Below are 70,891 nucleotides of genomic sequence, written 5' to 3' on the forward strand. Positions count from 1 at the left end.
ACTACAATATCAAAAACGTTATGGACCTTTTCTTGGTTTTAAAGGTAGTTGATAAATTTTAAATTTAAGCTCTTTTTAACTATTGTTATAGATGTGTAGTAAGTGGCTAACTTTTAAGATTAAAAAACTAAATTTATGGATTAAAAAAAATTGATAACTGTTGAGCCTTTCCTTTAACACCAAAAAAAAAAAAAAAACAAAAAAACAATGAGCCTTTGATCATATATTAAAAAAAAAAATAGTTGCAAAATTTTAAATTTAAGCTTTTATTTACTTCTTTTATGAATGTGTAGTAAGTGGCTAAATTTTAGGATTAAAAAACTACATTTTAGGATTAAACAAAAAATGATAACTGTCATAAATAAAATAAAAAAAAAAAAAAAAAAAAAAAAAAAACAACACCACCAACTAAAAATGTCAGCCTTTTACTGTAAAAAATAAACTAAAAAGATATAGTTGTTAAATTTTAAATTTAAGCACTTTTTAACTTTTTGTTATGGATTTGTAATATATGTCTAAATATTAGGATTAAAACACTACATTTTAAATAAAATAAAATTAAAAAAAAAATCTACAACAACACTCAAACAAAAACAAACGTAGATCTTGGATGCTGTTCATTTAACAAAAATAAAAGATCCAACCATTGGATCACATTTTACTGTAATAAAAATAAATAAAAACGATTAAAATTTATACTTGATATAATTCTAAAAAATGTTACACCAACCAATAACTTGTTGTTGAATTCATATTTTGAAAATCCAACCATTGGATCACATTTTTTATATGTTCTTAACATGCATGCTAATTTTCATGCCAATCGGGTGTAATTTACCATTTGATCTTTAAACACATCTTTTATGTGTTATTTTAAACAACAAAAACTTGAATTTAAACAATTGATTGATGACATGGCTATTAATCTTTGATCACTTTGAAATTTTTTAAGCATGAAAAATATATGAAGATAATGTAATCTAACGGTAGACTCTTCAAAATTCACATATAATTAAGAAATATAGGGTTGGGTTTAGGTTACACTTGATGTAATTCTAAAAAATGTAACACCAACCAATAACTTGTTTTTGAATTCATATTTTGAAAATCCAACCATTGGATCACATTTTCTATATGTTCTTAACATGCATGCCAATTTTCATGCCAATCGGATGTAATTTACCATTTGATCTTAAAACTCATCTTTTATGCGTCATTTTAAACTCCAAAAACTTGAATTTAAACAATTGATTGATGACATGACTATTAATCTTTGATCACCTTGAAATTTTGTAAGCATGAAAAATATATGAAGATAATGTAATTTAATCGTAGATTTTTTAAAATTCACATCGAATTAAGAAATATAGGATTGGGTTCAAGTTACACTTGATGTAACTCTAAAAAATGTTACACAAACTAATAACTTGTTGTTGAATTCATATTTTGAAAATACAACCATTGGATCACATTTTCTATATGTTCTTAACATGCATGCCAATTTTCATGTCAATCGGATGTAATTTACCATTTGATTTTAAAACTCATCTTTTATGCGTTATTTTAAACTCCAAAAACTTGAATTTAAACAATTAATTGATGACATGACTATTAATTTTTGATCACCTTGAAATTTTTTAAGCATGAAAAATATATGAAGAATATGTAATCTAACTGTAGATTCTTCAAAATTCATAGCGAATTAAGAAATATAAGATTGGGCTTAAGTTATACTTGATATAACTCTAAAAAATGTTACACCAACCAATAACTTGCTGTTGAATTCATATTTTGAAAATCCAACCGTTGGATCACAGTTTCTATATGTTCTTAACATGCATGTCAATTTTCATGCCAATCGGATGTAATTTACCATTTGATCTTTAAACTCTTTTCATGCGTTATTTTAAACTACAAAAACTTGAATTTAAACAATTGATTGATGATATGACTATTAATCTTTGATCACCTTGAAATTTTGTAAGCAAGAAAAATATATGAAGACAATGTAATCTAACGATAGATTTGTCAAAATTCACATTGAATTAAGAAATATTGGGTTGGGTTTAATTTACACTTGATGTAACTCTAAAAAATGTTACACCAACCAATAACTTATTATTGAATTCATATTTTGAAAATCCAACCGTTGGATCACATTTTCTATATGTTCTTAACGTGCATGCCAATTTTCATGCCAATCGGATGTAATTTATCATTTGATCTTTAAACTCATCTTTTATGCGTTATTTTACACTACAAAAACTTGAATTTAAACAATTGATTGATGACATGGTTATTAATTTTTGATCACCTTGAAATTTTGTAAGCAAGAAAAATATATGAAAATAATGTAATCCAACGGTAGATTTGTCAAAATTCACATTGAATTAAGAAATATAGGGTTGGGTTCAAGTTACACTTGTTGTAACTCTAAAAAATATTACACCAACCAATAACTTATTGTTGAATTCATATTTTGAAAATACAATCGTTGGATCATATTTTCTAGATGTTTTTAACGTGCATGCCAATCGGATGTAATTTACCGTTTGATCCTTAAACTCATCTTTTATATGTTATTTTAAACTACAAAAACTTGAATTTAAATAATTGATTGATGACATGATTATTAATTTTTGATCACTTTGAAATTTTGTAAGCATGAAAAATATATGTAGATAATGTAATCTAACGGTAGATTTGTCAAAATTCACATCGAATTAAGAAATATAGGGTTGGGTTCAAGTTACACTTGATGTAACTCTAAAAAATGTCACACCAACCAATAACTTATTTTTGAATTCATATTTTGAAAATCCAACCATTGGATCACATTTTCTATAGGTTTTTAACATGCATGTCAATTTTCTTGCCAATCGGATGTAATTTACTCTTTGATCTTTAAACTCATCTTTTATGTGTTATTTTAAACTACGAAAACTTGAATTTAAACAATTGATTGATGACATGACTATTAATCTTTGATCACCTTGAAAATTTTTAAGTATGAAAAATATATGAAGATAATGTAATCTAACGGTAGATTTGTCAAAATTCACATCAAATTAAGAACTATAAGGTTGGGTTCAAGTTACACTTGATGTAACTCTAAAAAATGTCACACGAACCAATAACTTATTGTTGAATTCATATTTTGAAAATCCAACCATTGGATCACATTTTTTATATGTTCTTAACATGCATGCTAATTTTCATGCCAATCGGGTGTAATTTACTATTTGATCTTTAAACACATCTTTTATGTGTTATTTTAAACAACAAAAACTTGAATTTAAACAATTGATTGATGACATGGCTATTAATCTTTGATCACTTTGAAATTTTTTAAGCATGAAAAATATATGAAGATAATGTAATCTAACGGTAGACTCTTCAAAATTCACATCTAATTAAGAAATATAGGGTTGGGTTTAGGTTACACTTGATGTAATTCTAAAAAATGTAACACCAACCAATAACTTGTTGTTGAATTCATATTTTGAAAATCCAACCATTGGATCACATTTTCTATATGTTCTTAACATGCATGCCAATTTTCATGCCAATCGGATGTAATTTACCATTTGATCTTAAAACTCATCTTTTATGCGTCATTTTAAATTCCAAAAACTTGAATTTAAACAATTGATTGATGACATGACTATTAATCTTTGATCACCTTGAAATTTTGTAAGCATGAAAAATATATGAAGATAATGTAATTTAATCGTAGATTTTTTAAAATTCACATCGAATTAAGAAATATAGGATTGGGTTCAAGTTACACTTGATGTAACTCTAAAAAATGTTACACAAACTAATAACTTGTTGTTGAATTCATATTTTGAAAATACAACCATTGGATCACATTTTCTACATGTTCTTAACATGCATGCCAATTTTCATGTCAATCGGATGTAATTTACCATTTGATCTTAAAACTCATCTTTTATGCGTTATTTTAAACTCCAAAAACTTGAATTTAAACAATTAATTGATGACATGACTATTAATTTTTGATCACCTTGAAATTTTTTAAGCATGAAAAATATATGAAGAATATGTAATCTAACTGTAGATTCTTCAAAATTCATAGCGAATTAAGAAATATAAGATTGGGCTTAAGTTATACTTGATATAACTCTAAAAAATGTTACACCAACCAATAACTTGCTGTTGAATTCATATTTTGAAAATCCAACCGTTGGATCACAGTTTCTATATGTTCTTAACATGCATGTCAATTTTCATGCCAATCGGATGTAATTTACCATTTGATCTTTAAACTCTTTTCATGCGTTATTTTAAACTACAAAAACTTGAATTTAAACAATTGATTGATGATATGACTATTAATCTTTGATCACCTTGAAATTTTGTAAGCAAGAAAAATATATGAAGACAATGTAATCTAACGATAGATTTGTCAAAATTCACATTGAATTAAGAAATATTGGGTTGGGTTTAATTTACACTTGATGTAACTCTAAAAAATGTTACACCAACCAATAACTTATTATTGAATTCATATTTTGAAAATCCAACCGTTGGATCACATTTTCTATATGTTCTTAACGTGCATGCCAATTTTCATGCCAATCGGATGTAATTTATCATTTGATCTTTAAACTCATCTTTTATGCGTTATTTTACACTACAAAAACTTGAATTTAAACAATTGATTGATGACATGGTTATTAATTTTTGATCACCTTGAAATTTTGTAAGCAAGAAAAATATATGAAGATAATGTAATCCAACGGTAGATTTGTCAAAATTCACATTGAATTAAGAAATATAGGGTTGGGTTCAAGTTACACTTGTTGTAACTCTAAAAAATGTTACACCAACCAATAACTTATTGTTGAATTCATATTTTGAAAATACAATCGTTGGATCATATTTTCTAGATGTTTTTAACGTGCATGCCAATCGGATGTAATTTACCGTTTGATCCTTAAACTCATCTTTTATATGTTATTTTAAACTACAAAAACTTGAATTTAAATAATTGATTGATGACATGATTATTAATTTTTGATCACTTTGAAATTTTGTAAGCATGAAAAATATATGTAGATAATGTAATCTAACGGTAGATTTGTCAAAATTCACATCGAATTAAGAAATATTGGGTTGGGTTCAAGTTACACTTGATGTAACTCTAAAAAATGTCACACCAACCAATAACTTATTTTTGAATTCATATTTTGAAAATCCAACCATTGGATCACATTTTCTATAGGTTTTTAACATGCATGTCAATTTTCTTGCCAATCGGATGTAATTTACTCTTTGATCTTTAAACTCATCTTTTATGTGTTATTTTAAATTACGAAAACTTGAATTTAAACAATTGATTGATGACATGACTATTAATCTTTGATCACCTTGAAAATTTTTAAGTATGAAAAATATATGAAGATAATGTAATCTAACGGTAGATTTGTCAAAATTCACATCAAATTAAGAACTATAAGGTTGGGTTCAAGTTACACTTGATGTAACTCTAAAAAATGTCACACGAACCAATAACTTATTGTTGAATTCATATTTTGAAAATCCAACCATTGGATCATATTTTCTATTTGCTCTTAACATGCATGCCAATTTTCATGTCAATCGGGTGTAATTTACCATTTGATCTTTAAACTCATTTTTTATGTGTTATTTTAAATTACAAAAACTTGAATTTAAATAATTGATTGATGACATGGCTATAAATCTTTGATCACATTGAAATTTTTTAAGCATGAAAAATATATGAAGATAATGTAATCTAATAGTAGATTTGTCAAAATTTATATCGAATTAAGAAATATAGGGTTGGGTTCAAGTTACATTTGATGTAACTCTAAAAAATGTCACACCAACCAATAACTTATTGTCGAATTCATAGTTTGAAAATCCAAACGTTGGATCACATTTTCTATATGTTTTTAACATGCATGCCAATTTTCTTGCCAATCGAATGCAATTTACCCTTTGATCTTTAAATTCATCTTTTACGTGTTATTTTAAACTACGAAAACTTGAATTTAAACAATTGATTGATAACATGGCTATTAGTCTTTGATTACCTTGAAATTTTTTAAGCTTGAAAAATATATAAAGATAATGTAATCTAACGGTAGATTTGTCAAAATTCACATCAAATTATGAAATATAAGGTTGGGTTCAAGTTACACTTGATGTAATTCTAAAAAATGTTATACCAACCAATAACTTATTGTTGAATTCACATTTTGAAAATCTAACCGTTGGATCACATTTTCTATTTGCTCTTAACATGCATGCCAATTTTCATGCCAATTGGGTGTAATTTACCATTTGATCTTTAAACTCATCTTTTATACGTTATTTTAAATTACAAAAACTTGAATTTAAATAATTGATTGATGACATGACTATTAATCTTTGATCACCTTAAAATTTTGTATGCTTGAAAAATATATGAAGATAATGTAATCTAATGGTAAATTTGTTAAAATTCACATTGAATTAAGAAATATAGGGTTAAGTTCAAGTTACACTTGTTGTAACTCTAAAAAATATTATATTAACAAATAACTTATTGTTGAATTCATATTTTTAAAATCCAACCATTGGATCACATTTTATATTAGTTCTTAACATGCATGCCAATTTTCATGCCAATCGGGTGTAATTTACCATTTAATCTTTAAACTCATCTTTTATGCGTTATTTTAAATTACAGAAACTTGAATTTAAACAATTGATTGATGACATAACTATTAATTTTTGATCACCTTGAAATTTTGTATGCGTAAAAAATATATGAATATGATGTAATCTAACAGTAGATTTGTCAAAATTCACATCGAATTGAGAAATATAGCGTTGGGTTCAAGTTACACTTGATGTAACTCTAAAAAATGTTACACCAACCAATAACTTATTGTTGAATTCATATTTTGAAAATCCAACCGTTGCATCACATTTTCTATATGTTCTTAACATGTATGCCAATTTTCATGCCAATCGGGTGTAATTTACCATTTGATCTTTAAACTCATCCTTTATGCGTTATTTTAAATTACAAAAACTTGAATTTAAAAAATTGATTGATGACATGACTATTAATTTTTGATCACCTTGAAATTTTTTATGCTTAAAAAATATATGAAGATAATGTAATCTAACGGTAGATTTGTCAAAATTTACATCGAATTGAGAAATATAGCATTGGGTTCAAGTTACACTTGATGTAACTCTAAAAAATGTTACACCAACCAATAATTTATTGTTGAGTTCATATTTTGAAAATCCAACCGTTGGATCACATTTTCTATTTTTTTTTTTAACATGCATGCCAATTTTCATGCCAATCAAGTGTAATTTACCATTTGATCTGTAAACTCATCTTTTATGCGTTATTTTAAATTACAAAAATTTGAATTTAAATAATTGATTGATGACATGACTATTAATTTTTGATCACCTGACTATTAATTTTTGATCACCTTGAAATTTCGTATGCATAAAAAATATATGAAGATAATGTAATCTAACGGTAAATTTGTCAAAATTCACATCGAATTAAGAAATATATCGTTGGGTTCTAGTTACACTTGATGTAACTCTAAAAAATGTTACACCAACCAATAACTTATTGTTGAATTCAAATTTTGAAAATCCAACCGTTGGATCACATTTTCTATATGTTTTTTACATGCATGCCAATTTTCATGCCAATCGGGTGTTATTTACTATTTTATCTTTAAGTGGGAAGACGAAAAAATAGAGGGAAATTTAATTGTCTATTGCGGTGGTCTAACCCGCCGCAAAAAGGAGTACATATTGCAGCAGGTCAATATATATAAGCTTAATACCGCTAAAACAGGTTTATTGCGGCGGGTCCAAACATTTCTTAATAACGTTTGATGCAAATTTATATTGGCTCAGTTGTACAATATGTCCTGACAACTTGCTTATAATCTAGCTTCTTTCATGAGGCTTTCCCCTCTCTAGCACATGCTGATGTAAATCAATAAAACCATTGCATAACCATCCAACAAATGACACAGGAAATATACAAGATAAGGGGTAAAAGAATTTCAGGCACACAACTTAAAGAGTAAAGTACATCCCAAAAAGTCAAATGGCAAGAAGCATTTTTCATTACATACGCCTATAACATAAGAAATACCTGAACCAATACAAGCATCTCAACAATTGCACTAAAAAGGGTCCTTGCATAAGTAAAATAGCTACAGGAATATCTACTTAACTATTCCAATTCAAATTGCCAATATATTTTATTTTCCAAATTCGTAGGAATCAACTATTTTCTACTTCACGAATATAATATTTTTGGCATCAATATCAAGCATTACTCCTTTTTTGTAATTTTAAATTTCCTTGTTAGCCACAATCAGCGAAAATGCTCTCTTTATTAAGATGTGAGAACAAATGTGCTGCTTCATCATCATGCATGCATGTAAACATTCATATATCCATCCATGAATTAACTAATAAAAATATAATTGTACTTCTGTTTTTAATGAAAAACATTATAATGGCACCACGTCTGAAGTTTATTTTTCTTTGAAAGTGTGACCATGACTAGAAATCTAACATACCTTCTTCGTCTTTGCAGACGTAAGAGAGAGAGAAAGAAGTGATAGAGAGACAAAGGGAGAGAGCTTATCGCAAATTAAAAGTTCACTACTTGCACATCCAAGCCCCAAAAAGAAAATTTCCGCACCTGTCAACATGTCATTAGTGGGACTCTTAACATGCACTCAAAAGTTACAAAACAAAAATAGAACCCTTCACTACAAAGGGGCAACAGGTTAAGGTTACCAATCAAAATGGATTTCAAAATTTGAAATGCCAAACACAAGGCTTAGGAAAAAAGTGAGATCAATGCCACCATGGATTCCACTATAAGTGACCAGGCTTCATTAATTGTACTTATACTATTGGAATAATCAATTCAACAGATATGTATAACCTATGTCGAAGCTAATAATATGAGGTCCTTAGCTGCCCATCCAATCCAATTGTTCGATCAAAGTCTTCAAAACTTTTTGAAGTCTTGGTCAAGTGTAGTAGACACTAGACACTCACACATAATTCATAAAAAGTAGTGGCAGTAAGGGCTTTTATAGTAATTCACAAAACTTGAATAGATTTTCTCTCTCTCTCCTTGGAAATCATTGTAAAGCGACTCTCAAAAAGATTATGACTATTGAGTAAAAAAGTAAGCAACAATGGCTTTCGACTTTATGTTTGTAAATGTCAAAAAGATGCAATTTCCCAAAAGGAAGTTCTTTAAGAGACAGCATTCAAAGTTTCATACAATCCCTTTTCAACGACCATGAAACGTGACGATAAAGGATTTACCATTACCCATCCCATATCAAGTAATAAATACTTGAGATATTGATTTATTCACTCAAGAGTCAAGGAATTGTACATATTAAAAATAGCATAAAAATTAAAGAAAAATTTACACATTCACTTCAGTAAAATTTTGATACATGAACCATATTGTTTTGAAAATCAAAATGCACAAGATTGAAAATAATTATAAAGTCATTGAAGACCGCAGCTAGCACAGTAGTTTTGAGAGACAGAAAGAGATGTGTAGGTTATGTCAAAGACTCAAAGGTAGAAGATAAGTGCGTGTGAGAAAGAGAAGTGGTCATACGTGTTCCCTATGGCCCTAGAGACCTAGGACCTACCTCATTCGCCAATATTTTCTAATCAACTATTTTGTCTTTGTATTTATCTGAGAGCTTCTCTTTCACACCTGTGCTCCTGTGAGACAAGCAAGATTAAAGGGAAAGTAACTAATAAGAAAGAAGGTACAATTACAAACACTAAATCCATAACTGATTTCACAAACTGAATGTGATAATTGATGTTCACATTATTGTACGACACAAGCTCAAATCTAGGGGAAAAAGTTTACCATCCCCAAGATAGATAAACTTTCTCTTACCCTCCACAGGCTCAGCTTGGATTCTTTCAATTATTAGCCCCTAGTGCCACACAAAACCCAATTAGCCAAAATTCAAAAAAATATAAATTTATAAACTCACAATGGATCCACAACAATCAATATCACTCAATAACTAGCAATATTTTTGAGAATACAGAAGAGACTGCATGAAATTAAATGCAATCCATAAAAAATTTCACATCACAACTACAGCTCAACTCAACTCAATAGATCCCAACTAGCTAGAAACCTAAAAGAATCTGAAAAATAAATTATCATAACAGCATATAATTTTAATGATAACATGGATGCATCTAACAAGGAAAGAGTTCTGATCATCTAAAATGTAAAAGACCCGCATTGCTAACATCGAAAATTTTGGAATTCAGAAGCAATAATTTTTAAATAAGAGTGTAATATCATGCCCTTTACTGTAAGTTCTTGATGCTAAACAGTTTATTCTAAGGAGTGTGGTTTCGTTAAACTAACTCAAAACATTGGTAAGTTATTATATTTTTTTGGATAAATATTAGTAATTCATAAAAAAGAGTAAAAAGGGTTGCCAACCTAGTACACGGGAAGTATTCGAAGGAAGTGTCAAAAGAAAAAACTGAATAAATATTTGCACAAATTTCTAAAAAGTACAATCCATGAAGTGGAGAAGATTGCTTAGTAAACACTGTCCATTCAAGGCCTTGAAATTAAGTTTATAAAAATTTAACATGCACAAAACATTAAGTTCATTTGGAAAATCAGATACAGAAAGATCACAAAGCATATAAAACAATGTGAAAACTGTTTTTTATTCTTGACTTGAGCAGTTACAACTTTAAAGGGAGCTATTATCTAAATATGTAATTCAAGCATAGTATAATTCACAATAACAATTTAAACAAATTAAAGTCCATTAAAAAAGTAAGAGTAAAATTACCCTGTAAGAGGGCTGGAAATCCGGTGGAGCTCCTCCCTTCTCACCACCAAATTCACCTGGAGGACCACGAGGACCTCCACGGTACCCATCACGATCTCCAAACCTTGAAACTCCTTCAAAGCGAGGTGGGCCACTAGAAATTCAAACGATTAAAAAATATTAAACACAACAGCTATATGTATGAACATATCAACTTACAAACAAAAGCAAAGAGAGCTTCATAACATAATCCAGGAAAGCAAATAGAAATACAACTCAATCAATAGGGAAAAAAAAAATCAAAACCAGCAAGCCCACTAGAAATACAATTTTTTTGTAATTTGATACCAATAAAGCAAAGAACTTAAACAAACCCCCCCAACAAACCAAATCCAAATATGTAACATTATTAATTCTTATTCTCTCTGATGCTTCCTTAAAAAAATGATGACAAAAATGAAAATTTATAATCACTGAATTCAATGGCTCTCTATTTTTCACATAAAAAATCAAAACTAAATATCTACATCAAAGTTGGAACAATAACCCACCACAGTTTTTTGCTTAAAAAATTGAATTGAGGTTTTTGATTTCCTATTTAGCATTTCAATAAACAAAAACAGCGATAAGCACAGAAGTCAAAATTTTCTAAATTATTCATTAATCTTTCATTTTCCTCAGTTTCCTAAGTGACCCAATTCACAAAAACCGAACAATAAAACAATAAACTAAAATTGAGTAGAGAGATATACCTTGGAAGAGGTACTTATTGGACCTAGTGTGACCAGTGACGCGGACGCCACAGTGTTGACAAGTAGAATTAGAGCTGAATCGAGCACGTTTACTAGACACTAGCCTACTTAAACAACCTAAACTAAAAAATTTAATCAGACTTTCTGCATCTTGATCAAGCAAAAGCCCTCAATCGAGAGGCCTGTTTTGAAAGAAACTTTCAAGTTTCAATCAATCGAGACTCGATTGAAAGGAGTTGAAAATCCAGAGACTTCCTTCTCTTCTCTTGAGTAGATTCTTAAAACTTGATCTTGTAAAGTCATTTCACAGTTACAACTCAACCAAGATGACACTCATGCAGGCATAATTCGATAAGACACAGATTTTAAAGCTGTTTCAAACCACAGGCACATTGAAAAAAAAAATAAAAAAATTCTTTACCATGCAATGCAAGAAAAGTAGTATGAAATGCAGAAACCAAAATAACGCAAATTAATATTTGGTTTATTTTTCTTACACTGTTATTAAATTTGGAAACCGCATTCTCCTTCTTGTTTTTTGATTTTTTCTATATTGGCTTGGGCTGTCCACAAAACAAAAACAATGCACCAAAACCATCACACAAAAAAAAAAAAATTAAAAAATAAAAATAACATAAACAATCAAAACAAAAACACAAGGAAAGAAAGGCAAACCGATGAGGAAGAAATGGGCACGATGGAATTTCAATCGGGATTGAGATTGGACTTGGGCATGGGCATGGGCTTGGGCTTGTGCTTGGGCTTTAACTTGGGCATTCTGGACAGCGACAGCTCCGCCGTCCGCCTCATCTGCCGCGCCCGACGTCGTTTCCAGACCTTGCTTTTCCTTTTCCTCCGCCGCCTTCTCTCCTCTCTCTTCCAAACCAAGGCTTTTCCGTCGAACCCAATTGGCAATTTGGATCTGGGTTTCGAAATGCAGAGGAGTTCGAAGTTGGACCAGCGCTTGTCGCGGACTAGAGCTTGGTCGTGGCGGCAATCGCCGTTGAGGACCTCGACGACGGTGTATTTGACGCGGTTTTCAAGGCCGAGGAGGAGGTCGATGTTGTGGAGGAAAAGGTTAGAAAGGAAGAAAAAGAAAAAGAGAGTAGGTTTTTTATTTTTTTATTTTATTTTTATGTTCTAAGTTGATAAAACGAGGTAGTTTTGTAGGAGAGAAAAAAATAAAATATTAAAATGTTTTTAGCAGAGTTCGAACCTGGGCAAGTATAGTCGCACGCGTGTCCAACCACTAGACTAATGGCACACATCATTTGTGAAATTCAATTTACATTTTTTTTATAAGTATTAATTTACTACAATATCAAAAACGTTATGGACCTTTTCTTGGTTTTAAAGGTAGTTGATAAATTTTAAATTTAAGCTCTTTTTAACTATTGTTATAGATGTGTAGTAAGTGGCTAACTTTTAAGATTAAAAAACTAAATTTATGGATTAAAAAAAATTGATAACTGTTGAGCCTTTCCTTTAACACCAAAAAAAAAAAAAAAAAAAAAAAACAATGAGCCTTTGATCATATATTAAAAAAAAATAGTTACAAAATTTTAAATTTAAGCTTTTATTTACTTCTTTTATGAATGTGTAGTAAGTGGCTAAATTTTAGGATTAAAAAACTACATTTTAGGATTAAACAAAAAATGATAATTGTCATAAATAAAATTAAAAAAAAAAAAAAAACAACACCACCAACTAAAAATGTCAGCCTTTTACTGTAAAAAATAAACTAAAAAGATATAGTTGTTAAATTTTAAATTTAAGCACTTTTTAACTTTTTGTTATGGATTTGTAATATATGTCTAAATATTAGGATTAAAACACTACATTTTAAATTAAATAAAATTAAAAAAAAATCTACAACAACACTCAAACAAAAACAAACGTAGATCTTGGATGCTGTTCATTTAACAAAAATAAAAGATCCAACCATTGGATCACATTTTACAGTAATAAAAATAAATAAAAATGATTAAAATTTATACTTGATATAATTCTAAAAAATGTTACACCAACCAATAATTTGTTGTTGAATTCATATTTTGAAAATCCAACCATTGGATCACATTTTTTATATGTTCTTTTAACATGCATGCTAATTTTCATGCCAATCGGGTGTAATTTACCATTTGATTTTTAAACTCATCTTTTATGCGTTATTTTAAACAACAAAAACTTGAATTTAAACAACTGATTGATGACATGACTATTAATCTTTGATCACTTTGAAATTTTTTAAGCATGAAAAATATATGAAGATAATGTAATCTAACGATAGACTCTTCAAAATTCACATCGAATTAAGAAATATAGGGTTGGGTTTAGGTTACACTTGATGTAATTCTAAAAAATGTAACACCAACCAATAACTTGTTGTTGAATTCATATTTTGAAAATCCAATCATTAGATCAAATTTTTTATATGTTCTTAACATGCATGCCAATTTTCATGCCAATCGGATGTAATTTACCATTTGATCTTAAAACTCATCTTTTATGCGTTATTTTAAACTCCAAAAACTTGAATTTAAACAATTGATTGATGACATGGCTATTAATCTTTGATCACCTTGAAATTTTGTAAGCATGAAAAATATATGAAGATAATGTAATTTAATGGTAGATTTTTCAAAATTCACATCGAATTAAGAAATATAGGGTTGGGTTTAAGTTACACTTGATGTAACTCTAAAAAATGTTACACAAACCAATAACTTGTTGTTGAATTCATATTTTGAAAATACAACCAGTGGATCACATTTTCTATATGTTCTTAACATGCATGCCAATTTTCATGTCAATCAGATGTAATTTACCATTTGATATTAAAACTCATCTTTTATGCGTTATTTTAAACTCCAAAAACTTGAATTTAAACAATTAATTGATGACATGACTATTAATCTTTGATCACCTTGAAATTTTTTAAGCATGAAAAATATATGAAGAATATGTAATCTAACTGTAGATTCTTCAAAATTCACAGCGAATTAAGAAATATAAGATTGGACTTAAGTTATACTTGATATAACTCTGAAAAATGTTACACCAACTAATAACTTGCTGTTGAATTCATATTTTGAAAATCCAACCGTTGGATCATAGTTTCTATATGTTCTTAACATGCATATCAATTTTCATGCCAATCGGATGTAATTTACCGTTTGATCTTTAAACTCTTTTTATGCGTTATTTTAAACTATAAAAATTTGAATTTAAACAATTGATTGATGACATGGCTATTAATCTTTGATCACCTTGAAATTTTGTAAGCATGAAAAATATATGCAGATAATGTAATCTAACGGTAGATTTGTCAAAATTCACATCGAATTAAGAAATATAGGGTTGGGTTCAAGTTACACTTGATGTAACTCTAAAAAATGTCACACCAACCAATAACTTATTTGTGAATTCATATTTTGAAAATCCAACCGTTGGATCACATTTTCTATATGTTTTTAACATACATGCCAATTTTCATGCCAATCGGATGTAATTTACCATTTGATCTTTAAACTCATCTTTTATGCGTTATTTTACACTACAAAAACTTGAATTTAAACAATTGATTGATGACATAGTTATTAATCTTTGATCACCTTAAAATTTTGTAAGCAAGAAAAATATATGAAGATAATGTAATCCAATGGTAGATTTTTCAAAATTCACATTGAATTAAGAAATATAGGATTACGTTCAAGTTACACTTGTTGTAACTCTAAAAAATGTTACATCAACCAATAACTTATTGTTGAATTCATATTTTGAAAATACAACCGTTGGATCACATTTTCTAGATGTTTTTAACGTGAATGCCAATCGGATATAATTTACCGTTTGATCCTTAAACTCATCTTTTATATGTTATTTTAAACTGCAAAAACTTGAATTTAAACAATTGATTGATGACATGACTATTAATCTTTAATCCCTTTGAAATTTTGTAAGCATGAAAAATATATGCAGATAATGTAATCTAACGGTAGATTTGTCAAAATTCACATCGAATTAAGAAATATAGGGTTGGGTTCAAGTTACACTTGATGTAACTCTAAAAAATGTCACACCAACCAATAACTTATTTGTGAATTCATATTTTGAAAATCCAACCGTTGGATCACATTTTCTATATGTTTTTAACATGCATGCCAATTTTCTTGCCAATCGGATGTAATTTACTCTTTGATCTTTAAACTCATCTTTTATGCGTTATTTTAAACTACAAAAACTTGAATTTAAACAATTGATTGATGACATGGCTATTAATCTTTGATCACCTTGAAATTTTTTAAGCATGAAAAATATATGAAGATAATGTAATCTAACGGTAGATTTGTCAAAATTCATATCAAATTAAAAACTATAAGGTTGGGTTCAAGTTACACTTGATGTAACTCTAAAAAATGTCACACCAACCAATAACTTATTTGTGAATTCATATTTTGAAAATCCAACCGTTGGATCACATTTTCTATATGTTTTTAACATGCATGCCAATTTTCTTGCCAATCGGATGTAATTTACTCTTTGATCTTTAAACTCATCTTTTATGCGTTATTTTAAACTACGAAAACTTGAATGTAAACAATTGATTGATGACATGGCTATTAATCTTTGATCACCTTAAAATTTTTTAAGCATGAAAAATATATGAAAATAATGTAATCTAACGGTAGATTTGTCAAAATTCACATCAAATTAAGAACTATAAGGTTGGGTTCAAGTTACACTTGATGTAACTCTAAAAAATGTCACACGAACCAATAACTTATTGTTTAATTCATATTTTGAAAATCCAACCGTTGGATCACATTTTCGATTTGCTCTTAACATGCATGCCAATTTTCATGTCAATCGGGTGTAATTTACCATTTGATCTTTAAACTCATTTTTTATGCGTTATTTTAAATTATAAAAACTTGAATGTAAACAATTGATTGATGACATGGCTATAAATCTTTGATCACATTGAAATTTTTTAAGCATGAAAAATATATGAAGATAATGTAATCTAACGGTAGATTTGTCAAAATTTACATCGAATTAAGAAATATAGGGTTGGGTTCAAGTTACACTTGATGTAACTCTAAAAAATGTCACACCAACCAATAACTTATTGTTGAATTCATAGTTTGAAAATCCAAACATTGGATCACATTTTCTATATGTTTTTAACATGTATGCCAATTTTCTTGCCAATCGAATGCAATTTACCCTTTGATCTTTAAACTCATTTTTTATGTGTTATTTTAAACTACGAAAACTTGAATTTAAACAATTGATTGATAACATAGCTATTAATCTTTGATCACCTTGAAATTTTTTAAGCTTGAAAAATATATGAAGATAATGTAATCTAACGGTAGATTTGTCAAAATTCACATCAAATTATGAAATATAAGGTTGGGTTCAAGTTACACTTGATATAATTCTAAAAAATGTTATACCAACCAATAACTTATTGTTGAATTCACATTTTGAAAATCTAACCGTTGGATCACATTTTCTATTTGCTCTTAACATGCATGCCAATTTTCATGCTAATTGGGTGTAATTTACCATTTGATCTTTAAACTCATCTTTTATGCGTTATTTTAAATTACAAAAACTTGAATTTAAATAATTAATTTATGACATGACTATTAATCTTTGATCACCTTGAAATTTTGTATGCTTAAAAAAATATGAAGATAATGTAATCTAATGGTAAATTTGTCAAAATTCACGTTGAATTAAGAAATATAGGGTTGGGTTCAAGTTACACTTGTTGTAACTCTAAAAAATATTATATTAACAAATAACTTATTGTTGAATTAATATTTTTAAAATCCAACCATTGGATCACATTTTATATTAGTTCTTAACATGCATGCCAATTTTCATGCCAATCGGGTGTAATTTACCATTTGATCTTTAAACTCATCTTTTATGCGTTATTTTAAATTACAGAAACTTGAATTTAAACAATTGATTGATGACATAACTATTAATTTTTGATCACCTTGAAATTTTGTATGCGTAAAAAATATATGAACATGTTGTAATCTAACAGTAGATTTGTCAAAATTCACATCGAATTGAGAAATATAGCGTTGAGTTCAAGTCACACTTGATGTAACTCTAAAAAATGTTACACCAACCAATAACTTATTTTTGAATTCATATTTTGAAAATCCAACCGTTGCATCACATTTTCTATATGTTCTTAACATGCATGCCAATTTTCATGCCAATCGGGTGTAATTTACCATTTGATCTTTAAACTCATCCTTTATGCGTTATTTTAAATTACAAAAACTTGAATTTAAAAAATTGATTGATGACATGACTATTAATTTTTGATCACCTTGAAATTTTTTATGCTTAAAAAATATATGAAGATAATGTAATCTAACGGTAGATTTGTCAAAATTCACATCGAATTGAGAAGTATAGTGTTGGGTTCAAGTTACACATGTTGTAACTCTAAAAAATGTTATACCAACCAATAATTTATTGTTGAGTTTATATTTTGAAAATCCAACCGTTGGATCACATTTTCTATTTTTTTTTAACATGGCTGCCAATTTTCATGCCAATCAAGTGTAATTTACCATTTGATCTGTAAACTCATCTTTTATGCGTTATTTTAAATTACAAAAATTTGAATTTAAATAATTGATTGATGACATGACTATTAATTTTTGATCACCTTGAAATTTCGTATGCATGAAAAATATATGAAGATAATGTAATTTAACGGTAAATTTGTCAAAATTCACATCGAATTAAGAAATATATCGTGGGGTTCTAGTTACACTTGATGTAACTCTAAAAAATGTTACACCAACCAATAACTTATTGTTGAATTCAAAATTTGAAAATCCAACCGTTGGATCACATTTTCTATATGTTCTTTACATGCATGTCAATTTTTATGCTAATCGGGTGTTATTTACTATTTAATCTTTAAGTGGGAAGACGAAAAAATAGAGAGAAATTTAATTGTCTATTGCAGCGGTCTAACCTGCCGTAAAAAGGAGTACATATTGCAGCGGGTCAATATATATAAGCTTAATGTTGCTAAAACAAGTCTATTGCGACGGGTCATTGGCTTGCCGTTGTAGTACGCAGCAGAATACTTGAGTTATTGCAACGGGTCATTGGCCCACCGCTGTAGTATGCCGCAAAATATTAGAGCTATTGTGGCGGGCATATAGAACGCCGCAATAGATCTCATGTACAGCGGCGGGCCAAAAATGCGCCGCAATAGGCGACATATAGCGGCAGTTTTTGCACCTGCCACAATAGGCCCGCCGCAATAGCTCAGTTTTCTTGTAGTGTCTTTTATTTGGTTGAGGAAGTTTCAAATTGTGAAAAGACCATTTACATTAAAGGTCTATAGTGGCAGGCAAACAATGACCACTGATCAGCCAGAAGGATTTAACATTTTTTTTCCTTCTTTATGCTAATTATTGGGGTTAGGGGTGTTCTCAAAGTTTATTCAAAATCTTTAAAAAGTTTACCTGTCACTTGAAACCTTACAAACACATTTTGATGTACCATAAGTTTATAAGTTTCCCAAGTAATTGATTAGAAAAATAAAAATAAGTTTCCCAGTGGAAAAGACAGGACAAAGTTAGAGCCATCAAAAAAAATTAGATTAATATTTTAGAAAAGAAAAACACACACAAAAATTTAGGCGTGTTTTAACAAAATTAGAGTAACCAATCAATTAACAAGGGGTTTTAATGACTTGTTTGGTATAGCTTATTTCCATTGGTTAATCTAACTTAAAAAATATGTTAGGCAAAAGTATACCTAGAAAGAACAAAGTCTTGAAAAGTTGTATATAACCCAAATAAGCCGGGAAAAAGCTATACCAAACAGGCTCATAGGAGACACAAAACTGACCAATATGATTATCTTGAATCAATAACCCACAGGGTAGGATCAAAGAGTGACACATAAATTGTAGTGAAAATAGATGAAGTTTCAAGGACAAGATTATAAGGTGTTAAATATTAGCATTCATATACCATGTTGAATATACTAGTATAAATGCGGAAGCGAAAGCATAAAGTATAAAACACAATAACACACGACTACACGAGGGTTACGTGGTTCGGCCTAACGGCCTACATCCACGGAGGAAACTCTAAAGGGGTACATCAATAATATATTATAGTGTAATACAAATCCTGTGTTACAATAAATTATAATATGTGTATATATAGTAGACTAAACCCTAAACTAATAGACTTTTAGTACAAGTAAGAGACTTGGCTTGTACACAAAGTAGAATTAGGCCTGGGCCTATGCTAATGGGTTAATATATCTTTAACATAAGACATTTTTTGCTAAGAAAAAATAATAGGAAAATTATGACCCACGTTAAATAGTTTGATAGAGTTTTGCTGCATCCTGTAGTAATCTTCAAAGCTTCAAGTGCACATGCAGCTGATACAATTGCATTAGTGGAAGCAATAGCTGGAATAATGTTCTTCACAGCCCCCTGTAAACAGTAAGGTGAATCCACTTAAATAACAATTTAGATATCTGAAACTTTGACTCTAACTTTATTTTTACAATTTTAGCAAAAAAATACTTTATTTTTACAATGAATTCTTTAAAATATTTGGAAAAAATATTAATCAAAAGCTAAATACTATTTTCACAAGCATTCTCACAGTAATAAAGAGATGAAAGCCAATCTTTTTTTTTTTGAATGATATTTTTAAATATATGATAACCAAAGAACATCTTAGACAAACCACACAGTACTTGGGCATAAAATAGAATGAAAGCTAAGCTTTTGGGGAATTGACATCCCGGGCTACACAATTACAAATACCTGAGTAAGAGAATACGTGAATCCTGGAATGCCAAAAAGCTCAGCTCTCTTGACAGCCTACAAGATATGGGTAACAACAGTGAGATGGCCAACAACAGAAATCGATATAAAGAAAAAAGTTGGTAAATAACTTTTTAAAAAAATGTCAGCAAATAACTGCATTCTATTAACCTCATTATAGATCCACTTCATATGCTCTGGGTCATCTGGATCAAAAGTCTCTCCACTATGAACCTACAAATACGATGCATGTTTAGATAACAAAGAATTAACATAAAATACGCACTTTGGAAAAGGGAGAACAAAATGGTGAGTAATTTATTACCTCATCCCACTTGATTAGGTGGGCATATTCAATACAATGAGCAGCAGTTCTAGGAGTTTCAGCAAGGGTGCATAAGGGGAACTTTACTTGAGGGGGGAAAAGCCAGATGGTGCACTCAAAGCATGGTGTGACCCCTGGTATAATAACCCTAGCATGGCCCTCGAAACCTTCAGTCCCGCCATCTACCAAAGGTTTGATTGTTTCATCTCGGGGTTTATCATCAGAGTCATACTCTAAATTTCCAAACAACAACGAGACAAAGCAAATTAGCTCAAGCAGAGTTTATTAACAACTACTCACTTCTGGAATGATACCTTATGAACCCAACAGGAAATTTAAGGAGGCTGTCAGCCAATGCCAAGGCTCATGTAATTCTTTTGGCATTTGCTTTTACATATACGCTTATAAGAAAAGTAAAAAACCAATAAAATAATGTAGCAATTAAGTTGTACCTGATTACCAAAACTTATAAAATTGGATAGGTTATGGCTACATACCTAGAAAACTACAAGCTAAAGCATTGATGTAGCTCCGAGCTTCAATTGAATCAAGACCAAGAACAGTTATACTAAAATCACTATATTAAAAAAAAAAAAAAAAAAAAACTTTGCCTTTAACTAAAAAACATTGCATAGGGGACTCAATCTGAAGTTGGGATTCCTTCTTTTTCTCTCTAGGTTTCGGCAAAGCTTGGGGGTGAAACTTCTTTACCTTTATACACTTTCTTTCTCCGCTCTGTCGGTGGAAATTAGAGATTGAGCATGAATGGATGCAATCACAAACAAGTGTGCGAACCTCAAAATCTTGGAAAGGGAAAGAAGCGAAGTAGATCTCGCCCTTCCAGGGGTAAACCAAGGCTTGGTGCTGGCTGGTAAGTTTTGCACCAAACGGAGAGTGAACTTAGAAGCTATAGGGCGGGCATTACGATCAGTGTGGAGAACAAAGAGAGAATTTGATGTAAGTGATATGGGAGAGAATAGAGTTTTATTTTTGTTTCAAGAGAAGGAAGATTTGTATAAGGTCCTATTGCGAGGGCCGTGGTCCTTTGATAAGTACATTCTCCTGTTGCATAAGTTAGAGGTGGGTGAGTCAGTCTCATCTTTAACTTTCCACGAAGCTGTCTTTTGGGTTCAGATTCATGGCTTACCAGCATTGAGCTAGACAAGGGAAGCGGGTTTATGTATTGGAGGAATTTTGGGCAAGGTCGAAAAGGTGGATGTAGGGGATAAAGGGTTGAATATGGGCTGTTATCTGAGAATTAGAGTAACAATGGACATCTCGCAACCGTTAAGCCGAGGAAGGTTGGTGTGTATGGGGGGTTCGGATTCACGGTGGGTTGAGTTCAAGTATGAACGTTTGCTTGTATTTTGCTACTTGTGTGGAAGAATTGACCATGATGAGAAGGATTGCGTAGAATGGATCCGTAGTGCAGATTCGATAAACTCAGAGGACAAGCAATATGGTCCTTGGCTGCATGAGCAAGACCTGGGCAAATGGGGGCGGAGCTGAAGGAACGTGAGCTACAATTGGACAGCAAACGGCAGGCTCCGTTGGGTGTCGTCGGTTCCATGGAGTAGTGGAGTCTAACATGGATAGGGCTGACGTGGAAAGCTTCAAACTGGAAAGCGAGAGAATCAAGGAAAAGCTGACCGGGGAAAAAGAAAACCTGATTTCGAGGAGCAGTTAAGAGAGCTTGACATCGATATTTCAGGTAAAGTTGACACAGGAAGTAACGTGGAGAAGGTTTTCAAGGCAAGGATACTGGAAATGGAGAAGAAGGTGTCAACGAACCAAAAGGAAAATAGGGTGAGTGAAGATTCATCGCATGGACTTGGTTTTGGGCTACCTAGTAGTGGGCCGCAAGAAGTATTGGGTCATATTGAAGCTGATGATGGGCTTGTTGAAACAAAAGCTCCACTTGCTCAAGTGTTGGAGTTACAATCATTCCAAATTGGGCCAAAGAAGCCAGGTGCAATTGAAAGAGGAAGTAATAAAAAAGTCAAGAGCCTAAATCGAAAAAAGCCTCATGCAAATGCATTTAAGCTTGGGAAAGAAAATGTGGGGATGTGTACGTCCAATTTGCAGAAGGTGAACACCATGAAGGAGATCACCCGAATGGAGTTGGAGGAGGTAGATGTGGGTCTAAAATGAAAGACACATGCTCCCCTTGAAGAAGTTTTGGAGAATGCTGAGTGTTAGGACATATGTGTTTCACATATTAAGAACATATGTCATGATTTTATGTAATTGGCTTATTCTTTGACAAAACACACTTTACTTGTATTTGGATAGATTTAGGATGTGTTTAAATACTTCAAGAAACCATGTTTCAAGATCAAGTGTTGAAGCCTTCAAGTCTATCCAAGAAAACAAGTTGAAAGTGCAGATTTACTAAAACTCGATAGCTAGCATGTGTCGAGGTTTAAGGAAGCTGTTCAGCCCGTGTGCTCGACAGTTGCTCGACACCTCCTATTTGTCGAGGTTTAAGAATTTCAGAATTCTGATATGATTTTCTTGGAATCCGTGAATGTGTCTTCGGGCCTTCTTTTCTCCTAACCCTAGACATATAAAAGGATTGTTTTAAGGGCCGTCAAACAGTTCACAAGTTGCACAAGCATTGAGAAAAATCTGTTCAAGCAAATTGTGACCGAGGATGAAGTTCTTGCCCTAGTTCATCTCTTTCTCTTAAAAAAGTTGCTGTGTATGTGCACCATAGGGTTTGTGACCAAGTATATTCTTGATCTTTATTGTGTGGATGAATTGAAGAACTTTGCAACCAATAACCTTCTTAATTGGTGATTGAAGTCACGTATTGAGATCCGTGCAATTGGTTAGTCACGTACTTGGGAGCCGTGCATCGAAAGGGGAATTGTCACTACAGAACAAGTCTAATTGGGTATTGGGATAAGGGTTCAACTGTAGGTTGGTAAGATACTTGGGATTCCTTTACTTGTAACCGCTTGTTGTGATAATAGTGGAGTTTCGGGAGTGGTGACCTGAAAATCACCCAATGGGGTTTTTGCCATTAGGTTTTCCTCATTCGTAAACAAATCACCGTGTCATTTATTTTCCCCTACATATTTAGTTGTTTGGTGAATTGTTTGTACTACCACGCGCTTTGCATATTAATTTGATTAATTAATAAACTTGGTTAATTAATTAATTAATTAATTTATCACAAGGGGTCAATTCATTTTTGGCCTATCACTGAGGTTGGGAAGAGACCCAAGCTAGAAGAGGAAGTTGTTGCCTTAAGTAAATTTTTGGCAACATAAATGGGATCGGTGGTGGCTGCGGTGTAGCCCCACTAGGAATAATGAGTGCTATATGTTGGAACTGTGGAGGGCTTGGGAACCCTCGGACAATTGGCACTCTCCAAAAAACAGTTTTGGAGGAAGATCCCACCTTGGTTTTCCTTATGGAAACCAAGTTTAATGTGGAGGAAATGGTTGAGATTAAGCGTAAGTTGGAAAGAAGCCAAGGCATGATAGTTCCTTGTGTACGCTAGAGTGGGGTTTGGCCCTTTTATGGAAGGATTCATTGTTAGTGGAGGTGCAAACATTCTCTCCTAGGCACATTGATGCGATTATTACTGAGGATGAAGGGAACAAGAAGTGGTGCTTTACCGGGTTTTATGGACACCATGAAACCAGCAAAAGGGAAAAGTTTTGGACGTTGTTAGTGAACTTGAGCACAAGGAGTGAGCTACCTTGGGTTTGCATGGGAGATTTCAATGAGATCAGTCATAGGGGAGAAAAGATAAGAGGGAAGGGGGGGGGGGGTGAGAGACCTGAATGGCAGATGAGGGCCTTTTCTTCAGCTATTAACAAAAGTAGACTTAGAGACATGGGCTTCGTGAGTCCATAATTAACTTGGAGCAGGTGGTTAGGGGCACGTGGGTGAGTCCATAAGATATTAGAACGGGCTTTGGTCTCCACAAACTGGGCTTCCCTGTTTTCTCGGGTTAGGCTATACAATGTGGCCATTTGCTCATCAGACCACAGCATGTTGATACTTAAAAGGTCTCCCACCTAAGTGTAGGAATAAAAGAAGGCAGCGTTCGTTTAGGTTTGAGGCTATGTGGATTAAGGAGGAAGAATGTGATGGAGTAGTGAAGGAGGCATGGGAGAGAGGTCGAATTCTAGGTGGCCAAAACCAATTTGGGCGGTGCATGGATGAGTGTCGTACCTCTTTGCAAAGCTAGAACAGGACAAACTTTGGCCATGTAGGTTGAAAAATAGCTTTAATTTCAAAGAAGCTTTAATGGCTTGAGTGCTTACTAGGGGGTGGGCCTAACATGGAAGAGATTTATGATACAAAGGTGGAGCTTAACAAGTTGCTTATGGCGGAGGAAGAGATGTGGAAGCAATAGTCAAGGAATTGTTGGCTAAAGTCAGGGGATAGCAATACCTCTTTCTTCCATGAGAAAGCCTCAAAAGGCATCAACGAAATACCATTACTAGGCTATTGGACTCTAATGGTAACTAGCAGGATGAGGAAGATACCATGGGTCATATTCTTGTAGAGTATTTCCAAGAGCTTTTTACTTCTTCATGCCCAACAGTTAGTGAAGAATTGTTGGAAGTTATACACCCTAAAGTTACTAATAGAATGAATGAGGTTTTATTGTAGGATTTTCGGGTAGTTGAGGTTGAGAAAACCCTTAAGCAGATGAACCCATTGAAGGCACCAGGTCCTGATGGTATGCCCCATTTGTTTTTTCAACATTATTGGCCTATTGTAAATTCTGTTGTCATACAAACTGTAGTAGACTTTCTTAATCATGGGGTTACCCCCCTAAGTTTCATGAAACGCACATTGTGCTCATTCCTAAGACAAAAAACCCTTCTAGAGTCATTGACTACAGGCCTATAAGCTTGCTTCAAAGGTAGTGGCTAACCGAATGAGGGTTGTTTTGAAGGATATAGTATGTGAAAACCAAAGTGCTTTTGTGTTTGAGAGGCTCATCACAGACAATGTTCTTGTGGCCCATGAATTAATGAACCATATTCATAGGAGGAGGAATGGCAAGGATGGTGAGATGGCATAGAAGTTGGACATGAGCAAGGCTTATGACTGGGTGGAATGGAGGTGTTTGCAAAAAATAATGGAGAAGTTGGGGTTTCATGAGCGGTGGATTAGTATTGTAATGGCATGTGTGTCCTCTGTTCCATATGCCATTAGACTCAATGGCCAACCTTGTGGTATGATCACACTAACCCGAGGCATTCGACAAGGAGATCCTTTCTCTCCATATCTCTTCCTACTTTGTGCTGAAGGTTTATTGGCTCTGTTGTACAAGGCATTAGTGAGGAATGAATTGAAAGGAGTAGCTGCCTTGGCTAGGGGTCCAACAATCTCACACTTATGCTTTGCGGTTGATAGTTTGATATTTTGTAAAGCTACGGAAAAGGAAGGGGCTGAAGTACAGAGAATTTTGCAAGTCAATGAGTCCTCTTCAGGTCAACAATTAAACAGAAACAAGACAACTCTCTTCTTTTGTAACATCACAGTTAGCTTAAAAAAAAAGGGTTAAGTTCAGATATTTTGTTTTTGGTTTCCCACGTGCCAAGCCCCACCTAACCCCACTACCCACCTCACAATCACTCTATCTTATCTTCTTTTGCCGCCTCACTCCCTACTTCTCTTTTCTTTCTTTTTCTTCTCTTTCATTTTCAATAGAACACTCTCTTCACTCCTTCAAACTCTCCATCGGCACTTCCACACCACCACCATCACCATTTCCACCATCATTTTCTGGCAAGATCACCGAAAAATTCTTGGGAACCCATAAACACCTTCACATCCTTTTTTTGAGGTAAAAATTTTTCATCTTTTTGGTGGGTTTTGCAATTTTACTTGAGGTTATTTTTTATCTAAATTTTAATAATGATACTTATATGATTTATGAGCATTGGAAGTGATATTTATGTGTTTTTATGCATGGATTTTGTATTGGTGGAATTATTTGATGAGTGGGTATATATTTTGTGCTATTGATGACTAATTAAGGTTTATGTATAGTGGAAAATTTAGGAGTTTTAAGTTATAACATGTGATGGTTGGTAAATTTAATTTTTCCATTGCCATTGGGTTTATTTGGAGTTAGTTGAAGTTCTAAATTTCTTATCTTGGAGGATATATTGATTTTGCTTTCATGGGTCTCTTAATGATGTAGTATAAATTTTATGAAAGCTAGTCATAATGTTGGAGATGATATTAAATGGGTTAACTTTATAATTGGATTTTATGCCTTATGAATCAATTTGTTGAGAAACTATGGAAGTGGAATATATTATTATTGATGAGATTAGATGCTAGGCTTGCCTAATTAAGTGATTATTTGGCGATTCCTAAATTGTGGCTAGATGCAATTTCAAGCTCTACACTTATTGTGATAAGTTTACTTGATATTGTTTAGGTTCTAGCTAATCTCCTTGGAGCTTGGAGAATTAGGATTTTGCGGTTGCGAGGTAAGTAGCTTTTTAATGGGATTTTTGGAAAATAACTATGTTTTATAAATATTTTTTTTGGGTCAAACACATTTTGGAAAATTATAAATGGATATATGTTTTCTTAAAAGTATTGTGTTATGACCCTATTATATATTATTATATATGAAAAATACATCATATTTGGTATGGCATTTGGGGAAATGCATAAATTGTTGATATGGAAAAATGAGCATCTTTTATTTAATCTTTGATAAGGAAATCTTGGATGTTATGGTATATTAGAAAATTTAAAGATGCTTATCTTGTCTTGTTATGTGGGAAATTGTTAGAAAATCTTTTGACAAGAATGAAGTTGAAAACCTTACAAACTTTGTGGAAGTCAGATTATTTAAGGTTTTTTTGAAATTACCCGATTATAAACTATGTATTTGAAAGGAAATGTATACCTGTGAGTTGCCATGTGTGATTTCCCTATGATCACCCAATTTGGTTTTAGTAGTCTTTGTGACAATGAAATCAAATCCAGGTCAGTGCCCTTTCACTTTGGATGACGCGTTCTTCCCTGTTATCCATGGGGGGAAGAGGTTCCTTGATTGTGTGTGGGTGAGGCTGCTGCCCATGGGGCAAAGAGACCACATGCAAGAGAGGTCCTATTTGACGCGCTCTCTCTGCTGCCCATGGGTGGAGAGAAAAACCTTGAGGGTATGGGTGAGGTTGCTGTCCATGGGGCCAAGAGTTTGCATACCAGAGAGGAAAATATCATGCCAGTTGTGAATGGGTGGATTCCCTGACCGGTCTATGTGGCACGTCGGTATATTTGTGATAATTTACCTTACGTTAGATATTATGGTTTTGGAAAGTATATTGTTGATGCTCACATATTATAGTATATAGTTTCAAGGTATTTACTTTGAGAAACTTTATGTTTCATTATTAGATCACTCTTGTCAGATTATTATTATTGAAGATGAAACTTGCATTTCCCCCACCCCCATTAAATATTCTACTTACTGGGGTTTGTCTCATCCCATTATTTTATAAACTTTTCAGAGTAGGCAACAATCTTTTGAGATAGCTTTTGGTGGCTAATAGTAGTTAGACTAACTACTGATGGAGGCTGAACTTTCGTATTGGAGATATTAGATGTTGTACATCTTAAAGTAGGCTTGACTCATTCTTTTGTGTATTATAGTGGTTGTGACTTTATTCCCACTAATGGGACAAGCTGTTGATATGTAATTATTTATTTAGACCTCTATTATTTTGTGGCCAATGGTCATTGTAATTAATGCTTAGAGCTCTGACTTACTTTGAGAGTATATTCAATGGAATTATTATGATAATTCTTGATATTAGTACTTGATATAATTTTTGTGGATTGGATTGTCAAAAAGGAAAAAGAATAAAACAATTTACAGGTACTTTGAGAAGTCTTTCTCATGCTTTGGACCCCTAGGGGTTTGGGGCGTGACAGTTATGGTATCAGAGCTTAGGTTATGATTCTATAGACTTTGAAAATAGGAATTGATTTTGATTTAAGTCAGAGCATTAGGGGTTTGATGAATTCTTTATTTTGTACCTTTATTTCAGCTTCCACTTGCCATTCCTTTTTCCTTATCTATCTTTTCTATGTTAACCTTCTATGTTGCCTTGTGATTTACTTGCTTGTTTCTTGGGTATAGGTATAAGTACATTGGTACATTATGCCTCCTAAAAAGAAAGCACGTAAAGTAAGGCATGTGGATGAGGTTACAGCTCTAGAGCATGGCTATAGGCAACGCTAAGAGCATGAGAGATTTGTCACTCCTGATGGTGGCGAGATTGATGAGGTGGCAGTGGCAGACAGGATTTATGCTAGGATTGCTAGAGCAGTCCAGGGTGGTGAGCGTAGGAGGGAGGGTTGCACTTTTGGGGAGTTCCATAAGCAAAACCCTCCAACTTTTGATGGGGAGCCTGATCCTATGGTAGTAGAGAATTGGCTGCTAAAGATAGAAAAATTACTGAGAGCCCTTAAATTTATTGATGATGAGAAGGTGATGTTTGCCACTTATGCTCTTCAGGGTTCTGCTGAAAGATGGTGGTTAAGCATTGAGAAATTGTTGAGGATGGAGTTGGTAAGGGACACTCCCATTACTTGGGAGAAGTTTAAGGAAGCTTTTAATAGGACATACTTCCCCGATGTAGTGAGGGATTGTAAGGTAAGAGAATTTTCTGATTTGGTTTAGGGTGCTATGACAGTGGAGCAGTATGCTGCTAAGTTTGTTGAGCTCTCTCGCTTTGCTCCTTACTTGATTCTGGATGAGTCCAAGAAAGTGAAAAAGTTTTGGTAAAGCCTTAATGGTAGGATTTGCCCTCTCATTATAGCTTCTGGAGTGGATACTTTTACTAAGGCTGTGGAGTGGGCAATGAGTCTTGAAGAAAACTTTAAGTACAACCCCAGTTCCAAAGAGAGTGAAAAGAAGCAAGGGCCCTTTAATTCTCAACATGGTAAGGGTCAAGGGCATAAGAAAGGATTCTTTAAAAACTCGGGTAATAGAGGACAATCTTCTAGGCATAGCAAGAGTGCCTATCCTTAGTCTGGTGATAAGAAGTCTTGCTCTCGTTGTGGTAAACTTCATGATGGACAAAATTGTGATGGGGTCAAGATTTGCTTTACTTGTAAGCAACCCGGACACTTTGCTAGAGATTGCCCAAGTTCTAAGGGCTCGGGTTTCTCTTCCACATCTCAAGTTGCAAAGGGTAATGACAATGGGAAGAAGGTGCAAGGTAGAGTGTATGCCTTGGCTACTCAGTATGCTCAGGCCACGGATACAGTGGAGGTAGGTATACTTCCTTTGTTCTCTGCACATACTAAATTTCTTTTTGATCCTAGTTCTACACATTCTTTTGTTTCTTGTGCATTTGCTAAAAATCATGACAAGAGCCCCGAATTACTTGATTTTGAGTTATCGGTTTCTTCCCCTGTTGGTGATCTTTAATGACTAATCTTGTGCTTAAGTCTTGTATTATTGGCTGATTTGGTGTTGTTAGATATGCATGATTTTGATGTCATTTTGGGCATGAATTGGTTGGCTTCTTACCATGCTAGTGTGCATTGTTTTGAGAAAGAGGTGGTGTTTAGGCCTTCAGGTGAATCAAAATTTCTATTTAAGGCTTCATGTTTGCCTTTTATACCTCGTGTGATATCATGCATACAAGCAAACCGCTTGCTTAGAAAGGGATGCCAAGGATTCCTTGCTAGTGTAGTGGATTTACAAAGTGGAGAATTGGAGATAGGAGACATTCCCATTGTGAGGGAATTTTCGGATGTTTTTCCTAATGATCTACCTGGGTGCCTATCCTTTGTCCAACATTTGCTTTTCAATATCATGCCAGTTGTGAATGGGTGGATCCCCTAACCGGTCTATGTGGTAGGTTGGCATATTTGTGAAAATTTACCTTACGTTAGATATTATGGTTTTGGAAATTATATTGTTGGTGCTCACAGATTATAGTATATAGTTTCAAGGTATTTACTTTGAGAAACTTTGTGTTTCATTATTAGATCATTCTTGTTAGATTATTATTATTGAAGATAAAACTTGCATTTCTGCCTCCTTCATTAAATATGCTACTTACTGGGCTCTGTCTCATCCCATTATTTTATAAACTTTTCAAAGTAGGTAACAATCTTTTGAGACAGCTTTTGGTGGCTAATAGTATTTAGACTAACTACTGATGGAGGCTGAACTTTTGTATTGGAGATATTAGATGTTGTACATCTTAGAGTAGGCTTGACTCATTCTTTTGTGTATTATAGTGGTTGTGACTTTATTCCCACTAATGGGACAAGCTGTTGATATGTAATTATTTATTCAGACTTTTATTATTTTGTGGCCAATGGTCATTGCAATTAATGCTTAGAGCTCTGACTTACTTTGAGAGTATATTTAATGGAATTATTATGATAATTCTTGATATTAGTACTTGATATAATTTTTGTGGATTGGATTGTCAAAAAGGAAAAAGAATAAAAAAATTTACAGGTACTTCGAGACGTCTTTCTCATGCTTTGGACTCTTAGGGGTTTGGGGCATGACATCTTTAGTCGCAATACCCCACAAGCACACAGGAAGCCATCAAGTCCATGTTTGGTGCCCAGGTTATCAAACCTCATGAATCCTATCTAGGACTACCTTCATTGATTGGTAAGTCAAAGAAGAACACATTTGCTCAACTGAAACAAAAACTAGCATCCAAGCTCGCGGGTTGAAAAGAAAAGCTTCTGTCAAATGTGGGGAAGGAAGTATTGATTAAGGCAGTTGCACAAGTTGTTCCTTCTTATACTATGAGCTGCTTCAAGCTCCCCAACGGGCTTTGTGTGCAGATGATTGGGATGGTGAGACAATTTTGGTGGGGATAAGTGAAGAATAAGAAGAAAGTGGCTTAAATGAGCTGGGAAAGAATGTGCCGTCTGAAGGAAGTAGGGGGGATGGGCTTTAGAGACTTGAAGTCCTTCCATCTTGCCCTTCTAGCTAAACAGGGTTGAAGACTTCAAACTAATTCCTCTTCCCTTTTTTCTCGGGTTTATAAGGCTAAATACTTCCCTAATGGGGACTTCGTGGATGCTGAGGTAGGCAAGAAAGCTTCCTTTGCTTGGAGGAGCATAATGGCAGCCCAACACCTAGTCAAACATGGCTTAAGATGGCAGGTAGGTGATGGTAGTAGCATACGGGTCTGGCAAGATTAGTGGCTCACTACCCGAAGCACTTATAGGGTGGTCTCACCTGAAAGGCCTGGGAGCCAAATTAAAATGGTTAGGGACTTGCTGAAAGATGGAGGAAAGGAGTGGGACATAGAGCTAGTGAGGGGTCTCTTTTTACCCCAAGATGTAGAGGCGATTCTAAGTACCCCAATTAGTGAATCAGTTGATAAGTACAGAATGGTTTAGGCTAGAGATAAGAAAGGTAGATTTACCGTGAGGAGTGCATGTAGGTGGCTCAGGAAATAGAGGCAGAGGGTGGTAACACCAGTTGCTCTGACCCGATGAAAATGCATGGAGTTTGGTGTGGGGTGTGGAGTATGAACCTGCCAAACAAAATCAAGCATTTTGCTTGGAAGGCCTGTAATGGTATCTTGGCCACCAAAGACTCTCTCTTTCGTAGAAAGATCATGGCCAACAATATATGTGAAGCTTGTGGTAGGCATGTGGAAACAACCATGCACATGCTCTATTTTTGTAGCTGAGGAATAGAGGTTTGGAGTTCTTGCAAGCTTACTCTGCCTTTCAACGTTCAAGAGTCATGGAGCTTCGTGGGCACATTTAGTAGACTTTGGGTCTGTTGGGAGGCACAGTAGGGGTTGTTGGAGAGGTGGCTCACGATTTGTTGGGGTATTTGGAAGAGCAGGAACGAGGTTCGGCATGGAGGAAAGAGGAGATCTAGTCTTGTAATAGTGAGAAGCTCTCTGAAATTATTGGAGGATTTTCAATCAGCCAACGAGAAGCTGAGCCGGTCTAGATTAGACAACCATAACACAATTGTCTGGAAGCCACCACCGCCGAGTTACTTCAAAGTTAATGTTGATGGTGCTCTATTCACAAAATCAAAGCAGTTCGGCATGGGAGTGATGGTGCGCGACGAGGAAGGTAACGTGGTTGTGGCCATGTGTAGGAAGATGGATTTACCTCTTGGTGCGTTAGAGACGGAGGCGAAGGCCCTAGAGATTGCAGTGAAATTTGCCGAAGAGGTGGGGCTCAGGGACGTGGTGTTTGAAGGTGACTCATAGTTGATAATCAACGCGGTTCATGGTACTGGAGAGGCAGCATCTTCGGTTTAGAACATCATCCAAGGCGTGTTGCGGAAAACCCAAAGTTTTAGGACGTTTGATTTTCTACATATTAAAAGGAAGGGAAATGTCCCTGCCCACTTGTTAGCTTAGCATGCTCAAAATGTTGAGAAACTTGGTTGTATGGCTGGAAGAGTGGCCTAGTCATGTGGCACATGCGTGTGCAAAAGATGTATCTTCTTTACAACGTATTAATTAAAGGTTTGAGTATTTCCTATAAAAAAAAAAAATCACTATAAAAATCAATGTCTTTTTCTTCAATCCGGCAATAATGTATTTCCATGACACGCTTTGCAGCAAATTCAGCTCTTGGCTTACCAACATCTTCAAATCTTAAATAGAATTAGCCAATGTTAGAAATTAGTTCCAAACTAGATATTGAAAAGCAAATGTGAAATAGAATAGCACACATAAACTAACAAAAATTGTTGGAGTTATTTGTGTAGGGCACTAAATGTAGTAAACATCAAATGAAATAATGTCTGAGCAAATGCAATGATTGCAGATTACTTTGGCTTACCGCTTATAATCATTTATAGCTTATAGGACCTAACCTAAACAATGGCAGATAAAGTATTCTCACCTCTAGATGTATATCAATACAAATATTTTGCTAATCCCAAATTAACTACCCCTTCTCAAATAGGCAACACACGAAGAGATAATAGGCAAATAGGAGGGTTTGTCTTGTTTTATTTTTCCTAATAGGCAAAACTCATTGGACAAGTGTGTTACATACCAATCAATACGTACATGTTTGCATACATACATATATATACATATAACACACACATATATACAGATACAGATAACCATCAATCAAATAATATGACAACCCCAACAGGCAAAGAGACCCATAACAGTAACATAAACCAAAAAAAAAAAAAAAAAATGTACCTACTTAGCCCAAGTGCTCCACCATCTTCTAAATAACCCATGACAAAGGGTGTCATCCATATACTCTATCTTAAAGGGTAAAAATTAAAACATTGGGGAATAATAATAATAAGCTTCGATTGATACAAATTAAACCACAAAATAATAACAATAACAAAGACACAAAAATTCATGGAACTTAAAAGAACAATAATTTACCTAAAGAGGAATTGGCGATTGAGATTGGTGACCTCGTTAGAAAATCAAGATAGAAAACCTAGAGAAAATGGGCTTTCGCCCTTTTTTTTTTTTATATAAAAAATCCAGCATTTTCCCCCATTTCTCAACTAATTAGGGAAATGTTCCTATTTTGAAACTCGATTTTTAGACAATTGAGTTTTAATTTAAAACTATATTTTTAGAGAATTGAGTTATAACAAATTGAAAAAAAAAAAAAAAAAATGCATGGAACTCGAGTTCATGGAGCTCGAGTTCCATGCATTTTTTTTTTTTTTTTGAAGTTTGATTGCCTCATACCTATAGCTGCGTTCAAGGAGCCCTATAGTGGCGTTTTAAATGGAACTCGAGCGCCATAAACTCAAGTTCCATGCAAGTTTTTTTTTTTTTTTTTTTTTTTTTTTTTTTTTTAAGTTTTATCGCCCCATACCTATAGTTGCGTTTAGGGAGCCCTATAGTGGCGTTTTAAATGGAACTCAAGCTCCACGAACTCGAGTTCCACGCAATTATTATTTTATTATTAATTTTTTTTAAAGTTTTATCGCCCCATACCTATAGCTGCGTTCAGGGAGCCCTATAGTGGCATTTTAAATGGAACTCAAGCTCCATGAACTCGAGTTCCATGCAAGTGTTTTTTTTTTTTTTAAAAAAAAAAATTTTATTTTAAGTTTGATCACCCCATACTAGATTTTCTACAAATTGAGTTTTACATTGAAACTCGATTTTGAGAAAATTGAGTTTCAAAACAGGGGCATTTCCCTAATTAATTTGGGAAATGGGGCAAAATGCTGGATTTTTTGCAACGGTCGATTTTCTCCTAGAAAACCCAGATAGGAAATCAAACAAAACACTCAGAATTGTTCAATTGTTTAAAGTTTGTTCATTTCTAAGCCCCATAAACAAATAAAAATAGTCAAAAAGAATATTCCTAGAAACCCTTTTGCTTTTTGGGTCAGATTCGAATCATCTAAAGCTAAAAAAACCCAAAATTAGAACCAACAAAAAGTACAGATCTAAGCCAAAAAATAAAAAACCTTAGCCAGCGGTGACTTACTGTCGGCGGCGGTGAAGACCTCATCTTTGAGGCGGACCTTCTCGATGTCCTGGACATCCGGAAGCCTAAGGATGAAGAGCTTGTGAGTGAGCACGAGGTGCGGTTGATGAGTTCCTTTTTTGCTATCCATGGCGGCTATTGACTCGATGACTGACTCACTAAGTCTTGAACGAGTTCGATGGGGATTTTGATTTATTGGATTGCATAGGTGAGGGTTTGGGAGTCAAAGGGAGAGAGTGAGAGAGAAGGTGAGAGATCGGGTTAGAAGAGAAATCTGAGGTTTTTTTTTTTTTTTTTTTTTTTTTTTTTTTTTTTTTTTTTTTAATCCGGGGGTTTTAAGCCACGTTTTTGTAAAACACGGCTTTAAGTGCACCTATGGTCGCATTTTCTAAATGTAGCTGTAGGACTTCTTTTTAAAATAGGAAAGCCCAAATTGGGCTGGACCTATAGCTGCATTTTTCAAACTCAGCCATAGGCCCAACCTGATAAAACGCGACTGCAAACACTACAAACACAGCTATAGAACTATCCTATAGCTGTGTTTTATAAAATGTGGCTATAGGTTTATAATTTTAGCCACATTTATAACAAACGAGGCTCTAGGTTATTTATAGCTGTAAGGTTGAATTTAATTAACCATGTGTTGGCTTTATTCCGTGACAAATTTGCTTGTAATACAGCACTTAGAAACCCTGTATTTAGGTGGGAATCATGTAAGGGTAGTGTGTGAGAGAGTGTGAAGAAATGCTCAAGACTGTGCAGTGAAGCAGGGACTCGCGGCTTGATCTCGCGGGAGGCCCGCGGCTTGCAAGCCGCCAAAAGTTGCACACGCGCAGAGCATGCAGGGGAGCTGAACAGTCATGCCACCTAGAGCACTACAAGACAAAAATCTAGACTGACCATTAAGTTAGCTCGCGGCTTGAACTCGTGACTCAGTCGAGTCGCGAGGTCAAGTCGCTAGCCAGCTCTGTTTTTGGAAAAACTGACTCTTTGCATTCCATTCTCACACCAGTATAAATACCCCTCATTCCCACAAAATATGTGTGGCTATTCAGAAAGAAAAACCCTAAGAGAGGTTTCTTCAAAACACCCACCTAATTAGAGAGAGCTACTCATTCTTAGAGAGAAATCTTTGTAGTCTCTTCTCATTCCCTCTCTCATTGTCATATCTATTGAGAGGAGATTTCTATCCAAACACTACCCACACCCATTTAGAGTGTTGAGTGTTTTTGGAGCTTTGAGAAGCATTGGAAGATGCCAAGGATGGCGGATGTTATGGATTATAGCGGAATCCGGTAAGCTAGAAAAGAAAAAGGTATGGCGCAACCTCTTTGGAGCAAGAAGCTTGGAGGGCTTAGGTACATCGGGTAGATTAGGCTTGGAGGGTCTATTGCTGTTCATGTATCCCAACTATATTTTCTAGTGGATTATTGACCGCTTGGAGGGCGGCGGAGAGGTTTTACGTCGAGGGCTTCGGTTTCCTCTTCGATAACACATCGCGTGTTGTCCTTGTGTTTGCATCTCTCTTCCCTTTATCTTTGCCTTTTATTTTCTACTGTGGATGTGATTTATAATTGGCTTAGATTGATTTCCAATTCTGTTTAAAGCTTATGTTCATTTTCCGCACACTTGTTGTTTGTCATAAAGCTTGAATTGGTTATTTTGTATTTGGGGGTCTAAACGTTCAAGGGTGTTTTTACACTATTTGAACTTTCAATAGCCGCATTTTTGCAAACGCGGCTATAGACCCCCGTGTTTTGTAGTGAATGTCTCTTCCTTTTTTATAAATCAACATCCATATTAAGTTTTGTTTTATTTTATTTTATTCTTGAGTTTTGGCATTTCAATATTGATTATGTTGAGGACTTAAGGGTGTGAACTCATTTAGTCTCAATGCACACAAATGGTTCCTAACCGCTTTGGATTGTTGCTGCCTTTGGGTGAAGGATCTGAGTGCCTTGATAAGGTCACTCTTAACAAATCCTGAGTACTTGTGGAATAAAGCCACTGATTCAAAGCAAGTGGTAAACTATAAAGACTGGAAGATAACCCTAAGCCGAAGATTTCACGCCTTGAAATTATGGTTTGTGCTTAGAATCTATGGTGTGGCTAACCATAGGAACTTGATGAGAAGCCATGTGAAAATGGCTGAGGTCTTTCGAAAGGCTTGTAGATATGGATAAAAGGTTTGAAATTGTGCTCCATAGAAAATTTTCTACGGTTTGTTTTAGGATTTTGCCATCAGCAATAAATAAAAATGGTGAGCTTAACATGTTGAGCGAGGAACGTGTACATGAGCTCGATCAACCGCAAGTTGTTGGAGTCCATTAACATGTCAGGCCATGCCTACGTGACTCATCATACCATGGTTGGGGGAGTGTACATGATTCGATTTGCTGTTGGTGCAACTCTGGTAGAGGAACGACGACATATTTTGATGGCATGGAAAGTCGTGCATGACCATGTAAATGTCATGCTAATTGATAAGAACTAACTAAGAAGGTTCAATTTGATTCAACTTTTTGACATTGTGTTTTTTGAAAAAATGACTGTTCCAAAAATTGCGGTATGAATCTAAGCTTTTTAAAAAAGTAAAGCACAAGGTAAAAGCCATTAAAATGTGTGTTGATGCTCATTTGGTAGAAAATCCTAATAGCGGGAAGAAGCCCAACAATATGAGAAGAAAATAGTTAGTGAATTGGGAGGAAAAACCATTAAGCCCGAATGGTATGAATAATGGATCATAGGCCCAAAAAATAATAAATGGGCCTCGAAGGAAGCAAGTACACCTAAAGGAGTACAGAGTAAGAAGTAGTAAACCCATGGGCAATATGAAAGCAAGAATGGGCCAAAGCAGATCCGAAGTAATGAAGTAAGGGGTTGATGGAAAGCCCATGAACCCCAAAAGTAAAAGATATGGTAATTGGGCCGGAGAAGTCCAAAGAGTTAGCAAAAGTCCATGGGAATACATAATTGGAATAGGCTGAGGATGCCCAAGGAAAGAAAATGGGCCGAGGATGCCCAAGGAGGAAGAAATGGGGCAAGGATGCCTATAAGCAATAGAATGGGTCAAGAAGGCCCGAAGTAGCATAAATGTAAGCCTAATAAAAATACTGGGTTGTTGTAAAAAAAAGGCCCAACAAGCATAGATCAAATAACACCACAGCAGGAATGACAGGATGGCATGGTAGGAATACTAGCAAGTCTACAAAAAGAACAAGGAGTGGGTTAAGGAGAGAAAAGCCCACAATTAAGCAAGGCCCAGTTCTTGAAGGAAGCAAGCCATAAATAATGAAGGCTCAGAAACCAATTCATACCACAAGAGGTCAAGAATGAGTAGTAGAACACACAAACGAGGCCATGGCAAACGTGTGAACAGCAGACAAGCTTTGGACACACATAGAAGTGGAGCACGCACAAGGCCCAGGCACCACCAACTTATACCCAACCAATACAGGAGGTGTGGGCCATGGGTCACAGGTAAGAAAGGGTATGTTTTGGCGGTGGGGAGAAGGGGAGAGCTTAATTTGGGATTCCTACTTAAACTCTTTTGGGAGAAATGTCTTGCCGAGATGACATACCACCCAAAAGATGGAAGGATGAGTTGGAACCACTAGGTACATGCCATGAGGGATAGTGAGAGAACATGCCCACCATGTTTTGAATAGGAATGCCATGGTGAACAAGCAAACAAAATAGAATTCTTTGTCTAGTAATGGGATGTGACACAGCCAGCATAGGTAAGTGGTAGTGGCTTGGCAACTAACAAACCAGTGGATGGTTTGGAAGGACACCCATACCTAAACAAAAGTAGTTAAAGGGTGAAATAGTAAAAACTAGTCATGGCAGGTAGTATATAAGGAGCCCCCGCCATGCACAGTAACAGCAATAACAACATGGGCATAAGAACAGCATCATAACACTATCATCAATAGCAATCACAACAAGAGTCACAGTATCGCAACAAAACCATCACATCACAACATTACATTATATTATATTTGCCTACCATAGCTTTTTCGTAACAACTCCATTTGCCATGCATGTGACCAAAGTTTCAATAAATGGGTCGTAGTTTGCACACAAGCCGACCTGAGGTGAGTTGCAATTGGACTGATCCTGACTCTCCTACCTAGAACCTTTGGTTCGTAGTGTGGTAGGAGGTAGCCCAGCCCATAATCACAAAAAGATCCACCACATTTAAATTGGTGGCTTCACTGGGGATTTAGGAAACAGACAGGGATAAAAGGCAGAAGCCCTCACAAACCATGCCTCCAAGATCTAAAACAACATGAAACATTAGTGCCGTGCCCTCGCAGGCAGAGTCAAGGCCAACAACACCTCACCAATAGCAGCCTAACTAGGCAGAAGGTGTCAACAGAGTGGGTTCTGAGCTCTAGCAGTAGCCAAGAATCCCCACTGACAATGCCAACGTTTTTATCGAGTTATTGCAATTGTAAAGTTGTGATTTACAACTATTTTGTGTTGGCTTTAATTCTGTGCCAAATTTGATTGTAATTTTGTTCAATCTTATGTACCCTATAATTTATGTGGGATTTCATTATATGAGTTGTGTGTGAGAAAGAGTGTGAAGACTCAAAGCAAATTGAAGATCAAAGGAGTTTTCACGGGTAGCTCACGAGAAGCCTTTCAGCAAAGTGAAGCATGTCCTTAGCACATGACTGGAATGTGTAGTGTCATTACAAATGGTGATAGCTGGTTTTTGCGAGTATCTCATGGGTAAGGCCTTCCCGCGTGATACCTGCGAAACATTCTATTTTGCTTTTTTGTCATATTTGATACATTATGTCTCTACCCACACTATATATACCCACATTACCCACATATTGTAATGAGTGCTTTTTAGAAAGAAAACCCTAGCCATAACCTTTGAGAGTTAGAGATTGTTATATCCACAATCCTCTGCACAATCCATTGTGGTTTTCCTCAATTCCTACCTCTCCATATCCAAATCCTTGAGAGGTTGATAGCTTAAACACTTACCACACCCATTCTAAGTGTATAGTGAGGTTTTGGTGCTGTTGAGAAGCATTGGAAGCCATTTGTTTGGTGGATGCAATCAGGCTGAATTGCGTGATCTGGAGAGCTAGAGAAGACAAGGCTTGGCTAAGTCAGTTGGTAGCAAAAGCTTGGAGGACTCGAGTACATGAGGTAGACTAGGCTTGGAGGGTCTTTTGTTATTCGTGTACTCCAACTTATTCTCTAGTGGATTGATTTACCGTTTGGAGGGCGGTAAAGAGGTTTTTCGCTGAGTTCTTTGGTTTCCTCTTCGATAACACATCGGTGTGTTATCTTGTGTTTGCATTCTTCTTCCCTACTCTTTTAACTTTCATTTTACTACTGTGTTTTGATGAATATGGCTTAGAGTAGTTTTGTTGTTTGTTCGCTTGCATTTACTCTATTCCACATTTAGTTTAAGTTAGAGTAAAATTAACCGAGCCATAAGTTTTAATTTGGGGATCTAAAAAGTTCTTGTGTTTTCACATAATTTCAAGCTTTCAATTAGTATCAGATTGTGTGCACTTGCTGTGGTTTCATTACCTAAGTGTGATCCTAGACCCTTTTTGAGATGGATTGATCTTAATCGCTCAATGCTCCTCTATACTTTGATGGGAGCAATTATGCTTTTTGGAAAGTCCTAATGAGGGCATTCCTTTGTTCCATTGATGATAGTGTTTGGGTCGCTGTCGAGATAGGATGGACTAGGCTTTGGCTGCCAAATCCACATGGGATAATGCGGCTCTTGCGGCATCTAATGCTAATAGTAAGGCTTTAAATGCAATTTTCTGTGGTGTTTCTCTTGACAAATTTCACAGGATCTCTCATGTCACAATTGCCAAGGAGGCATGGAAAATTTTGGAGTTGACCTATGAAGGCACCAAAAAGGTGAAGGACACCAAGTTGCAAAATGCTTACCACACGCTTCGAGGAGTTGAAAATGAGTGAAGATGAGTCCTTCGACTCATTTTATGGGAACCTAAATGAAGTGGTGATTGGGAAATTCAACTTGGGTGAAAAGACGGAGGATTCCAAGATTGTGATGAAGATTCTACGATCATTGCTGGAGAGTTTCCGTACAAAGGTCACTGCCATCAAAGAGAGCAAAGACCTTGATAAGATTAAAATTCAAGAACTCATTGGTTCTCTTCAAACCTATATGCTATCTCTACCATCTCAAAGGAAGAGTAACTCTTGCTCTCAAGACGGTCAATGAGAGATTGGGAGCTCAAGACTCCTCGGATGAGGAAGAGGTTGAAAAGGATGTGGTGTACCTTGCTAAGAACTTCTGTAAGTTCCTAAAGTTCAAGAGAGATGGAAAGTCTTTTGAGAAGGGAAAATTCTCAAAGTTCAAGAAGAACAAGAAAGACTTCAAAAAGAAGGATTCAAGAGATTCCTCGTCGTTTGAAATAGTCCCATGCTTTAAGTGCAAAGGACATGGGCATGTGAAGAAAGAGTGCCCCATGTATTTGGAAGCAAAGGGTAAAGTCTTTGCAACTACCCTTAGTGACTCAGATGGTTCAAATTTTGACTCAGAAGAAAGTTGTGACAAAGAAGGAAACTACTCTGCATTTATGACCATTGCTCGCGTGGACTCTTTAGAAGATTTGAATGCACTAGTGGCAGAGCTTGGTGAGCACATCGAAGTGGAGTCAATGGGAGTTGGGGAGGAATCTGATGATGAAGCTGAAGAATGTGTCTATGAAGGAACAAAGGGACTACAGGAACTTATAATTCTCCTCTAGAGAAAACCGGAGAGTATGCAAGGGTGGCTAAGAAAAATGAAGAGAGCAGAGTAAGATTACAAAAGTCTTCTAGTGCGGTACAAAGAAACGAAGTGTGAAGTTGAGGTGCTGAATGGAGAACTAATTGAGGCCTACTCTAAGATCAAGTTTCTTAAGCTTGAAGTGATTTAAGCTAATGCCAATGTGGAGCACGTTGCCTCCAAGAAACTTGACGAAGTGCTTGCACATCAAAAGCCTTTTTCTGACAAAAGTGTTTTAGGATATTCCAGAGAAAGTACAAGTGCCAATGTGTCCAAAGAGATGAAATTTGTTAAAGCTAAGGAACCAATGGTAGCAACTCCAAGTGTTGAGAATATAAAAGTGGAGAAGAAGCCAAATGGAACTGCTCAAAAGGCTTTAACAAAACCTCAAAATCCATTTATGGCCAAACCCAAGGCTAAAGGGAAGTCTCTCCCATAGACACAAAGAGGTCCACAAGTTCAACATTTTTGCCACCATTGTGGAGTTCAAGGACACACAAGACCTAACTGCTATAAACTTCACGCATTGAAGAAAGTGGATTCTCAAAGGCTAAGAAGACAAGAAAAAGGGAATTGGAACGCCAAGCAATCAAAAGGGCGAGAAGCTGATTCTGGTTTTGATGATGTGATAAAGATAATAGATACCATGACTTCGTGTTTGGAAAGCTTCAACCAAAGGTTTGAGAATCACAACTCCAGTACCCAATCCTCTAGGGATATCACCCCAAACGCACGTGTCGTGTGGGTGAAGAAGGGTACACATGCATAAGCATTAAACCATGTCCATGCATCAATTCTTCCTATATGATGTGACTTTGATTGATTGTTTGCTTATGTTTCACATTTTAGCATGTTTCTTTTCAAGTTTGTTTTGTACTTGTTGTTTTTGTTGATCTTACTTTACATGTTCAGTTTTTGTGTGTGTTGAAAAATTCAAAACCCCATAAAAATTGAAAAATCTCTAAAAAGTTTGATCACTCGTGTTGTGTATATCGCATGTGAGTTTGGCCTAGTACCTTCGCACTAATGGCATAGTACATTTATGAGCTTAGCTTGCTATGTATGTACATTTATCTTCATGAGAAAAATCTGGAAATCTATGTGTGATTGTTATAAATCGATCTTCAAGCTTGTTATGAATGATTAGTCAATAATCTTGATGGTTTTGATACATGCATAGACTTGTGCCTATATATCTTCCCACTCCTTTTTGTTTTTGCTTTATAGCTCAACAAATGTCAAATCTCAAAAAAAGATAATGAGCTAAAAAAACCATTGCACATACTAGTATTTGACTAGGAAAAAGGGAAAGTGACTTGTATTGAATTGTTTGGTGCCCAAAAAGCCAAAGGCTTACTCTCAAAATTGAAATATTAAAAATTTCAGGCATCATTCTCAAAATGAGATTTATTGTTCAAAAATGATCAAATGTTGTGAATTGTAAAGAAGCCAAATGAAAAGCTTCAAATACATGTAATCAATTTCTTATGGGAGGTCATATATGTTTATTTCTATAATTGAGATAGACCACTTGACTTAGTACTGGTTGTGTATGACTTGATTGAATTGATCATTGAAGCTTCACTCTGGACTAAGGATTATTCCACATTTGATTCTCACACACAACACACAAGACTTTGTTCAATGAATGCCTATGTCATATATGTGATTGTACATGTTCAAATGTGATGTGTATACTCAATTGCTTGTCAATCAAACCCAAAAATATTTTTGAGTATTTTATATGTTTTTGAAAGAGTTTTTATGCTTTCGTGTTTTGAGTTTTTGTTCAAATTGCATTTTTCATATTTTGCATCAAAACCTTCTTTAGAGGCATTTTCGTGAAAAGCTCGCAACTAAGCTCTTCCCGCGAAAATGGGTTAAGGCAAAATATGAAAACACAAAATTCAAATAGAAACTTTCATTGCTATCTCATGATTGTCTCGCGAGTAAGTCTTACCTGCAAAAAGTTTTGTGCTTCAGAGGCATTTTTCGCAAGTAACTTTGCAAGAAGCTAACCCGCGAAAAATGCATGTTTTCAGTTTCAAAGGGCTGATGTAGACAGTTTTTCAAACATACTCTTTTTCCCTCACTTTGCCTCCCTCAAGCCTTTCTCAAATCTAAATCAATTTTTACTCAAAAACCCAACTAAATCTCAAGTGTAATCATCTTCAAATCATCTCTAAGGTATGTTTACTTGATCTTTTCTCTTATTTCATAAAATATGCCTTAGATTAGAGATTTCGCATGAGTTGGGAATTTTTTAATAGGGCTGGGAAACTTTAAATTTTGTGAAAATTCTTTCAATTTCTTGATTGGGCTTTGTCCCATTTGGTTTGCTTGTGTCTGTGTTGGCCAATTGTGGCAGTTTTAACATGTATTTAGGCATGATTTACTCATGTTCATGCATTGCTTACATGTTAGTTTTATATGTGCATATCAAGTGTTTGATAAAATGCCCAAATGACATTTTGGTGTTATTTTGGACTCCAATGAGTACCAAACTTTGGGGATTACCATGATTGAACTTGGTTATCATGTTTTGATCATTGGGTGTGTGTTTTACACACTTTGACCCAAATGTGTTTAGTCATGCCTTGCACATGCATCACATATGCACACCACATGCACACTTGATGCACACACTTGCACACTTGTCATGTGTTTGCATATCAATCATGCTAGATCTATGATATTACATATTTAGCTCTTTTAACATGATTGTGTGACTTTGTTTTTGTTCTTTTTAGGACTTTGTGTCTATTTTATGAACTAACTTGGTACTAATCAAGTTTACGTTCTTGTTTTTGTGTTTTTGCACTTGTTGCTTTGTGTCTTGTATCTATTTTTATAGATGTCTCCATTTAAGAAATTAGCTGTGAAAGGAAGTAATAGCAAAGGAAAAGAACTTGTGGTTGATGTCAATAGCCTCACCCCGAAGTTAAAGAAGACTTGTTCATCGATAGGATTTTATGATCCCGACAAATTCAAATCATATGCTGCATTTCAAGCCTATGAGAGCTATTTCAAAGATGCTTTTTTGCTAGTTGAAAGGGCTGTTGACCAAGCGTCTCTCCTTGAGACAAACATCCCCAAATGGTTTTCCTCCAAGGATTGGAACTACCTTCTTACCAACCTTGATGATGCATATGAGCAAATGGTGAAAGAGTTCTATGCAAATGCCATTTTTGAAGGGGATGAGTTAAAATGTTGGGTTAGAGGAAAAAGTTTCACAGTGACACCTACCTACCTTACTGATATCTTGCACATCAACTGGCCGATGTTTCCAAAGCCACTGTTATATGATGACTTGAATCCGGATGAGAAGGTGCTTTGAGAAACTTTAGGAGACAACTTGGAGTTTTCTTCAAATGGGAAATCAGTAAGCGTTGCATCCCTATCTCCTGAACTGAGGTTACTCACAACGATCATGTTTCACAACCTCTCCCCTCTATTAAGCACCAAGTACATGAATCTCGGTTGGGCTTTGTTCCTTCACAATCTGATCAATGATGAAGTGATTGATATTTGCTCTCATATCTTCCACATCTTGAGCAAAAATGCTAAGAGGACTACTTCAAGGAACTGCCTTCCTTTCTATCGCCTTACCTCAAAACTTTTGAAGCTCAAAGGTGTGCATCCGAAAGATGAATCCCTGTACCTACAGCCAAGTCTAATCAACATCTGCACCCTAAATGCTAGCATCGGTCACACTAAAAAAGGAGCCAAGCAAGAGAGTCATGCTCCTTATGGTAGTTCAAGCTTTAGCTCACATTCCTATGATGAAAAGTTGGACAACATTATGACATATATCCAGAAGATTAGCACTAAGCTATCCATACTTGCAACTATCATGCACTTTGACACATTCACTTTGACACAAAGTTCAAATCTCTCCAAACTTAACTTGACCAAATTCAATGAAAGCTAGAAGAAAATGAAGACTAGCTATTCCATGACAAAAAGGGGGAGATGGTTCATGATAGGGGGTGAAAAGAGCTAGATTAAAGGGGGAGCATTGGAGAAGAAGTTCAAAAGAGCATACAAAGCTAACATTAGATTTTTTTTCTATGTTGATATTTACATTGCTTTCTTTTAAAGTGTTTAAGTACTTTGGTTTAAAACTTTCAGTTTATATTCAATACTTTGTTTTTATATCTTTGCTTTGTAGCAATTTTTAAGACTTTTAGATTTTGTTGCATTATCTTTAGTACTACACACTTGGGCCCTTGTTGGATCTTATATCCTTGGTGCAAATACTTATTGTATTTCGCATTGGTTGTGTGTTGGACATGCAATTGATTTTTGCATTGCTCTTAATAGCATCATTGCGTGTCTGGATGATCATTTACTAGATAAATGTTCGTTGTAGTCATTCCTTAATGACTGTTCCTGTTTGATCAAGTTATGCTTCATTGTTTATATAGTGTCTATTACCTTGATCGTAGTTTACTTGCTTATATACGTATCGTGTATTCAACTTGTCATAAGTTTAATGAAAGTTTTGTTTATGTGCGAGTGTTTCAGGATATAGGTGTATACATGCAAGTGCTTTAAAACTTTTAGATTAGGTGTGAGTAAGTTTTACCACTGTTCCTAAACTCACGTTTAAGTCTAGAGTCTATTTCAGGGGTTTTGTAACGAAATACCCAAGGGGGAGATTGTAAAGTTGTGATTTACAACTATTTTGTGTTGGCTTTAATTCCGTGCCAAATTTAATTGTAATTTTGTTCAATCTTATGTACCCTGTAGTTTATATGGGATTTCATTGTATGGGTTGTGTGTAAGAGAGAGTGTGAATGTAACGATCCAAGGAAAAGCGCTAGCCACATCTGTGCTATACCTCAAAAGGACTAATCATAATTGAGGCTCCTTGAAATTTTTAATAAAGCCTAAATCTACCCAGTAAATAACCGATGTGGGACTCATCACACACCCAAACACATCACATAATCAATTAAATTGGGGCATCACAATCTCCCCCACTTAAATCTCTAACGTCCTTTTTAGGGCCCACTTTGTGGAGTAGTGTCTCCGAGCCCATATGGGGTTACCGAGCCAGCTCTGATACCATATGAAACGACCTAAGGAAAAGCGCTAGCCACATATGCGCTATACCTTAAAAGGACTAGTCACAATTGAGGCTTCTTGCAATTGTTAATAAAGGTCGGTTCAACCCAGTAAATACCCGATGTGAGACTCATCACACACCCCCACACATTACACAATCAGTTAAATTGGGGCATCACAATCTCCTCCACTTAAATCCCTAACATCTTAGTTAGGGCCCAATTTGTGGGGTAGTGTCTTTGAGCCCACATAGGGTTACCAGGCCGACTTTGATACCATATGTAACGACCCAAAAAAAAGCGCTAACCACATCTGTGCTATACCTCAAAAGGACTAGTTACAATTGAGGCTCCTTGAAGTTGTTAATAAAGCCCAGATTTACCTTGTAAATACCCGATGTGGGACTTATCACACACCCACACACATCACACAATCAATCAAATTGGGGCATCATAGTGAAGACTCAAGGCAAATTGAAGATCAAAGGAGTTTTCGCGGGTAGCCTGCAAAGAGGCCTTCCCTTAAAGTGAAGCATGTGCTTAGCAAATGATTGGAATGCGAAGAGTCATGACAAATGGTGATAGCTGGTTTTCACAAGTGTCTCGCGAGTAAGGCCTTCCCGCAAGATACTTGCGAAACATTCTGTTTTGCTATTTTGTCATATCTGATACACCATGTCTCTACCCACACTATATATACCCACATTACCCACATATTGTGAGGAGTGCTTTTTAGAGAGAAAACCCTATCCATAACCTTTGAGAGTTAGAGATTGTCATACCCACAATCCTTTACACAATTCATTGTGATTTTTCTCAACTCCTATCTCTCCATATCCAAATCCTTGAGAGGTTGATAGTCCAAATACTTACTACACCCATTTTGAGTGTATAGTGAGGTTTTGGTGCTACTGGGACATATTGGAAGAAGCCATTTGTTTGGTGTATGCAATCGGGCTAAATTGCGTGATCCAGAGAGCTAGAAAAGACAAGGCTTGGCTAAGTCAGTTGGTAGTAGGAGCTTGGAGGGCTCAAGTACATGGGGTAGACTAGACTTGGAGAGTCTTTTATTATTCGTGTACTCCAACTTATACTCTAGTGGACCGATTTACTGCTTGGAGGGTGGCGGAAAGGTTTTTCGCCGAGTTCTTCTGTTTCCTCTTCAATAACACATCGGCGTGTTATCTGTGTTTGCATTCTTCTTCCCTACTCTTTTAGCTTTCATTTTACTGCTGTGTTTTGATGAATATGGCTTAGAGTAGTTTTGTTTTTTGTTCGCTCACATTTATTCTATTTCGCACTTAATTTAAGTTAGAGTAAAATCAACCGAGCCGTAAGTTTTAATTTGGGGGTCTAAAAATATCTTGTGCTTTCACACAATTTCGAGCTTTCAACGGTCGCCGCAACACTCGTAGTAGTAGATGATGGAAGAAATCTATCATCTAAAAGTGGATAAGACGAAGGAAAAAGGAAGCCAGATGACCCAGTGTATGCAGCAGTCAAGGAGGAGACACCAGTTGGAGCTGCTTTGTAAAATGCAGAACAACATTTCATCACTATGGCTGAAGTAGCAACTCTTCTTGAGCAGGAGAGGGCCAGAGCACCTAAGGAAAGGTTCTATGCACAAAGACCTCCTTACCCATTAAGAATACTCAGCAAGGCATACCTCGAGAGGTATGAACCATAGGTTTTTGCGTAGTACGAGGGTAGAAAGGGAAGTGTTGTCGAGCACGAAAGCAAATTTATTGATACTCTTAGCCCTTGTATGGCAAATGAGGACCTATGTCTTCGGGAATTTTTTAAATCACTATGTGACCATGCGTACACTTGGTACATCGGTCTAAAACCAGGATCAATCCCAATATGGGATGATATGGTGGATGTATTTTGCACTAAATACTTCCATGGAGAAGAAATAGTAACACTTGCGACCTTGCAAGCAACTAAGCAAAGAAGTGGCGAAGATTTGATGGAATACATCAAAAGGTTTAGAGACATAGCACTTGATTGCTATGATCATTGTGAAGAAAAGACATTGGTGAAAATATGTATGACAAACATGATTAGGGAGTACAGAATCGTCTTGGAAAATTTGGAAATCTCCCAGTTTGCACAATTGTTGCAGAAAGCCAAGAAGACTGCTCAGTCAGTGAGGCTAAGTTCTAACAAAAGAAACGCCTCACAAGCTGTGGCATAATCCACTGGCGAAAGAAAGAGGAATGTTGACGGAAAGGAGTACGATACCCCTCCACCACTACCATGTACCCCAAAGGTGCTAGATGTGCTCCTAGATAAGTGGATAGCAGACGGAGTCTTTAAGCCTAATCAGGTTTCTAGAGAGCCTACAAAGGAAAAGCAGAGGGATCCATGCTTCTGCTGCTTGCACAACTATGTGCAGCATCCTATCGCAAAATGTTGGGTGCTCCGTAGACTAGTGCACAACAGAATCAAGGAAGGGACTTTGGAGCTATCTCAACCGGAAGTTCAAAGAAACCTACTCCCAAACCACAATAGTAGCAATTGTGATTTGTGCAGACTGAGGGGAGGACGAAGAAGAGAGTCCAGCCCTACCTTTCATAGCAATTACCACCTTACAGAAGAGTTCCAAGTTCAAGAATTTGTTTGACTAGTTAGGGCTCACAATAAAAGAGCGAATGATAGCTACAGAGGCCTTGGTAAGCATTGCCTCTAGAGCAGGAATAGAATATTTAATTGCAGAAGTCATAGATGACAAAGCCCTATTGCAGGAGTCAAGTGAGATCACTTTTAGTGATGAGGATATGGAAGTGGGGTATTCAGATCACAAGAGGCTCATTTAATTAGCACCATCTATAAATCAAATCCCCATCAAGAAAGCCTTGGTGGATACGGGTGCTTCCATAAATCTTATCCCACTAAACACTTTACAAGCAGCAGGAATTTTAGAAAGAAAGATTTAGGGATGCCCAATGGAAGTAACATGATTTAGGGGAAGAGGTAGTATACCGCAGGCCACATTCAATTGTGGTTGAAGGTGGGGCCAATAGCCTCTTTGGCCCACTTTCATGTGGTGAAAACGGAAGTCTCATACCAAGTGCTTCTGGGAAAACCATGGTTGCATAAACACTAGTTAGTCCCATCCATCTATCATCAATGCGTGAAAGGAAAGTTAAATAGCAGAATGATACGCATAGCGACAAATCATTTAAGCAAGCAAAGGCCCATTTAGTAGAAACTATGTTTTACGACCAATGGGTATCGTTCGGGGAAAGCTTAGTGTAGAAACCACAAGGTACCTTCGTGCCTAGGTGAGATGATATCCAAGATGACCCGAAGCTTGATCTGAGGAAGCTGTTATCGCAAAAGAAGAAAAGGAAAGAAGTGCCCATTTTGGGGTCAGACAATACACTGTAATGTGTCAGGGTTAGGGGCCTAGATGGCAAGATTGTTTACAAATTATGAAAGTGCGCAGGGCCTAAATGTGATATGCAAGTGGGCCCCAGGCAAGAGTGGCAGCAAAAAAGTTTGGTGTGTTGCGTGGCTTAAGAAGGTTCAGAGGAAGAAAGTGATGCAGAGAAAGAGGAGGAGTTGCAGCAGAAAAGGATGTGCAAGTTATGGCAGAAAAAAAGTTAAAGGAAATTGACCTGGGAGCTAATCCACAGGAACTGAAACCCATCTCAATTAGTTCAAAGCTATCAGAAGAAGAAAAGACAAAATTGACATTGTTGCTAAAAGAATTTAAAGATGTTTTCGCATGGGATTATAGCGAAATGCCCGGATTAGATCCTAGGCTAGTGGTGCACACATTGAACATGGATCTCGAGGCTAGGCCAGTGGCTCAGCCTGCTAGGGTATTCCACACTAAAATAGAGGAGCAAATAGTAAAGAAGGTGCAGAAGTTGTTGGCCGTGGGTTTCATTAAGCCCATCCAACATCCACATTGGTTATCAAACATCGTGCTAGTAAGGAAGAAGAATGGGCAGATAAGGTGTCGTGTAGACTTCAGAATTCTCAACAGAATATGCCTAAAAGATGAATTCCCATTGCAAAACATGGATTTGCTGATAGATTTTGCAGTAAGGAATGCCATGTTTTCATTCATGGATAAAATTTAGCGGGTACGATCAGATTAAAATGGCACTAAAGGACGCGGAGAAAACAGCTTTCAGAACACCCATAGGCAACTTTTACTAAACTGTGATGCCTTTTGGGTTGAAAAACACAGGTGCAACTTACCAACGTACCATGACGGCCATATTCCACGACATGATGCACCGTAAGTTGGAGGACTATGTAGATGACATAGTCGTGAAGTCAAAAAGGCGAAAAGAGCATGTCCAAATATTGAGAAGAGTATTTGAAAGATGTAGGGCTTTCAAATTGAGGATAAATCCTCTCAAGTGTGCATTTGGGGTATCTTCTAGGAAATTTATGAGTTTTTTGGTTCATCGTAGAGGGATAGATGTAGACTCGACCAAAACCACAGCCATAGCAACAATGAAACCTCCTGCCACGATGAAAAAATTAAAGAGTTTCTTGGAGAAGGTCTCATACATCTAGAGATTTATCCCTAGATTGACATCAATTACTTCAGCCATCGCTAGATTAATCAAGAAGGGGTAAAGTTTTGAGTGGGGAGAAACACAGCAGATGGCCTTTAAAAGGATACAGCAGATTATGATGAACCTTTCTACTGTGCGAGCCTCAATTCGTAAGAAGCCACTATTGCCCTACTTGGCCACTAAATCATATGCCATAGGTGTGTTAATTGCCCAAGAGGATGGAGGTGGCATTGAGCAACCAGTTTACTACATCAATCGTGCCCTGAAGGACGTGGAAACTCGCTACGCAACAGCAAAAAGGGCATGCCTAGCGATAGTATACGTTTCACAGAGGCTACGCCATTACTTTTTGGCTTACGAGGTATGGCTGATGACTAAATCTCAAGCAATCAAAGTTTTGTTGCGGTAGCCAATTCTTTCTAGTTGGATATCCTAGTCGTTACTACAGTTGTCACAGTATGATTTGAAAGCAGAAACGCCCAAAGTAGTGAAGAGCCAGGCAATAGCAGATTTGTTGGCATAATTCCCAAGAGAAGAGGAATTCTCGTTGGACAATGAGGTCCTAGGGAAGGTAGCCATGGCAGAAGAAGTCATAGAGCAATGGGTAATGAAGTTTGGTGGATCATCGACTGCCCACTCAGGAGGCTTGGGAATAGTTCTGTATCATAAGGAGGATAAGGCTATGGCACTCTCATTCAAATTAGAATTCCCCTACTCAAACAATACCATAGAATATGAGGCTTATCTCACTAGGCTAGCTACGACCCTCGAAATGGGGGTCAAGCATTTAAAAGTGATAGGTGATTCGAATCTAGTGGTTTGCTAGGGAGCTTCTCTTTGAAGGAACCTAGCTTAGCCTCGTATAGAACGATGGCCTAGAAGATGGAGGAAAAGTTTTCAATGTTTGAGATAGAGCATGCTCTAAGGAGTGAGAATCGATATACAGATGCACTAGCCGCGTTAGGCTCACAAATAGTTTTTGAAGGAGACAGCACCAGGATAGAAGTCAGCAAATGGAAGGAATCCATTATTGAGATGCTGAAGGAAAGGTTCCAAGAGGAACAATGTGAAGAAGATTAGAGGATTCCTATAAAAGAAGCTTTGATAAGAGAAGGAGACATGGTAGAATTGAAGGCGCTAAAAGACTACACCGTAGTAAGAGGAGAATTATATCACAAGATGCCGGGTGGAGTATTATCATGATGCGTGGGGCAAGAGAAAGCCCAAAGAAAGTTGAAGGAAGTGCATGATAAGACCTGCAGGTTCTGCAGAGAAGTCAACCTTTGCCGTAGACTCCAAAAGGTAGGTTTTTATTGGCCAAGTATGGGTAAGGACGCAGACCAAGTCCAGATCCAATGCGAGGCCTGTCAGCTTGTAATAGATAGAGAGGAAAGCTATGCTGTATTCATCAGCGAAGACTAGAGGAGCCCATTCATATAGCACCTAACAAAAGGTATCTTGCCATAGAAGCATAGTGAAAGATACAAGCTTAATAGATTGGAAACATGTTACTTTTTGCATGACGGAGTCCTTTTCAAGAAAAGGTATGATGGGGACCCATTACGACATTTGGGTCCCCATGAAGCAAGTGAGATGATAAGGGAAGTACACATAGGAGAGTGTGGGAGCACCAGGGAAAGAAAAAGTTATACAAACGCTGCTACAGACGGGTTATTATTAGCCCACCATGAAGAGAGACACAGTAGAATTTGTGAAAAAATACCATAGTTATCAAGTACAAGCCAACCTGATTCATACTCACCCACAGAACTTACACAACATGGTCACCCCATGACCCTTTCATAGTTGGGGGCTTGATTTGGTGGGACTAGTTAACCTACCATCATGTGGATACATATGGATCCTAGTGGCTATGGAGTATTTCACCAAGTGGGCAGAAGCAATACCACTCCGTAAAGCCATGGGAGGAGCAGTGGCAAACTTCATCGAGGAGAACATAATTATCAGGTTTGGAGTACCCCATAGGATTATCAGTGACAATGGCATGCCCTTTGTCAACAGCGATGTAAGGAAGATGGTAGAGTTCTACCAAGTCAAGCACCATAAATCATCGTCCTATTACCCTCAAAGGAATGGGCAGGCAGAGACGACAAACAAGACCCTCATAAAGATCATCAGCAAAATGGGCCAGGAATATAGAGGAGAATGGGCGATGCATTTGCCAAACACTCTTTGGGCTTACAGAAATTCACCAAAGTCAACCACAGGGTTTTCACCCCTTTCCTTGGTCTATAGAATAGAGGTAATGAGCCCAGTAAAAGTAATGACTCCCTCTTTAAGAGTTCTGTAGATGCGGAAGAAGGAAAAGGAGAAGGAAGCCTTTACGGTAGAAAGGTGCGAGGACCTAGAGGGGCTTCACGAAAAAAGAGAAAAGGCCCAAGAGCATAGTTGTAGATACAGACAAAAGATGACTGAAGCCTATGGCGGGATGACTAGGGAAGAGTGTTTGTAGAAGGGCAACTTATACTAAAGGCAGCAAACCACGTTAGGCGAGGTATGGCGGGACCATCTAAGTTTTCACCAAAATGTGAGGGACCCCTTGTGATAAGAGAAAAGCATGCAAGTGGGTATTATCATCTAGCCCAGATGGATGGCAAAGACCTTATGGATCCTGTCAATGGCAAGTGGCTAGAATGATACTATGCTTAAAAGAAAATCATGCAGTTATCCCCTTTTGTTTAATTAGTTCTATGTTTTCTTTCCTTCAAGTGACTATGTCACAAGGCAATATTGTAACATGCTTTTATCATTATGTAATGAAAAAGTATGAAGTATTATAAAAGCATATCGTGTCACAGTCATAGTAATAGCAAAAGCATTAACAAGTGTAGCATCATAGTTTACAAGCCCAAACTATAACAGTCATGTCATACTTGCCAAATAAGTACTGTAGAAGACATAAAATGTACTGGATAGGGGAATAAGGGAAAGGAAACAAAAGGGAAGCTACATAATCAACAAAGTCCGAAAATAAAAGTATGATCTCTAAAGCGATTGGATCCACCAATGCTAGAAAAAAGGCGCTCACGATGTCCTTCCAAGTCCACCACCTCCTTCCTTAGAGCCTCAATGTGAGTATCAATGGTATCAACAGCAGGCTGAACCTTCTTCATGAAGAAGGCTCGGGTAATCTCACAAAGATGGTCCAAAATGAACTCTATAGCAAAGCCCACACTAATAAGCTCTTGTACTATAGTCCTCCACTACAAGGTCCTTCGGCAGAGATGGTATTGACGAAGTTGTGTTCAATATCATTCATCACACTCCCCAACAACTTCAAAAAGTGCTCTCTAGCGGAACGACCAAGAAGGAGTCCTTGCATGAAGTCCCCACGGCAACTATAGACTTCCTCCAAGTGAGAAGCACAATTTGTAGGAACTCTGAAGCCATGGAAGTCAACATAAGGAGGCACAGCACCATAGAAGTCCACAAGATCAAGGCCATTAACCTCGGGCTGGTCAAAGCGAGTAAAGAAGGCCATAACCTCACTCACAAGGTCTGGAACTATGGCAGAATTGCTGCCCACCTCAAACTGAAAAGGGTCAGTGAGAATTAGACCTAAAAGAGGATATGAAATGTGGTATAAGGAACCCATGAAGTGAAGAGAATGAATTCATAATGAAGATAAGGAAGAGGATGAGAGAAAGAAAACATACTAGGACCCGTGAGGATGGGCTGTAGGAATGGCAGAAATAGGAGTGGCAGAAGTAGGTATTATAGATATAGCAAAAACTGGTACTATAGGTACAACAGAAACTGGTGCTGAAGATATGGTAGAAACTGGTGCTGAAGATATGACAGAAACAGGTGCTACAGGTGTGGTAGTAGAAAAGGTTGTAGGCATTATTATGTCTACTGCAACCTTAGACTCCTTAAGAATCTCTGTAATCAGAAAGATAAACATCCAGAATAAATGGAGATTGCATCAAGAAGTCATGCAGATGCATATAAAAAGAAAAAATGAAGAAGATGGCAATGACGAAGGGTGAAGAGGAAACATAACAAATATGAGAGATACGTACCCATGGTCTCAGCCTCATGCTCATCACCCTCCTTCTCATCAGAATTAGAGATCCTTTTCTTCATGACGGATTCGTCATCAGAATCCTCAAGAACCTCCTTAGATTCCTCAGAAGACAAGTTTGCATTAGGCTCATGTGTGGCAGAGCTAGGGATGGATAAAGGAGTAATCACCAGAGAGGAGTCATCCTTCACAGCCTGAGACAAAGCCACGAAAGGATCGCTCGTCGGGATGACAAGAGGCATAGCGGGAGACTCAATTTCAGGCTGGGGAACAATCAAAGGAGTAACTCCCTTTTGGAGATTAGGAGTCTCGACAGGAATGGGAGCAAGCTCACTAACCCTCTTAATGTGGGCACCCTTATCTACAAGTACTGGCTCGGTAGAAGGGATAGGAGTCTTGGTAGGAACTCCCTGTACAACAGTAGAAGTCATGGCCTCAGCCACCACATCAGCCCCATCAAAGAAACCCTCCATGGATGTGCCCATGGAGGCAGAAACCTCCTAAGTCATGGGGTGATAGATGGAGATAGGCTTGGGCTCAGCCTAAAGAATGTGAAGCAAAAGAAAAAGAAAATGAAAAGGGGAGGAATACATAATAATTGATGATGCATATATATATGAAAGAAGAAGGGAGAGAGAAACGGGGCACACAATGACATATGGCAACAAGAGCACACGCAAAAAAGGAAAATTAGAGACATACTGTAAGGTTGAATTTAATCAACTATCTTGTTAGCTTTATTCCGTGCCAAATTTGCTTGTATTTCAGCAATTAGTAACCCTGTATTTAGGTGGGTTTGTTGTAAGGGTAGTGAGTGAGATAGAGTAATTGAATGCTCAAGAGTGTGCAAGAAAACAGAGTCCCGCGGCTTAATCTCGCGGGTGACTCGCGGTTGCAAGCTGCCAGAAGCAGCACACATGCCAAGAATGCCAGAAGTTGAAGCGTCATGCTAGCTGGAGCATTACAGGACAAAATAGGACAACTGGCCGTTCTATTATCGCGCGGTTGGATCTCGCAACTCAGTCAAGCCACGAGGCCAAGCCGCGAGCCACCCCTGTTTTGAAAAACCTGACGTTTCACATTCTTTTCCCACCCCAGTATAAATACCCCTTATACCCACAAAAGAAAGAGAGCTTCCAGAGAGAATTTTGAGAGAGAAACCCTAGAGTAAAACAAGATTGATTTATCTACAATCTTTACATAAGAGTCTCTTCAAATTCCTCAACTCTCTTCCTCTCCATTGTTAAACCCTTGAGAGGTATTCTACCAAAACCTGTTCTCACCATATCCATTACTGTGAAAGGGCTGTTTCGTGTTCTGGGAAGCAGTTAGGAAGGAACCAATCTACATTGGTTGATGCTATGGTCAAGCAGTGGAATTCGGGAAGCTAGAAAAGAAATAGGTTCGGCGTAATTTCATTGGAGCAAGAAGCTTGGAGGGCTTAGGTGCACTGGGTAGATTAGGCTTGGAGGGTCTATTGCTGTCCATGTATCCCAACTACATTTTCTAGTGGATTACTTACCGCTTGGAGGGTGGCGGATAGGTTTACACCGAGGGCTTCGGTTTCCTCTTCGATAACACATCGCGTGTTGTCCTTGTGTTTACATCTTCCTTCCCTTTTATCTTTGCCTTTTATTATTTGCTTTGGGTTGTGATTTTAATTTGGCTTAGATTGTTTTCCAATTCTGTTTTATAGTTTTTGTTCATTTTCCGCACACTAGTTGTTTGACATAAAACTTGAATTGGTTAATTTGTAAATTGGGGGTCTAAACGTTCAAGGGTGTTTTTACACTATTTAAAATTTCACATACCCCCAACTTGGGCTCATCAAGCAGTATAGGGTGGGTTGCAGATGTGTCCTCCTTATGCTTAGACTGCAAAAAAGAGAAGACAAAAGGATGGGAATAAGTTAACAAGTATATGGGGTTAGCTATAGAAAAGCCTAATATAAAAATAATGAAGAAGAAGTAAAATTAGAGATAATATACTCTCCTCTTAGTAGTGGCAAACGTAGGAGGGGGAGATGTTTTCCTTTTACTATCTCAGGTCCTGCTAGAAGGAGGAGCATCAACAAATGGCCACAGAGCAGTGGGCCTAGACTTGCCTGCAGTAGGGCGCTAGCTAGAATAGGTATGAGCAGAAGGAGGAGGAGAGCTCTCTAAAACTATGTTATCTATAGGAGAAAGGCTGCCATCAAAAGGCACAATATTTGAACAAGTCTCGGAGGAGTCATCAACCTTCTTGGCAGACTTAGGTTTGGCAGACCGAGGTGCAGAACTTTTCTTCACGAGCACAGGGAGGTTTGTCACCTTCACTCTCTTCTCCTAACCCGTGGGATAATCACCAGTATACCAGAACCACCACCTCTCCTTCTCAACCCACTCAAATATAGTAGACCAACTCTGTTTCCTAGCATATGCCACTACAGACTTGGTAGGAAGGAGCAATCGAGAATTAAGAGAAATAATAGCATGAAGGCCATTAGAAGGAATGAGAGAGAACCCATAGCTACACAATAACTCTCTCTCAAAAGAAGTTATCACAGCCTGCCAGTACCCATGCATGGTACCAGTATAAATACCTTCCCTCTGTGAGCCTGGGACTGTGACTACAGTGAAATGCCTACTCCAAAACTCAAAGGCACTGTGTTGTAGGAATGGCTGAATAGAAGTAGGGGACTCCATAATGGCAGAAAAGTCATCAGGAATATCCTGATCCAGCCTAAACTGCCTCCACACCCTATCAGCAGAATAATGTACAAATCTAACACCCTCATCAGCCAAATAAGGCAACCACCCAACATTGGTGGCCATCAAGTTGGTGATATCCCTTTCATCAAAACCAATCAATGGGGTAGTGGTCCCAGCAGCATCAATGAAAGAACCCATGATAGAATCGGCGTATGTATAACCTGTACCCAAACTCCTATATGCTTTCCAAGAAAACCCAACTCTTTTATTGAGAACTCAACGGCAGAATGCCCAATCGGCTTCAAACCAACCCAATGAAAAGCTAATGGAAAATCAGATGCAAACTGACCACAGAAATCAGTGATAACACTCGGACATGACTAGTATCTCTCATTGGCAAAGCAAACAGACCTACACTTTGCCAAGTGCCTAGCACAACCATCATACAATAGATGCTGCAAAATGGTACTATGAATAGAAGAAGTAACTATATGGCAGGAACCCGCCTGCTTCTCATGACTCTGCAAGATATCTAACTGTACATATAGATGTCCTAGAAACATGGGTGCCAGCGACAGACTCACCCCAACAGATATCTTAATGGTTGTTCGAAAATACAAACACTTCACAGCATAGTGAGGGTGAGAGCCAAAGATGAACTTACAGAGCCAAAATGTGATGAAGGCCGCATGGCGAGCAGCAACGGAAGCCTTGGAGAAAGATCCGATCTAATGTAACAACTTTGCGTTGCCACTCATCCCCTTCCTCAACTCGGCTTCCAAGGCCTCTTCCTTCGGAGAAAGCTTCAAGGCATTGAGATCAACATCGCCAAGAATAGGCAAAAGAAATTGGTTTGCCACATCCTCCAAGGTCATGATGATCTCACCGCAGGAGAGAAAGAAGGGGTAGTTAGCTGTGCACCATCGACGGACAAAATGGCGGAGGTTGAATAGGTCCCTGTCGTTAGAGAAGCAATGCAATGAAACAATGGCCTTTAAGACATTAGCCTGTTGTAGTGCTTCCATAAAACCCTTATCAGATAACTTAGTTTCCACCCATTCTTTCCAACCCAGAGCGGTACCTGACCCAAACTCGAAGAGAATAGGCACGGGGAGTGCAAGACCTTGGTGGATAGTAAGATTGGGAATGAAAGAAGTCAACAGAGCCTAAGATATCCCCAAGTTACAACGGCAAAGGGCAAGCCACACACGGCCTGGTTGCGACGACGTGTACTCACTGGGAACTTTTGGAAAATGGGCATGGGTGTCGTACTATGGGTCTATGAGGGGAGTGCACTCACTATTTGGATCGCGTTGTACTTCTTCCTCATCAGAACGCTCTGATTCAAAATGAGGGGCTTTTTCGCTTACGTCTCGCGTGGTAGGATCATCGGAGGCGATCTCTTTCCCCTTATGGTGGGAAGAACCTTGGCTTTTTGCCGGTGTCATGATGGAATGGTTGATGAAAGTAAATGGGTGAGAGTGTTTGAAGGAGAAGATGCGATGAAGAAAGGGAAAGGGAGAAAGAGTTTAGTGTCAGAATTATGAAAGAAATCTCTTTAAGTACGAATGTCATTAACGCTGACACGAAAGGATGCAATGGGTTACCCATCGGATAAAGCATGAAATTAAAGAAGCGGAAGTTGTGTTTCAGAATAACTACTAAACTGGGAAATTCGAAGAGACAACATTGTTCATGGCAAGAAGAAAAAAATAATAAGGTGGGGCCCACTGTTCGAAAAAGCCCGTGAAGAAAAAGAAAAGAAGAAGGAAATACTAAGAGAAGAAGAAGAGTATTTTATTCGCATATGAACCACATGAGCACTTCATATGCTCAGGGGGCTGAATGTTGATGCTCATTTTGGTAGAAAAGCCCAATAGCCCAATAATATGAGAAGAAAAGAGTTAGTGAATTGGGAGAAAAAGCCATTAAGCCCGAACGGTAGGAATAATGGATTATAGGCCCAAAAAATAATAAATGAGCCTCGAAGGAAGCAAGCGGGCCTAAAGGAGCCAGAGTAAGAAGTAGTAAACCCATGGGCAGTATGAAAGCAAGAATGAGCCAAAGTAGGCCCGAAGTAATGAAGTAAGTAAGTAAGGGGTTGATGGAAAGCCCATGAACCCCAAAGGTAAAGGATATGGTAATTGGGTCGGGGAAACCCAAAAGAGTTAGCAAAAACCCATGGGAATGCAGAATTGGAATGAGCTGAGGATGCCCAAGGAAAGAAAATGGGCCGAAGATGCCCAAGGAGGAAGAAATGGGCCAAGGAAGCCCGTAAGCAATGGAATGGGTCAAGAAGGCTTGAAGTAGCATAAATGTAAGCCCAATGACAACACTGGTTCACTATAATTAAGTGAGGGAAAGACATACAGTAGGCCAAAAAAAAGGCCCAGCAAGTGCGGATCAAATAACACCACAGTAGGAATGACAGGATGGCATGGCAGGAATACTAGCAAGTCTACGGAAAGAGCAAAGAGTGTGTTAAGGAGAGAAAAGCCCACAATCAAGCAAGGCCCATTCCTTGAAGGAAGCAAGCCATAAAGAATGAAGGCTCAGAAACTAGTTCATGCCACAAGAGGTCAAGAATGAGCAATAGAACACACAAACGAGCCTCCAGTCCATGGCAGACATGTGAACAGCAAACAAGCTTTGGACACACGGAAGTTGAGCACGCACAAGGCCCAAGTACCACCAACCTATACCCCGCCAATACAGAGTGGGCCATGGGTCTGAGGTAAGAGAGGGTATGGTCTGCGATGGGGAGAAGGGGGGAGCTTATTCTGGGGTTCCCATTCAAACTCTTTTGGGGGAAATGTTCTGCTAGGATGGCATACCACCCAAAAGAGGGAAGGATGAGTTGGGACCAATAAGTGCATCAGTTGCAGGTGTCCTAAGTCAGATCACATGTGGTAGCAAGTCCTAGACAAGGGGGCAATTACTTGGCAGTAACTGCCACGACAGTTATTTCTATGCATTTATCCTAGGCTGTTGGGGTTGTCAACAGTAGAGTGTGTAATTTTGGCTTAGAGATTTTCGTGTGTATTCTCCAGACTTCCTTTGTACTTGATATTGAGTAATAAAGGTTGGGGTTGGTGCCTTGTAAATACTGTGTGTGCGGTGTGTGTGTGAATTCCCTTCATACTTCTGTTCTGAGTGTTCATGCAGTGTGTGTGTGTGGTGTGTTGGCTGAGACTAAATTAGGGGCTTAGTGCCATCACAGGTAGAAATTTTAAAAGAAAAATTGACCCTGTGACACATACACACAGGTCTCTCTTGCTCCCTCTCTCTGCTCCATATTTTCCTTTAATTAAAAACTCTATCGAATTCAAAAAGTTTTCTGAGATTAGATTTATAGAAGAAAGGACCTAGCATTGACACAGAGGAGCAAAAAAAACTAAAAAGAAGAAGAAGAAGAAGAAGAAGAAGAAGAAGAAGCATAGAGGAAAGGACCCAGTAGTAGCATAAAGGAGCAGAAAAAAAATATTGTAGATTTGTGAGTTCTGTGATTTGGGGCTGCTCTGTGTAGTAATCTATCTTTTAAACAAAGGGGTTAAAATTGGGCTTTTAAGGAAAAACAGTGGGCAATTTGGGAAATTAGTTGAACCTTCCAACGGTAATATTGTAAACACACCTATGCCTTTTTGCAACTGCAGCTCCCAAGTTGCCACAAAATCTTGTGCGTCTCCTTTATATTTGGAAAAGTGATTTTTCTACACAGGGTGTGTGCAATGCATTACCAAACACGCGGTTTGGATTTTCAGAAGGAAAAATTGCGTTTTGGCTTAAGAAAGTGGAACCAAACGCGGACTTGGTTCCACTTTGAGAGCCCAAAATACACGTTTCCAAGCCCAAAACCCAAAGTCTTTTGTTATAGAAGCCTAGGCTGAATCTTCCTTGCCATGTATTAACTATTAAGAAGTTTAGGCATTCAAATGTAAATGTCTTTATTTTTTCTTAAATTTATCCTTATTAATTAAATGGTATTATCTCTTTGTATTCATTCGTATTATGATCCTTTACAATCTCTAATTGATCCTAAATAAATGTGTCATCTCAAAACGACGCTGTTTTGGCTTCTTTGTGTTTTCAAAACATGTCGTTCTGATTGTCACACTAATTCTCTTATGAAAAAAAAAATTGTACCAATGAATATAGATTCAAGGGCTATGATCAGTTTGACCTTATTGGAGTTAACTTCGGAGTTGTAGGGTCACAATTAAATGTGGTATTCCCTTGCTGAATATGCCTTAGGAATTTGGTACCTTTAGAGGGTGCGAAGTCAGTGGAGCTAACTTATGCGGTATTCCCTTGCTGAATATGCCTTATGTCAGATTTTTGACCGGCTTTATAGGGTGTGAAGTTAGTGGAGCTAACTTTTTGAGTTTCACTTATTACTTCAATCGTATTTCCAGCATTTCTCATCAATTCATGCCAATTTTTTATTAATTGGACTCCACAATAACTCATCCTTAAACAATACCTTACAGTGCCCGTTAACATTTCTCATATAGAAATGTAGAAAAAAAAAAAAAAAAAAAGGCTCGGACTTGTTTTGTTTTCTGGTGGCAAGGTTATTATTTTGAAAGGTATAGTGTAATGGAAAACTAGAGATTATCTCAATATTTGTAGCAGATTATATAAAATGAAGGAAATTAAAAGTTTATACTAAGAGCAATGTCTATTTCACATACTCATTTACACACATAGTATACATACTCATCACTTTTGAAACAAAAATCGTGACTTGGAAATTGTGATTTTAGTTAAAAAAAATAAGTGTGTACTATGTGTAAGTGAATGTTGTAGGGAATTAACATGAAATTCCCAAACCTGTGAGAAACAAAATAAAGAAAACACACACCAAAGAAAAATAATTACATGCACAAGACAATATTTACGTAGTTCGGTAATTTGTCTACGTCTATGAAGTTGCAGAGATTTCACTGTTATCAGGGAAAAATACAAAGAGTGGCAGTATAGTTTTTTTCTCTCTCAAAAAATCTCCTATTAAAAACCGCACAATATCATTTCGAGTCGGGTCATCATCCAGATCAAACATAACTAGGCTCCATAAAGCCCAACAAATGTGACAATAGATGTTTTGCTTATATATACAAATGTCATAAAGCCCCGAGAGGAATGAATTTGATAAGATGATTGGTTGGCCTTAACCTTATGTTGCGGTCATCCAAGAAATGTTTTCACCGGCCTAAATGAACTATAGAATTATATCAAGGTCGGTGTTTTAGAATCTAGTTATCTAGATATCATGGGAAAGGTATTAAGTTCTCCTAAAGTAAAGTGATGTGATACTCTCTCCTCTCATATGTGTAGTAAACTCCACCATAAATTTAATTAGTTTAATTTACCATGAAATGAGAGAAGGGAATATCACATCACCTCAATAAGCACCTAAGAATTAGTTATATAGTGTAACTGTGTTACACTGTTACCTTTAGCTCTAACATTCCTACCAAGGGTGTGTTTGGATAGAACTTATTTTGCTGAAACTGAAAACTGAAAACTGAAAACACTGTAGCAAAATAATTTTTAAACGTGTGAATAGTACTGTGGGACCCATTTTTAATGAAAAAATTGATAAAAAATGAAATTTGTGGGTCCGTAAACAGTATAGAAAGTCAACATTTGCGGTTACTGTTCAATGAACAGTAACCGCAATACTCCAAAAACGCGTGAAAACCAAAAAAAAAAAAAAAAAAAAAAGAACCAAAACGCAAAGTAGAAAACGTGGACGTGAATAAGTTGAATACAAACACACACCAAATGTGTCAAATGAAATAAATCCGATGTCCAACAGGTGGGTCCTACGTTGGCCAAATACTGCATGGCATAAAAATTTTCCAAGTATCCTTGCACACTATCTATGTTGTATCATCTATGGTCTGGCAAAAAAATTTATCAGGCCCACATGACATGAACAATAGAAGTAGGAGTTGGTGGTCTAGAATCTTGTTACGTATATATCAGGTATGTCAACTGTCAAGATGAAATTAACCCTCCTTTTTTGGTCAAACAGGTTGGTCCTATGTTGTCCATTAATGGTGGTGGTTTAACCATCCTTTTATGAGTATAATCATGGTGGTTCTAGGAATTATTTCTTGGGTGGTCGTTAAGAGTATTCATATTAGTTTGCATCAAAATGACATGAGGGTAAAATTTTGTACAACCAGCCACAAACATTATACACAACAATTTATGTATTATTGTGCAAAATGCATTTATAATTACAATAATTGTGCAAATATTTACGGTTACTGTTCATATGCAAATTTATTTATTAATACTTTCTTTACTCATATATAGAGAGAGATGATCTGAGAGAGTAGTAAACAATTGATAAAGAAATAATATTTTAATAATATATAGTGTAAAATAGATTTGATATGGATTTAAAAAAAAAATAGTATTGTAAAATAGAAAAATTAGGTTTTTATGCTAAAATAGATAAGAATATTTGCACTAGGAATTTTTTTGTTACTCAACTTATTGATTTTTGAAACTATGTTTACCCTTATTGGTCTTTGTAACTGTATTGTAGGGTGTTAAATTTTTTATTTATGATAAAAAAATATTTCAAAGAAGATTATATAATTTTTTTTTTTTTAAGGTTAGGGTATTCGTTTGAACACCCTAAACATAACATGGAGCCACCCTTGGTTATAATCCATCACCCGTATAATTTTGGAAGTTGTAAGTTGGAGTAGTGGCAAGTCTGATTATTACGTTGGTGGTCTCATGCACTTCATAATTGGGTTTAACAAAATTTGGTGGGGGGGAGGGGGTGGGGGTTGACGATCAGCACACCTCTACAAGCCCCTTTTTTCCTCCTAAAAAGAAAAAAAGAAAAAAAGTTGGTCCTACGTTAGCCAAATTTTGTATGGTATATAAAATATGTCCAGGGATGCTTGCACCCTATGTTGTACTATCTATGGTCTTCCAAGAAAGTTTCTTGGGCCTATATGAACTCTATATATATATATATATATATATATATAGTGTTCGTTTGGGACAACCTGAAAATTTTAGTTTATTTACAATTTCAGTTTATTTTTACTATTATTCATGAGTTTCACTGCTCTTTGTTGAGGTCTAAAAAAGTCACAGTACCTAAGCCCAAAGAAATAAGCGCAAGGGGCCACGGAAAAGAGAAGAAATAGTAAGCCTAAGAGGCTTGAAGCCCAAAAAGCATCAAGAAGAAAAAAGGGCAGGCCTAGAGGCTTATGAGAAAAGAAGAAAGAAAAAGAAAAGAAGCCCATGTCAGAAGATTGAAGAAGAAAGCTAAGCCAGGATCCTCAGAGACTGCCAAAAGACTCGGGATCCCCTAGGCATGTAAATACAATCAAGAAAGGATTAAGACAGTTCAAAAGAAAAAGACAAAAAGGAACACAAGAAATAGAGGAGAGGGCACATCATTCTCAAGTGTCAAGTGACCCAGCAAGAAAAAGAAGAGAAAAACCCAGCGACTTCTCATAGCGCAAGTGGGTAGCACCTTAAGGAACCAGAATGAATAAGCATAAAAAATAGGAGTAGTAGCGAAAGACTTTCAAACCGACAAAGTGAGATTCCACCCATTTGAGAAAAAAGATAAAGAAGAAGGACAACCAAAAGCTAGACCGTTAAGAACGTGACCTCAACGTGCTCCGAAATAGGTAGTCAGCCATGGACTTTCAAAGAAACAAAACTAAAATGACGAAAAGAATGAAGAACAGGGAAACTGCACCTTCTGGGCGATGGACACAACACATACTCTGGTACCCAGAAGGCAAAACAGGGGAATTAATGGTTCCCCTGGGACTCCAAAATAACACTATAAAAAGGAGAGAAGGATTGTGAAGAAGGGAGGAATTTTTAGAGAGAGGAGAATCATTGAGAAAATTCTGTCGAGAAGAGAAAACTCAGAGAAAACTAGTGAAATCACTTCCCGGTATCTTAGAGAAAGCCACTATAGCACATACTCGGATTCAAAAAGAATCAAATTTTGCAAGTCTCAAAGGTTAGAATAACCATTTAAGACTGTAATTTTTGAGCTTGCTTGAACCTTATATCATGTCTTAATGAACGTACTGTAATCATAATAAAGAAAATTCAATGAAATATTCTCTACTAATTTGAGGATCTCTAACTGTTAGGTTCTAAAGTTTAGGATTTTATGTATTTAGAACTCTAATTTGTATTGTTGGCAAACCATGATCAAAACAATGTGTTTAGAAGTGTTTAAGTCTAGCTCAAAGTTGTGTGTCTATGTAAAGTTGGAATCGAGTTAAAGCAGGAAAGGATTGTGCCTTTCGGCCTGACTCGATCGATCGAAAGACAGGCTCGATCGATAGAAGCTCGGGCAGAATGTTTTTCTGCAGATTCGTCCAGCTCAGCCCTAAGTGTTTTAAAACGTTTTTAGGGTTTTTTATTTGTCAAAAGTATAAAAGCAAACCCTAGCCACGTTTTAGTGTTGCTCATATTTGCGGTTTGTGTAAATTTCTTGTGAGATCTAGAAGAGCTTTTCTTTACACAAACTTACGGTTTTCAAGGAGAAGATTTATCTACGCCTTGATGATCAATTCGGTTGCTGCCATTGAAGCTTAAAGAAAACATAAGCGGGTGTGCTTGTAGCTGGTGGTGAATCCAAGAAAGAAGGAGTCTGTGGATTCGGAGCTTGCATGTGGTCGTGTTAGTAAGTTCTACTGGTTGGTAGCAATAAGAAGTCAAGCGTGAGGGCTTGTAAGTCTTATTGTATGAATTTCGATTCTTTCAAGATAGTGGATTCAAGTTTACCTTGAGGATAGCTAGGTCAAATCTTTCCTAGGTTTTTACCGGTTTGGTTTCCTGGGTGATCATATCTTGTGTTATTTATTTTCCGCTGCTTTGCATGATTTGATCTTTTATATTGTAAGAACCTAGACTTGTTTAATTGGACTAAGTAACAACTTGGCTAATTACCTAGGTTTAATCAATTGTTTTAGGGGTCTAAAAACTATCACTAACCATTACTTTGTGCTTTTACTATTTTTTGTTCTCTGCATTACTTTGCTGTTGTGATTGTTGTTCAATATAAATACCCTTATTTTGTTAGTTTACATGTATTGTAGGAAGCATGCTCTGTGCACCACTTGATTCTTAAACAGCCCTTTAGTTGCGGTGAATCAAAGCCCAGTCCACTAAACTACAACTATTTGGCCCAGGATCCTTGGGCTTGAGTGCTAGAGAAAACGCACTCTCATACACTTTTTGGTACTATTTATGTGTTTTATTGTACTATTCACCTAACTTTTACCTTTATTTACAGTACTTTCAACAAAAAGTTTTCAGTTTTAGTTAAATAAACTGTTCCCAAACGGACACAGTTACATAAACTGTTTCCAAAGTTTTCAGTTTTAGTTAAATAAATTGTTCCCAAAAAGTCTTGAATCTAGATACCATTTATGTATGTATGTTACATATATATAACTTTAACTTTCCTAGCAAATATGTCAAGATGAAAGTAACCCTCCTTTGGTTAACTACAAAGCTAAATTTTACGGAGCTATCTTTGATGATCCGTAACGCAGAAGCCCAGGAAATGACGTCTATGACAGAGCAGATCCGTCTCCTCCAAGTAATACCAATCGTAGAGGCCTTGGCTGCTAATTCAATTCAGTCTACAAGATGGGCTGAGAAGGTAGTTTTAGAGGATGACTGAACTGAGGTTATCAAGATTCAGGGAAGGGATAAATATTGCTAGCATTTATCCCTTCCCTGAATCACAATTTCTAAATCACTAACTTTATTTTTGTTTTCCAACATTTTTTCGCTAGAGAAATAGCAAAAGAAACCGCAACTACTTCTCATTTAGGCATTAAACATTCATTTAATCCCACTTGTTTTTTTTTTGGAGGAAGGGTAAAAAATGATCTCGATTTCTTTGATGAGAAGGCCATGTTTGTCAGGGGAGAGCTCATCACACAGAGCAAAAGTATCTTCATGGCCATAATCCTTGAGCCCCTCCAACAGAGTCTGTGGTGGTGGCATTGCAAGCGAAGGTGGTGGTGATGGTGGATGCCACTGTAAATTATTTTTTTTTTAAATGGTGCCGCTGTTATTAGGATGTGACTCAATTAATTTAAACATATATATGACATTCTATAATTTGGTAGAATAAATATTATTGGTTTGATCCTTTGGTTTATTGAATAAGTTCTCTTGTCCAAGTGTGCAAAGATAATATCTCGAGCTCAGCTCAGCCTAAATAGAATTTATGAACCTCAGGCCAACTAAACTCAATTACTGAACCTTTCTCATGCTTTTACTGCAATGGCAAATCTTAATGTAATTTGTTGGCTCGCTAGTGTTGTAAATGGGCTTTGCAGAATGTCTTGCTGCCTTTTTTTTTTCTTTTTCTTTTTTTGTGAAATTTCCATTTAGCCAAATCAAATGATATTTTAAACAAAAAACCAAAGAAAATATAGTTGAGATAGAAGAAAGACAAGTACGGTATATGTATTAGCTGTGAAAATATCTAGTCATAAAAAATTATTGCGTACTACACCTCATCACATATCACTAAAAAGGCTTAGCTAGTCACCACCATTGCTCTAGCTGTTTTACTTTTTAAATGAATTTTTGAAGTAATATTTTAGGGTAGTTGTTCTTTTGTGCAAGTAATATTTGGGTAGTTGAATTCCTATATATTGTTATTTTTTGGTCTGATGCCTAGTTGGAATTTAATAATTGATTTTATGCTCCTAAGTTTCTTGTTACAAGTTAGGTTGCACGGACACACCATTTTTGGCATCGTGTCCGCGTCCGACACGTGTTGGACACCGGAACGGGGACGACGTGCCAGATTCCGATGTCCGACGGTGACCCTTTTCTTTTTCTTTTTTTCGCTTCTCCGATACGGCTCCGACACGGCGCCGACGCGGCTCCGACACAGCGCTGACGTGGTTCCGATGCCTCCGACACGCCACCAGTGAAAAAAAAAAAAAAAAATCACATATTTTGACCAGAACTTACCAATGCCATTGATTTTGTGATAACCCTAAAATAATATAGCAAGTTTAGAGTCTCTTAGACTGAAAGTTGAAACCACATCTCAAGATCTTCTCAACCCACCCTCCCTTTGTCGCTGCCGCTGCCCTCTGTCCCTCGCCGGAGTTAGATCGGACCGATCGGCGAGCTTCGACGTCGACACCGTGCCCTCTGTCCTCTGTCCCTTCCGATCTCTCTCTCTCTCTCGGCGCAGACCGATCTCTTCTCTGTTCTCTCTGTGTCTTTTTTTTTTTTCTTCATTCTTTCTTTCCGATGTTAACTTGAATCTACTGTTACTTATTATAACGCGTTTTGCTTTTGTTTTTGTGTTTTTTTTTTTTTTTTTTTTTTTTTTTTTTTTTTTTTTTTTTTACTGCTGCTGTGGCGTGTGGCTTGTGTGCCCTCCGTCATTTTTTTTTTTTAATATATATATTTTTTAATATTAGTTATAACTGATAAATTTGTTTTTGTGTGTCCTGCTATAGTTTTATTTATTTATTAAAGTTAAATATTGTAGGTAATTTTACTAAAATGAATACTGAAAGTGCTTGAAGATTTTGTGTATTATTGTAGTATTTTGGGTGTTAGTTTACTTATTTGTAGTTCTTACATAATTTAAATTCTAAACATAAATGTATTTTGTCTAAAAATATTAAAAAATATGCCTAAATATAAAATTTAATTAATTATTTAACCGCCGTGTCCCCGCCGTGTCGTGTCCTTATTTTTCAAAAATTGCCGTATCTCTGTGTTCGTGTCCGTGTCATGTCCGTGTCCGTGTCCGTGCAACATAGGTTACAAGACAAAACAAAGGGTTAAGGTTTGAGATGCTTTGGGACATGAGTATATACCTTAGCTTTATTCATTGTTTCATATTTCTGTTTGCCATGTTTAATCATCAAGTTAGATTTTTTCAGCTTTGGTTATGATTTCAACTAAGCACAGTGCATAGAAAAGAATGCTGAAAACCAATATGTGGCAATCTTATGATTGACTTTGACGACAAACATAAAGAGGTGACCTCAATCTTTCTATTATTTTTCTATCAAATTTTGAATTAAAAGATAACAAATTGATTCAAAGGATAGAGTCACCTGTGATGAAATAAGAGATATGTTGGGAGTTGTGATGAAATAAGATAACAAATTGATTCAAAGGATAGAGTCACCCGTGATGATATTTGGGTAGTTGAATTCCTATATATTGTTATTTTTTGGATCAAATTTTGAATCAAAAGATAACAAATTGTTTTTTTGGCTTTTGTATGTTGCGAGTTGTGTGATATTAAACCTTGGCTCCCACTCCCTGTGTGTGTGTTAGTCTGTCTGTGTCACACCTATCTATCAAACCACAATTACACCAATAATAGAAATTCATAGTATATAATTTTATCCCTTCCCAGAATCTTAATGTCACACCCTCTAAAACTATCTTCTACAGCCCATCTTGTAGACTGAATCGAATTAGCAGCCAAGGTTTCTACG

General features: G+C 36.4%; 2 protein-coding genes, 1 long non-coding RNA gene and 1 pseudogene across 16 annotated transcripts; 1 reads left to right on the forward strand and 3 right to left on the reverse strand.

The window, feature by feature from the left end:
* Positions 1–7,889: 7,889 nt before the first annotated feature.
* Positions 7,890–12,745, reverse strand: LOC115989119 (40S ribosomal protein S10-1-like). Of its 14 annotated transcripts, none has more exons than XR_004091807.1 (6): positions 12,311–12,745; positions 12,133–12,198; positions 10,905–11,037; positions 9,974–10,013; positions 9,714–9,789; positions 7,890–8,731 (listed from the first exon to the last, which is right to left on the reverse strand). XR_004091807.1 is itself a non-coding variant. In XM_031112787.1 (6 exons), the coding sequence occupies exons 2-6, from the start codon at positions 12,156–12,158 to the stop codon at positions 7,963–7,965; spliced, it is 363 nt and encodes a 120-aa protein (XP_030968647.1). In that variant the 5' UTR covers positions 12,159–12,198; positions 12,311–12,745; the 3' UTR covers positions 7,890–7,962. The 14 variants fall into 14 exon arrangements, 4 of the variants coding, with proteins under 4 accessions (XP_030968647.1, XP_030968645.1, XP_030968646.1 ...); XR_004091800.1 differs by having other exon boundaries at positions 7,890–8,001; positions 9,944–10,013; XR_004091806.1 differs by having other exon boundaries at positions 9,944–10,013.
* A 6,689-nt stretch (positions 12,746–19,434) lies between these two features.
* On the reverse strand, positions 19,435–21,390 carry LOC115990697 (NEDD8-activating enzyme E1 catalytic subunit-like; the record flags this gene model as incomplete). The annotated part of the gene is made up of 6 exons (XM_031114501.1): positions 19,435–19,450; positions 20,023–20,144; positions 20,484–20,540; positions 20,655–20,717; positions 20,809–21,041; positions 21,306–21,390. Coding segments are annotated over 6 exons (576 nt in total), but the record flags the coding sequence as incomplete, so codon positions are not given.
* An 11,982-nt stretch (positions 21,391–33,372) lies between these two features.
* LOC115989433 lies at positions 33,373–34,206 on the reverse strand. The gene is made up of 3 exons (XR_004091925.1): positions 34,185–34,206; positions 33,987–34,055; positions 33,373–33,421 (listed from the first exon to the last, which is right to left on the reverse strand). It is a non-coding gene; the product is annotated as an uncharacterized LOC115989433 (long non-coding RNA).
* A 1,178-nt stretch (positions 34,207–35,384) lies between these two features.
* LOC115990699 lies at positions 35,385–37,750 on the forward strand (annotated as a pseudogene).
* Positions 37,751–70,891: the final 33,141 nt, after the last annotated feature.

The sequence above is a fragment of the Quercus lobata genome, chromosome 5 (genome assembly GCF_001633185.2).
Source record: "Quercus lobata isolate SW786 chromosome 5, ValleyOak3.0 Primary Assembly, whole genome shotgun sequence".
NCBI lineage: Eukaryota > Viridiplantae > Streptophyta > Magnoliopsida > Fagales > Fagaceae > Quercus > Quercus lobata.

Excerpts from the sequence above, each read along its gene's own strand:
- LOC115989119 (XM_031112785.1), bottom strand. The coding sequence starts at position 12,158 with ATGCGGTTTCCAAATTTAATAACAGT. Across the intron at positions 11,038-12,132 it reads TTTCCAAATTTAATAACAGT|TGGCCCACCTCGCTTTGAAG; the intron begins GTAAGAAAAATA and ends TTGAATTTCTAG. Across the intron at positions 8,732-9,943 it reads GTTTATCTATCTTGGGGATG|GTGCGGAAATTTTCTTTTTG; the intron begins GTAAACTTTTTC and ends ACATGTTGACAG.